General features: G+C 40.6%; 3 protein-coding genes, 1 long non-coding RNA gene and 1 pseudogene across 6 annotated transcripts; 4 read left to right on the top strand and 1 right to left on the bottom strand.

Annotated features, from left to right (window-relative positions):
- The window catches only part of LOC113035489 (sterile alpha motif domain-containing protein 3-like), a 4,477-nt pseudogene extending 2,401 nt beyond the window's left edge, over positions 1-2,076 (top strand).
- Positions 2,077-20,735: 18,659 nt separating this feature from the next.
- On the top strand, positions 20,736-25,549 carry zdhhc15b (zDHHC palmitoyltransferase 15b). The gene is made up of 11 exons (XM_026191057.1): positions 20,736-20,897; positions 21,302-21,328; positions 21,443-21,537; positions 21,623-21,743; positions 22,085-22,154; positions 22,435-22,467; positions 22,556-22,676; positions 22,833-22,965; positions 23,113-23,239; positions 23,805-23,923; positions 24,937-25,549. The coding sequence occupies exons 1-11, from the start codon at positions 20,780-20,782 to the stop codon at positions 24,978-24,980; spliced, it is 1,008 nt and encodes a 335-aa protein (XP_026046842.1). The 5' UTR covers positions 20,736-20,779; the 3' UTR covers positions 24,981-25,549.
- Positions 25,550-27,078: 1,529 nt separating this feature from the next.
- uprt (uracil phosphoribosyltransferase (FUR1) homolog (S. cerevisiae)) lies at positions 27,079-37,094 on the bottom strand. 3 transcript variants are annotated; one of them, XM_026191069.1, is made up of 8 exons: positions 37,075-37,094; positions 35,783-36,010; positions 31,724-31,766; positions 31,572-31,641; positions 31,316-31,378; positions 30,237-30,398; positions 29,438-29,536; positions 27,079-27,478 (listed from the first exon to the last, which is right to left on the bottom strand). In XM_026191069.1, exons 1-8 carry the CDS (start codon positions 37,077-37,079, stop codon positions 27,372-27,374), a joined length of 777 nt encoding a protein of 258 aa, XP_026046854.1. In that variant the 5' UTR covers positions 37,080-37,094; the 3' UTR covers positions 27,079-27,371. The 3 variants fall into 3 exon arrangements, with proteins under 3 accessions (XP_026046854.1, XP_026046872.1, XP_026046863.1); XM_026191087.1 differs by lacking the exon at positions 37,075-37,094 and adding an exon at positions 36,300-36,317; XM_026191078.1 differs by lacking the exon at positions 37,075-37,094 and adding an exon at positions 36,255-36,303.
- abcb7 (ATP-binding cassette, sub-family B (MDR/TAP), member 7) lies at positions 36,301-60,461 on the top strand. Its single transcript, XM_026191048.1, has 16 exons — positions 36,301-36,487; positions 37,775-37,858; positions 37,947-38,024; positions 39,190-39,309; positions 42,974-43,106; positions 44,894-45,162; positions 45,768-45,856; positions 47,076-47,163; positions 49,272-49,446; positions 49,985-50,142; positions 52,209-52,372; positions 52,546-52,675; positions 53,140-53,311; positions 56,721-56,824; positions 57,531-57,638; positions 58,958-60,461. The coding sequence occupies exons 1-16, from the start codon at positions 36,338-36,340 to the stop codon at positions 59,174-59,176; spliced, it is 2,241 nt and encodes a 746-aa protein (XP_026046833.1). The 5' UTR covers positions 36,301-36,337; the 3' UTR covers positions 59,177-60,461.
- A 7,911-nt stretch (positions 60,462-68,372) lies between these two features.
- LOC113029309 (uncharacterized) lies at positions 68,373-68,754 on the top strand. The gene is made up of 2 exons (XR_003273383.1): positions 68,373-68,541; positions 68,621-68,754. It is a non-coding gene; the product is annotated as an uncharacterized LOC113029309 (long non-coding RNA).
- Positions 68,755-71,336: the final 2,582 nt, after the last annotated feature.

Genomic DNA, 71,336 nt, shown 5'->3' with positions numbered 1-71,336 from the left:
CCCTTTTTTTTCAAACCGAAACAATACCAATACTTGGATTAGAGCACTTGCTAATACAAAGTACCAGTGCTAATACTTCTACCTCACAAAATATTATTAATTAGAAGGCGCTAAAAGAGGGTGAACTAGATTTAAAAAAAAAAAAAAAAAAAACATTTTAAATATGACTCCAAAACTAAAATTTCAAGTTAACAATTAAGATTTTATGTGAAATTATTTCAGAGTTTCCATATTTTAAATATTGGTTCATGGTATCGGTTAACTTTAACCGATACGAGTTCTTTGTGATGCACAGATCGTGTCAGCTCTAATTGTATATTTAGTCTTATGTTGGGTTTCTAATCTGTTTTGACTTTCTCTTCTCACTCTTGCTTTCTTTCAAGGGACCATGCGTCCAAGGAGAGGATTTATTATCCATAGACGCCCACTTAAAGGTCTTACAGTGCCAATATCAGAAGATGCAACCAGATATGATGGTGGTTCATAACTGTGTGCAGCAAACGTTTGCTTGGCGGCAGAAAGAAATTGCAAATGGTATGCCTGTGGAGGATGTGTTGAAGAAGTACCCCTTCTTAGGGATGCCTACTGGTGTAAGTCAGAAAGCTGAATTGAACTTGGAAATAGCTGTCACATTTAACATGTTTATAGTAGTAAATTTTATTTGCCCTTGACCTTGTTTTCTTCATCTGTCCCTCTTTCCTTTTTTCGTATGTTCATGTAACTTCTTATAGTATTGTTGTTAAATTCTATAAAAAAAATAATTATGCAGCACCATACATAATTAATATCAACTTTAGATTATTTCATTTTCATACACTGTTATTTTGTACTGAAAATGAATTTTTTTACTTGTAGCTGTGCAACGAACTCGGGTGGATCCAACCAACAACGGGTAATGTAAGCCAGCGATTTCGTGAAGGGCTCTCATGTGTTGCAGCAAAGGTGATTGACCTTACACAAGGAAAACCCCACTCTACCAGCTCTACCTTGATGCAAGAGAGGAGCTCTCACTGATGACCTACCGGGTATTTGCTTTTTTTTTTTTTTTTTTTTTTTTTTTTTTTTTTTACTTCAAGGCTTCCATTTTATATAATTTTTATAGGTAACTGGAAATGCCAGATAAAATGCATGGGTGATCTTGTGTTTTGTTGTTCTTTTGGCAGATCTTGACACAAGGGCTGCACTTTTATTCCTGCCATACGTCTTCAAGGAGAAACTGGATCTCTTTGTCATACTTGGAGAGGTGTGTGTATTAAAATATTTAGTCTATATAAAAGGAAAACAAATGTATCTTTTGTTAAGAGACTAATATATTGCTTTCCTCTACCTTCTCTTTTGACTTCAAAGGTTCATCCTAAAACCCCCTATCCAACTGTTCAGCTACTTCATGAAGACTGGAAACCAGTGTTCTCCAGAAGCGCTCCAAACATTGTGAAGTTGGATGGCAGTGAAGTCTGCAGAAGCTCGTGTATTTTTGAAGGAATCATCTCTTCTTTCTGCTTGTATTTTGTCTTCAACCTTGCTTACCCAAAACATCTGAAGAACACCCTGATTTTTCTCCAAAAGTACATTGTGAAAATAGATGAGGGTGAGGACCGGCCTCTGCCAATTACAGTCACCAGACAAATAAATCTTCTGTATTGACCACCATGCCTCAGCCATATCAGTGCTCCAAATGTGGCAGAAGAACCTTTAGTTTGACAAAGCTTATTCAGCACATAGGACTTATTCATTCCCATGATGCCAATTTTGATATAACCTGTGGACTCAGTGACTGCTGTTCTTCCTTCAAAAAATATGAATCTTTCAGACGACATGTGTATAGGAAACACAGAGAACAGGTGTTGTGTTAATATTGACACAATGTGGGTCTTTTGTGGAAAAATTCTCATTCCTCTGTTATATGACAACCATTTTCATTCATACAGTGTTAGAGTTGATAATGAATGGACGTTGCTAAAACCTGGACAGGAAATTGATGTTGCAGCTTATGACACATACTCTGTTGATAACAGTTTGTATGTAACAGTTAAGCAATGTATTTAAGAAGGTAATAAATGTGACAAGTATTTTTGACTTTATCTTCAATTTTTCAAATCTTGAGAGGAAAAATATAGGAAATCTGTGTAGATACTGAACCTTTAGAAAGACATTTTTGTACTCCTTTTAAGGGTTCTTTTTTGTACTTTATACTAAGGGTACAATTTTGCCCTTTAAAGTACAGGTTTGACGTGTAAAAGGTACAAATTACAAGGGTACAAATCAGTACCCACAGTTTAGGGTACAGAACGGTACCTTAGAGGGTACCACCCCAGTGACAAGCCATTGTACCCCTATAGGTACATTTCTGTACTTTAATTTCTGAGTGTGTAGCTGATGAGTTAACACTCCAGCCTCTGATCTAAATATAGTCATTTCTGGCTCCAGAAAATCAAGATATCAACAGCCATAAAGTGGAAGATAGCAAAATGTGTAGTCCATAAACCAGTGGGTGACATAGTACAGCTGCTATGCCCTTACATCTTTTATAGTCAATGGGCTTTGGGCATTACAGAAGACATAAAGCTTTTGGTATTTACTGCAGTTACTTAGATTCAACAGCTCTTTGCTGCTTTTACCTGGATAGTTTTTTTATGTCGTTGGATCTGTTTTCACATGTTATTCTTTATTTCTTAACATATGGAGGAAAATTGACATAATTTTTTTCCATCTGCTCACATAATTATATGTGACAAAGATGATTCTCAATGTGCAACCTGCCTTTGGACCAAAATGCAAAGCGATTACTGGAGCAGGCTTTGAAATAAGGCTTGGCTGTGTGGAAAGGAAACATTAAGTCTTGCAGCATGCAGCAAACATCAGAAACTGCATTAAACATTACAGTCCCATTGTAATTTTACAGCCTGTTTTAGTATTGCTCTTGACTCTAATGTACAAGTGAGGCAATCAGTGTGCGTGATGCTCACAAATCCAAATGAACTTTGAAGTGTGCATTCACGTAATGAGTTTTTCTTACATGCCAGGCAGTTAAACTGTGGGAACTGGTGGACAGAGATCATCTAAGTGAGTGGCTGTTTGAGGTGTTTGTGAGCTGGACTGTTCAAGGTTCTGCTGCTGCTGCTCAGACCAGATTGCTGATGCATGGTTTGCCACAACATTAAAACCACCTGGCTACTATTGCCTCGAAACTTCTCATGCCATCAAAATAGCGCTAACCCAGTGGGATCTGGATGCTGGACCTTTGAAAGGACATCAGCCAAATTTAAATCAGGCAATATTTGGTTTTTGTTTTTGCTTTGTATGAGAATAATAGTGGAACTTTGTGATTACACTCTGTTTGGCTCTCTTTATTCATACATACACTATTTTATTTATTTTTTTATTATTTGACATGCCTCTTGGCATGTGTAGGTTTGTGTGAGAAACAAATATAAAAGGTTGTGAGTGTGTGCGGTCCTCCCAGTGTACTTCTTCAACACCCTGAAAACCATAAAATGGCCCTCAGTGGAACGAGCCTTCACACTGCCTATCACTCCATTACCAGCCGTGCTGCTCGACTCAGGCCAATGTGCAAAACAGCTGTGGAAAAGGCCTCATGCCTTTTCTTTAATAGAGTGTCCCTTTAGAAATGTTTTTCCTACTCTCCCCCATTTTTATCAGAAGTACAGAAATACCCACCCACTTCTGTCATGTAAGATTGGTTCCCCTCCAAGTATGACATGATGGAGCTCATCTGGATTGAGTTAGGGTGGGGCACCCCGTGGAGACGGAGTGAACGAGAATGTCATTGCTGAATTGATAAAGCGTCGTTAGCATGTTTGGACGCACGGTGTGCAACAAATGCACATCTCTCGGTTAAGATATATGTCGAGAAGGAGCCACTGGAACACGATCATGTGACATTTTTCTTTCAGAAAACGCCTGTTTTCCTCTCTGCTGCATGCTCGCTCCTGGTCCTGGCATGTTACATGTGAACCAAATGCTGCACAAATTTTTACAGTCCTCTGATTTAGAGCCATGTAGGCTATAAAGCACGGATCACTTTGGCAGGAAGGAGGAAATTTAGATATCTTCAGTATTTTGGAACTATTTAATAAATCAACGATGAGAGAAAAACACTTACTTGCCACTGCATTAGGTAAATCTGTAAATCTGTCCAGCTGCTGTTTAATACAAATGTCTCAATGGATTTAGGAACATGGACATGGTCAAGATGACCTACTGAAGTTCAAACCAAGCACTCAAAATGAGGAAAAAAAGGTGATTTAAGTAATGTTGGGTTGCTCTGAGTATCTGAGAAACTGTTGATCTGCTGGGATTTTTCCATCTCTAAGGTTTATAGAGAACTGTGTGAAAAAGGGAAAACATCCAGTGACCGGTGGTTCTCTGGGTGAAAATGGCTCATTGATGTCAGTGGTCAAAGGAGAATGGCCACACTGACCAGAAAGCAATAGCAACTCAAATATCCACTTGTTACAACCAAAGTATGCAGAAGAGCATCTCGGAAAGCACAACAGAACAGCAGAAGATCATACCAGGTGGCACTCCTGTCAGTAAAAGGAAACTGGTTTCTTGAATATGACAATAAGTTCACTCTATCTAAATAGCCTCCATAGTCACCAGATTTCAATCCATTAGAGCACCTTTGGGATGCGGTGGAACATTAGCATCAAGGATGTGCAGCCAACAAAACTACAGCAGCTGTGATGCTATCAAGTCAATATGGACCAAAATCTCTGAGGAATATTTCCAGAGTCATTCAGCAAATTCAGTGGAAACAACTCAAGACCCATACTCTGCATATGCTAGGCTAATTCAGTGTGTAACTGGTCGCACATTACAGAAGCAAAATCTCTAATGACAATTTCTGTGAAGTCATGTTAAGTAATGAGAATTGCTGGTGTCCTGTATTTGCACTGTGTGTCTAAAATAGCAACGTTCTGGCAACAGTGTTCTGGTTAAGATCTTTATGAGCTGAACTGCGAGGCCAGCATCTGCACAGAAGCGCCTCTGATCATATATCGCATATTTAAGCAAGGATGTGTTACCTTAATATGTGCTTAAAGATAATACAATTAGGAAAACTCCAGTATTAGTACAGTATTATTTGCCCCATAATGCACTACCACTGTTTATTCTTACTGTCATAATCATAAAACAACAATAGCATGTTTATGAATATCAAGAATGTCTCTTCACACCATCATTTCTGTCCCTAACCAGCTCCTAAAGGAATTATCTAGCACCTAAGTGTTCTGCTGTGTTCACCAGTTAGCCGTCAGCTTTCTCTCAGCATGTTCATAGGAGCTTGTGGCTGCTGAGAAGGAAGCTGGCATCAGCATTTAGAGAAAGCAGCAATCCCTGGTGTTGAAAAATGTAGGCAGGGAAAAAGTGCCAACAACTTCCTTTCCACAGGTGACCTCTTAATAACTTGGTTACCTAGAGTACAAAGAGAACATCAACCTCCCTGTGACTGGGAAAAATTGGTGGCTGTCTGGTGATTGCATCAAATTTTTTGTACATTCAGCTACTGACTACGAGTAGTTGTCGTGACCCTGTTGATGGTAAGTTGGTTTCACAGGTTGTCTGCCTCTAAACAATGCAGACTGAGTGCAATCGTTCTCGGACAGGCTGGCCAAGGTTTGAAAATAATCGCCGTCCGACTTATAAACGCAGATAGATCAGACATGAGATCAGACTCAGATAATATGATTTTCTGTTCATTATGCTAAAATGTTGTGCTCCATTTTTGAGTAAAATTCTAGTATTTTTATATTATGGATGGCCTTCTTTTCCAAGCTTGCTTTAGTTGAAAGCAGAGTACTCAAAATAATCCAAATAAATCATTCCTGCCTCCAAAATCAAAACACGACTGTAGCTATAATATTAAACTGTCGACCATGAGTTCACAAACCCTTGTGTGAGATTTTACACTGGCTGTTTACATCTTTCTGTACAGCCTACAGTAGAGTAAACAAAAACAGTACGAATATGGAAAGTAAGACCAGAACAATTTACTGAAAGATACTAAAACTTCTGAAGACAGCTGCAGGGTCAGCTGTGGTCAGAAGTTTACAGACACTCACTGGAATTAATGTCATAGTAATTTTGAGCTTTTAGTAATTTTTTTAAACTGTTCTTTTTCTTTGCTGGAACGAGTGTAAAGTGTACATCTTTGATAACTTTAAAATCAAGAATTGGTTGCATAATTTGGAATTTATTTAGGATTTTATCTTATCCACAAAGGGTCAAACGTATACAAACAGGTTCAAATATAGTGGGGCAAATAATTGTTTCATCCTTTGCTAACTTTGTAAGTTTGCTCACTTACAAAGAAAACAAAAGTCTGTCTCATTTTTTATGCTAGTTTCATTTTAATGGAAAGACACAGAATAAAAAAACAAACAAACAACACATATGTAAAAGTTATAAACTGATTTGCATGTCACTAAGTGAAATAAGTATTTGATCCCCTACAACCCAGTCAGATATCTGACTCCTACAAATTGTGACACAAAGATTACAATCAATCGGTGAATCACAGTCACTCCTGATATCAACTCCTTATGTGTAGCAGGCACATCTTCCCCTACAGCAACTCCACCACCATGGATGAGACCAAAGAGCTGTCAAAAAATGCCAGGAACAATATTGTAGACCTGCATATGGTTGGAATGAGCAACAACAGCGTGAGCAAGAAACTTGGTAAGGAGGCGATAACAGCTGGTGCAATTATTTGGAAATGAAATAAATATAAAATCATCATCAATCGCCTTCAGTCTGGAGCTCTGTGCAAGAGCTTGTGTGAGGTGAGGATGATTTAGAGAAAGGTGGTGGATCATCCCAAAACTATATTGGCGGAGCTTATTAACCATTTCATGCATGAATTATGACAACCTCAATCAGGATGATTGGGAATCAAATACTTAATCCACTGAATAGCTTGTAAATCATTGTGTTTTTTTCTGGATTCTGTGCCTCTCTATTAAAACGAAACTACCATAAAATTAGAGGCTGTTCTTTTCTTTGTAAGTGAGCAAACTCCCAAATTCAGTGGGGGATAATATAATTTTTTCCCTTCCAGTGTAGGCTTTGACCTTGACAAGTTAAAAGATATTGTAGCATCATCAGCACCACTTATTAAAAGATTCAAGTGAGCGTTTTTGTATATTTGAGCCTGTATGAATACTTAAAATCCACATTTTTACACCCAATTCTTCAGTCTTTAAAGATGTATGCTGTACAATCGTTCCAGTCTGGAAAAAGAACAATTCAAAGAAATTGCTAAAAGCCCCGAAATTACATTAGAAAACTTCTAATCACAACTATACATAACACCTGCCTTATTTAGTTATGATGCTTTCATACAGTGTGTGACAAATTAGAAAAAACAACAGAGCAATGGTCACTGAGCATTGAGCAAGGCCATGAAATCATTTACCGTGGTCATGTTTCCTCAACTCAGGGTATCGTGTTTTAATAACATTTGTGAGTATGACGCATTTAAAGCTAAATGAAATAGGAAAATTGTACGCTGAACAGAGGGTTTGTATCTGCATCACGTGGCCTAAGGTGCGGCCAGTCATGCGTCTCAGCCTAATGTGAAGGCTAAAAGCAGAAGAATGCTGTAGGTGTTTGTGGTTTATTGGTCGTCATTCTTTTCCTGGTTTCTGATTGTTTCCACTTGCCCTTGTGGTGATGCATCATAAATCCCCCGCTGAATGACATTTTCTTTTTGAATGACATTTCCTCATGAGGGATTTCATTATGAAAAGATTTCCACTTTAATCTCCCCAGTGATAGTGTTGCACAATGAACAGTGCATTTGAATTTGCGTAATAAAAGGTGATTTGAACAGGTTGACGGGCCTCTTATCCCCTTCCTTTGTCTCTCTGAGTTACCTATACCAACCCCCCTGAAGGCTATTTAGTGTAGATTTTAGTCCTTGTAACCGTTTGTGTAAGCAGAAGCAAAGCATAGCTGAAATAGCTGACATGTCTTGTTTGATTATGTGAGAAAGGTTCTAATAAGAGACATCGGGCTTGTTTTCCAGTACTGGTGCATGTCGAACACTCAGCCCAGGACCTATCAGGCCCGTTCTCTCGACCGGCTTTGATGCCCGTGCGGAGCAATCAGACTAATTGGCCATGGCAACACTGATGAGATATTTCAGACGGAGAGAAGAAGAAAAACACAGGCTTGGAAAACTGAAGCAATATCATTAATCACAGACTGGAATCTGCTATTAATGGTGTCTGTTTTCTATTAGAGGCCGAACACAGACGTCAAAGATGGGGATTATCTGAGCAGCGTTATGACCCCAGCTGTCCTCAACACGACCAAACACACGGGTTCAGAGCGGAGCATGCAGAAGAGTTCACACAAACCACGGTCACCAGTCACCCAAAAGAACAAAATAACACGGCCTCATCTCTGTCTGTCAAGGTTGCAGCAGAGCACCTACAGGTGCAACTGTAAAGCTGAGGGCGTCTGTGAGAGCTCGGTGTGACGCAGGGATGCTGTTTCTACTCTGCTTGATATGTCCTGGGCATTCTTTAAATGCTTTAGACACAACAGTAGTGCTCACTCTGAAGGGTGATGATATAAGCCTCTATCTGATTTAAAACACGAGTAATCATCCTTCCTTTGAACAAGGCTGTCTCGACAGCTGTGAGTGCTGCACTTTTCCACTTCCTTTTTTTTCTTTTTGTCAGTGGGGTCATTATGAGTATGACATTTGGTCACCACACAAAGTTCACTAAGCCTATGTTTGCTAATATAACTACTTGGGGGAAGCACACATGAACACTGACGTAATTATGACGTTACCTTAGCAAACAGTTTCCATCTGATAGATACAAAACAAGATTTAGCATGTTTGTAACCAACAGTGTTGGTCAAGTTACTTGGAAATAGTAATTAGTTACTAATTACTGATTACTTCTCCAAGGAAGTGGTCATGTCAGTGGGGGGATCCGGGGGATTCTCTATGAAGTTCACATTCCCGTGGCAGCGCGCTTGATGCTTGCTCTAATTTGAGGTTTATTTTTCGCTCTAGAAAGATGTTTTCTTCCCACACAGAGAGTACAGCGGACATTAATGTTTTTGACACTTTTTACAGAATCAAACTCAAAGCTTTAAACGCTGCATGGTCGTACTCTCTCCCGCACTCCATATTATCCATTGTTGACCTACACACGTCTGTTGCTGCCGTGGAGTGTCATGAGACACACAAACAAAATCACGGTTTAGTAACATGGTAATGCAGTGTGCTTACAGGAAAGTAACAGTAATCTAATTACTTTTTCTGCAAAATGATGCCAAAGTGCAAAAAAATGACATTTCCCCAGAAGACAGCTTTGGAGAAATTTTGCCCCATCATGATGGTGACTGTACAGTAGATACTGATGGGAATAAGGCTCAAAGTTTGGTGCTGTTTCATCTTCATCACCTAAGTATAGGGTGAGAAACAGGATACAGCTTGGATGGGTCATTAGGCTGTCACAGGACTAACATATAGAGACAAACAGCCATTCACACCTAAGGTCAGTTTAACCAGTCCCCACGCAGGTTGTTCAGCTGTGGGAGGAAGCCAGCATACTGAAAGAAAACTCCACAGTTTCAGTTTCAAGCTATACAAAAAGGCTCAAAGCTGTAGCTGAAATCAGGAGCTTTTATAAATTATACTCTTGTAGCTAAACAAAGCCATGCTCAAAAAAACCAAAATCAACCAAAAAATTAAAAATGCGAAGTTCTGCTTCCTTATCCAGCAACAGGCTTTTTTTTTTTTGCTAAAAATCTCCACAGAGCTGAAGTTCAGGTGAGTTCAGGTTCATAATTTCTTTGGATTCAAATGATTATTAAAGCAGCTTTAATAATCAATTTACTCAGCACCGAGAATGAAAAGCATAAAAAGCTCCACAGATCGCTGCTCTGAGCTTTTTTTGTTTTTATGATAGCCTTCATTAGCACAAAGGCAGCCTGGCCTCCTGTGTCACATACAGTTCTGATCATCACTGCTGTCCTATACAGCCATTAATCAGAAAACAGACATTCTTCACACACCCTGCTTTACTAAAAAAGGACTACCTCAAGTGGAAAGTTTGTTATGCAAATGTGTTGAGGGACTGCAGGGAGAAGTGTCAAGTGTGATGGATGTATGGCTAAAAATCTAAATATTTCGGCTGCTGTCCCAGCTCCTGGACTCATTCCTGTTGCACTGTTGCACTGGATGCTTGCTACTTGCCAGAGGGTGGGGAGAGGGATTGAGGGTACACAGGAGCAGCATGAACCATACCCCTCCTTTCTGTGTCGCTTTCTCTTTCCTCCCCCCTGTTTACAGTCTCCGACTTTGATGTAGCACTGCTGGTTGTGCCATATTTTTCTTGGCTATTGAATCCAAATGGAAAATCCAATGTAACAAAGTTCTCGCCGCTGCCCAAGTGCATAGATTTAGCTTTTATGTGACTTTAAAAGATGGAGGAACTATTTGAAGGTGACACTGGCACTCTAATTTCCCCCCCTAATCCCTAACTTAACACAGAGCTCTTTTGCAAATGAGAAGTCTCTTCCACACTCTAACTAATGCTAGAGCTGTCCTTTGTATGGAGGTAGTGACATCATCACTCCAAGACACGTTCATTATCAGCCACCTGATGACATGTGAGCAAGTTGAATTTGTTGTCCTGGAGACAGAAACACTGGAGTATATACAACGCATATCTCTGGCCACAGGACAGCAAAGCCTGGTGGGACTTTACACGCAAGACTCACGGCTTGAATTTTGCACAAATGCTTCACATCAGGAGCTTATCGCTAAAACAATAACTGACAAACGCAAAGTGGAGATAAGTTAAGGAAAACAGCAGTCGTGCCACTCTTGGTAGCCTGAATTCAATCCAAGCCAGACGTACAACAGTTGCTCAGAATATTAGGCTTACAAGATGATCCAAGAGAAACATGTTTCTACCCGCTGAGTTACTGTTTTCCATCAATGAATCACACACACATTACGAGGAATTTGTGTTTGCACTCTTTTGACAGTAATTACTTATGTTGTCAAATTTATAATAGCGTTTCGGAATGGCATGCCATAGGCGGCATTAGGGTTACAGTAGGTATAGTCTGCAATGTGTGCATCTATGAGCAACGGGAATATTTTGGACTTCACCAACTAGATGAGGATTTACAACCATGCCGAGACTCGGAGGATCCCAACAAAGGTTCTGTTTGGACCCGCGAGAATCTCTCTCCAGGCAGCTGTCGGTCTGGCCGGTGGCTCCTGACAGCAGTGGGACTGTAACACTGGATCCAGTACAGGGGAGACATTTGCAGCTGCCAGGGTTTACATGACACTGCCAATGGAAAGATGGAGCATTTAAAATAAAATACATCAGTGGAAAGACCAGCAGTAAAACCAGCTTTCCCTACTGATAAAAGGTGCTGAAAAAACCTGCAAACAAAACAAGCTCTTGGCACTTTGCAATAAAACCTCGCTATAAATTTCTCATTGATTAATGGCTTTCCTGTGGCAATGCTAGGCAAAATTAGAGGCGAGACAAGTGGTATTTATAAAATAGATTAATTAATAAAATAATATAATTGCCATGCTTTGATTAACTCCTTTGTCTATTAATTTAGCCCAGCCTGAAATATCTCAACAGCTATTGAAATGATTGCAGTAAAATGCAAGCATTCTTTTTCCAGCTATATTTACACTCACAGGCTACTATATGTGTCCAACTGCTCACTAATGAAAATATTTCATCAGCCAATCACATTTAGGGATGATCAGAGGGTCAAGCTGACGTGGTAAAGTTCAAACTGAGCATCAGAATGGGGGGAAAGAGGTTGTTTAAGGGATCTTAAATGTGGCGTTGGTTTGTTGGTGCCAGACGGGCTTGTCTGAGTATTTCAGAAACTACTGGAATTTACCTGCACAGGTTGTTCTCTGAAAAAGAGAAAACATCTAGTGAGTGACAGTTCTCTGTGTGAAAATGCCTTGCTGATGTCAGAGGTCAGAGGAGAATGGTCAGACTGCTTTGAGGTAATAGGAAGGCAACAGTAACTCAACAACCATTTGTTACAACCAAGGTGTGCAGAAGAGCGTCTCTGATCGCATAAATAGACGGACTGCAGCAGCAGAAGACCACGCCGGATGTCTCATCTGTCAGATAAAAACAGGCTCACCAAAATTGATTTGATTTCTGCTGTGATATTCAGAAAGAAAGGACCTATCCTGTCTTGGATCCATGGTTCAGGCTGCTGGTCGTGGTGTAATGGTGTGGGGGAAATTTTCTTGGCACACTTTGAACCCCTTAGCACCAACTAAACATTATTTAAACAGCATAACCAAACTTTTTTTTCCATGTCCCCTCTGTAATAACAGATCCAAACACGGAATAAAAAACTGTCCAAAGCTGAATGTTCAACCAATCTTAAACCCTTAAACCTAAACTTTTGGCTGACAGGTATCAGAATCAATCAGAATCAGAACACTTTATTAATCCCAGAGGAAATTATTAGTTATTAAATATTAGTTGCACATACACCTAAACGTCAAAAATGCAGGTGTTAGTCTGCCGTTGCTTAGTCGAGTGCAGCCGGTCCAAAAGTCTACAGCATGGCTGGCACATGCACTCAAGACCACATATCCCCCATACTGGCATCCTTATACTGGCTGCTAGTCAGGAGTGATTTTATTGTTTGCTCGTAGGGCATTGCATGGGTTGGCGCCTCCCTACCTCTCTGATCTTTTAACTTTGCACACTCCCTCTAGACAAGAGAGGTCTGCAGAGCAAATGCTCCTAGCTGTCCCAACGCCTTGGCAGTAGCTGCTCCTAATCTGTGGAACAAACTGCACCTCCACATCAGGTCCTCTCCAACATCAGACACTTTAAAAACCCATTCGAAACCCCATTTTTATTCTTTGGTTTTTAAACCAGACTCTGTTTTTATTTTATTCGTGTTTTCTCACTGTATGTCTCTATTTTTAAAAAAATCGACATATTTTTGTGTTTTTTGATTCTACCGGCTGCACAGCCCTTTGGTCTACATCTGCTGTTTTTAAAGCTATTACACAAATAAACTCGACTAATGAAAAATTTAGCTGCTGTTGGCATCATGCAGATTTTTGTTGGTGGTGGCTACAGCTGATTACAACAGTGTGAACCCTCAGGCATGAAGCTGCATTGTACAAACTGAGAGGAAATTTCTTAGCAATATGAGTAACTTCCAAGACACATGGCTTATGTATTATGTTCTATTTTTAAAAGCAATGTCAGCTAATGAAGTGTTCCTGCTGGCACAGGCAGTGATTTGAAATGGCACACGGGTCCATTTTCTGCGCCTGCCTGCCTGTCTTTCTGTCTGTCTCCACTTCAAAGGCATGTATGTATCAGATAGAGCGACCGGTCCAGGTTTCTTGGGGGTGCAGACAAGGTCAACAACATGTGCTATGACTGCTAACCAGCCCCCTGCGGCTCCAGACTGCATCTGTTACATTCCTTGCAAAACAGAACAAAACACGGTCACCGAGTCTGTTTTGGTAACCCGTAGCATGAAACACATTAGTGCCTACATCGGGAGGCTTTAAATGCAAAAGGTTGGGATTACTTAATGCCATTTACAACTCAGTAACTGTACCACCTTTGGCTGCCTTCTCTTGCTGAGCTGGGAGCTCTGACTGCATTACTAAATCAATAAGCCCCTTTCCACTCCCATATGCTTTCGATTTGCTCCTTGTACCTGGATCTTTCTTTGTCAGCGCCCCGACGCTCATGTATCTTCTAAATCTCTTTCACCTATGCTTTGTTTACCCTCCTGTCTGCTCCGCGCTCTCGTTGCTCCTCAGCCATCTTGTCCTTTTTTCATCTCTCTCCCACATTCATCCCTGTCTGTTCTATTTATTCCACTCTCACAGTCTGCCTCTCTGTCCCCGTGTGTTAAATTGGAGCATGGAAACAGATTCCCTTAAGTACCTACTCTGGAATCTCCTACACGATGATAACTCCAGACCCTTTCCATGCAGAGCTGGGAAAAACAGTCAGCCTGAACTCAAATTCGAGTCTCCAGTTTGAGACTTTCCTTGACTATTTTGAAATGTAAATTGCTGAAAATTTAGACGGTGTCACCTCTTTACTCGCGACGTTCATCGGAATATTTACGAGCATATAATTTTGGATAGAATTCATTTGTGAAGGGTTCAAATGGGGGTACTCATAAATTACTTCTACAGAGGAGACAGATGAGCTGTTGTCACCCAGATTTTCTTTTTATGCCACATTACTGCTCTGCCTGAGATCCGTTCCTTGCAGGATCTGGCTCGGATGGATCTGAGCACATCTGGTACCAGACTGCTTGAGACACTTAAGATGACCTTCCAAGCAGACTCTTAGGTGAGCACAGACAGCGACTAGCTTGTCAGAGAGATGATAAATCAGATTTTCTTCATTGTTGCCAAGTGCCACCTGGATTTTTCATTGCTGCCTTTTATACAGTAGGCAAGGAGTCTGTAAAGCTTATGAATAGTTCCATATCATTAATTCAGAGAGTAGTCACTCTCTCCCTCTGTCTGTGTATATATGGGCAGAGCAGTGTTTATTCATTAGGATGAGTGACAGACACCAATGGTGGAAGAAGACTGATTCAGTCCCATGTGAACCTGACGTAGTTGCATCAGTAGGACTGGATCATCAGAACCCAATGAGGCCTTCCACTGTCTACCTCAAACTATTCCCTGCTGCACCATTAGTGAGTAATCTGTTTTCTGAGGGGGGCGGGAGATGTTCTTGCTATTGCTCTCATGCGTTCTCACCGCACGCCCGGAATCTGAAACAAGCGGATACAAAACATCCAAAAGGGGAACGTATTAATGAGTACATTTTTCCTTGTATTATGTATGTTGTGACTGTGCGCCGCATGGAAAGGTGGGCATACAATGCAGAGCAAACAGCTTCTAACCCTGAGAGATGATAGACTTTCCAGCTGGCCTCGGTGTCCAGTGCAGTACTTTGTGTTCTCTGTTTGTATCTCACTGGTGGCACTTAACAACCGCTTCCCTTTCACTCAGTCAAATAAAACATATTGATACAATCTATTGTCATTATGGAAAGTTAACCTTAGGTGATGAAAATGAGCTTAGATATAAGAGGCTTGCCTTTTGTTCTCACTATCTAAGAGGACCCCATCAGACTTTCCACTTTCAGTGGCGTAGAGGTGTTTACATTTACACTGACTGCTTCCAAAAAAAAGGGCACTTCAAAGTGACAGAGCTGCTTCAGTGCCCCTTTGATTTCCCCAGCCAATATTACCGTGTGGTTAAACACGCTGTGTTATTTTATCACTTGATGAAATTCAATTAATTGGTTTGATGACAGGCACGGAGATCACGAACAATGATAATGGTGAAAAACAGTCTTTGTTTAAATCCTGCCAGCATCAAGGCAATGAAAAGAGCTTCACAGACGACTTCAAGGCACACGGTGTGTAATGAAATGCCTTTATTAAAACGCATGCGGTCCTCCTTTGTGGCGTGGCCACTGAAATTTCCATGATTGTTAAAGACACAGAGGTCTCCACCCTTGAGCAGATTTATTTTCACACATGCTGGGTGAGGTGTCTGCAATTCCTCCCTGCCCTGTCATTGTTTGTTCTGCTGTTAAGTGTGAATATGAGCAGAGGCCAGGCAGAAGTATAGCCCTGTTTTGAGGGCTTCTCCTGCTCCGCTGAGTGCCGTTTGCTGATGTCACACCAACTCAACAGCTTTCCAGACGTCTGAGCCATCGGTGGGGTGAGAACGAGACCTTGAGGCTGTGCAGTTGTCCTCTGAGTCTGATGTCAAAATGCAGAAACGGCGTGCATTATTCTCCCCGATTCCAACCTGGCTTATTCATACATGCATAATGCATCAGAACAAGTTTCTAGACCTTCTTCACTGCAGTGCTTTGGTGTTAATAGGCTAATAGTGGACTGGATTAAGTCCTTTTCTGGGTTGTGTTAAACTAAATTGCAGATGACGTGCATGACCATGTTCTGTGAAGTCATAGCTGTGTTTTCTTGTACTGGTCTGTCTCCCTAATTACTCCTGTGCTCATGGCTGACTTTTGCACACATACCTTTTGTCTGAATGTGGGCAACTCAAACCAACAACTCTTCAATCACCTGGACGCACACCAATGACAATATGTCAAGATGAATGCAGACTTTCCAGTGTGCGGATGCACACATGATGAACTCCCCGTCCAGACGCTGAAGCATGCAGGGAATGAAATGGAAATCAAACTCAATACTGCATCATCTCGTCGCGTTTTAAAAACCGAGACAGACATGAAGCCTGCAAACACACAAAACTAATAATACCACCATTCCTCTTTCTCGCTCTTCCACACACACGCATATATGCAAGCTCTGTTGCTCCCTCACATACACATGGAAACACACACCTCCCAAATGAATCACCCTCCCAAGTGCTTAGCATCATCAGCATTCCCTGAATCAGCCGTGACTGCAGAGCACAACTGCATGACATGAGAGTCTCAGGGGTCAAATGAAATGCACACTCTAAGTGCCACTTCATCTTCAAGGCATAACAGTGAGCAGCGGCTCAAGAGCGAACTCGAATAACGCTGGATTGTGTCAGCCATTGTGCTCCTCTCGCCACTTAATAAGCCTGCATGGTGGCTCATTGTGAAGCGTGGTCCTTTAGCACTTTTCTCCAGCCATGCATGACTTCTCCCCAAATGGGCTCTTCTCCAGCCCCTACTGTCTGTTTATGTAGACTACCACCAGGGCGGCAAGGAATGCACTTCCAATACGATCTGCTCGCACACATCCTTAGATGAGGAGTCTGCTTCGACTTGCTGATATGAGCTGGGGGTTTTTTTGTTGTAACTTTTACACAGGGGTAAATGTTTTGATTAAAAGGTCGTTACTATTTTGCTAGTCACAATGACTTTGTAGTGGAGGGGTTTGCTGCCGTGCTGACGGATGGATGGCCGCTCCCTGCCTCCAGTGAGCGGTTGAATCAGAGAGGAGCTGTCATCACCGGGCTGCCGACGCTGTTGCTTGAACTGAGAGGAGGGCGGGGTAGTGTGTGTGTGTGTGTGGGTGGGGGGGGGGGCAAAGAGAGCAGGAGTTAGATGGAGAGCCGGCTAAGGACGATGTGCGAAGAAATTTAGGGGAAGGAGAAGATGTAGGCCTTGAAAAAGAGAGAGGGGGAAGATCATGTGGGATGGAACAGAAGAGGTCAGTATTGGGTGCAGCTCACCTCACACCCCAATCCCAGAAGGCACTGCAGAGAGGGAGTCTGCATTACGTAAAAGGGGGGAAAGCAGGTGGTACTGTCTACGCAGTCCTGCTGTGGCTTTTGGTCCACAGTTAAATGCTCCAGTCATCTGGGGGTCCCATAACATGGTGAAAATGGGGAGACAATTACGCATTGTGCTGATCTGACACGTCAGAAGATGACAGCATGCCATAAAACCTGAGGCGAAAAGGCGTAAAGGGCTGAAGCAGCATCTCTGTGATGGGGTGGATGAAGAGGAGTAGATGAGACTCGCACACTCATAAACAGACATCAGTTTCTGCAGAACTTTCTTTCTTATTTTCATATCTCACAACGATGAGCCTAAAAACACAAATCTATGTTCAAACAAGTTTAATTCCTGGTATAATTGGATTCCTTGATGTTCACCCACAGTCATTCATTATAAAGCTTTAGTGCCCTTTGATGCCAAGACCTGCAGTCGATGAACACGACTAATGAGCTCCCATTAAACCAACATTTGACTACATGCAAATTTGAGCTTGTAAATAGAGCAATCACTAAAAGTTGTAGTGTAGTAAAACACACATATTATGTCTGCAGTTTTAAAGTAGTCGTGCAGTGCCTCCTATTGGGCACTCCTGCAAAGTGCATGGGGTGTTTGGTGCTTTTGTCCCATTTGAATTGAAAACCTCACCTTTATTTTCTGTGTCTTGCATATATTTCAGAGTGTTGCAACAACCAATCACAGATACAATGCTAATAAATAAAAGCCCAAACAGATGAGGTGCAGCAGGTTTCTGCCTCCAATACACTGCATTATCTTTTATTTTGGTTTCACTGCAAGAATGTGATGAAGAAGCTGTAAGTATTTAATTCCAAAACAGAAAAAACACCGGACATCTGTCAACACCTCGAGAAAGCTGGAGATGCCACACTCCTGTCCAGCTAATAAAACTATAAAACAGCAGCCTGTGCCCATCAACTGCACCAGTAAAGAGAGACCAGTGGGATAAACAAAGCAGTGGAAAGGCTGGCTCTTACAGGGCTAAACCTGAAACCCCTGGAGACAATCCTTTTTAACCTCCTCTGTGAGAAGCCAACGCAGTAAACCCTTACAACTTCCACCTCGTACCTTGATTGTGTAACAGGAAACTAAATTATGACTTAATGGCCGCACACCGAGGCAACCAGGGGGAGATCAGCGGGCTCGTATTTACTGGAATACTCCTCGGATGATTTCCAAAAATACACGACACGACTTTCAGCTTTATTTTATGTGAAAGTTAACACTTTAAGCAACACATTAATAAGAAACAGCAGGAGAAGAAGTCATTCACTGAGCCTTGTTTAGCAGAGAAGGCGAACATTATTCTTTATGTTAAAAGCTAATGAATTGCAGCAGCAGTCAGGTCTTACCTTCAAACAATGCAGGCTGACTCGGCCTTGGCAGGTCAAAACAATTAGCCTAAGTAATTTCGTGTAAGCATGTGTGCGGCCTGCAGTTATTCTGACAAAGATACAGCTGTTCTACACCCTATAATTGAAACACTTCGGAGTAACAAGGGGGCTAAATTGGAAGAAAGTGCTCCGTTAATGTTAAGTCATTCCTAAGGTGAGGTCCAGCTGGGGACCTGTGGTGTGTGTCATCGCACACTTCACTCCCTTCATTTCTACATCAGCTTCTATGACCTAATTTCAAATCAGGGGGAAAAGAAAAGTGTAAAATCATCCTACATCCTGGAGGTGTTTTCTGAGTAGTATTAATAAACTGATTTTCTGATGAAGACAAAGGTTAAATAAATAAAGGTTAAAAGCATACTGGCTTTCATTTTTAAGGTTTTCATATCAGGACATGAGGTCCTAAGTCATCTGATGTAAAGAAAGCCTCAGATGAACTACAAAATGTGACATATTACAGCATGTTGTTATTTATTTAAATTAAGCCAACATTATTTAAGCCAAAGCAGTGGGTGAAAAACTCACCCTTGCTGCTTCCATATGAATTAAGAATGTAAGAAGGTGTTGCTAATCTAACGTAATTGATTATCAGCAAGTGTAAGAAACTCTAGTCTGATCTGGAGCATTAAGGCGTGTGTTAAAAAATGCCAAAGAGGAAAGACACCAGGACTGATCTTAATGAGGCAACTTTTCCAACCCAATAGTCTGGGAAGGGTTATGAGGACACAGCGTCATGGCTTAGGTTCGCAAACCATATCTAAACAAATCCCAAGACTTCTGTGATAATGTCCCTCGTGGACCAAAGTGGAGATATGTCCGTATGACACAAAGCACCACATTTGGTGAAAAACAACCACAGCATATTAGCACAAATAGCTGACACCAGCTGTGAAGCACGGTGGTGATGATTTGGATTTGTTTTGCAGGTGCAGGATATGAACAAAAAAGAAGAGAATCAATGTACTGCAATAGTACAGTCAACGTCCAGGCAGCAACCTGAGTGAAATGCTGTGGTGGGAGCTTAAGAAACCTGTGCTCAAACAAATGTCCACAAACCTCAATGGGCTGAAACAATGGTGTAAAGGAGTGCGGGAACATCTTTTCCAAAACAAAGTGAGACATCAATGAAGCCATACAGAAAATGATTAATTTAAGTAAGTGCTGCTAAAAGTGATTCTATGAGCTACTGAGTCATTGGGTTTACTGAGTTTTCCACAACTTTGTTTAATTTTAAACAAAATGGTACAGTGTCACGTCACATGTTGTTGTCCAGCTCAGGTTCCATTTATCTCATTTTAAGACCCGGTTAAGCTACAGATGTTTTTTTTTTAATTGTTATTTTTTTTTATTATTAATGTGAAACCTTAGAATTGACATAGCTGTCTTCTTACCAAGACTGTACCTGAGGGTACTTTGACAGGATACATAAGGAAAATACATGGTTATGTATTTTTCCCAGGTTTTCTGAAGTGTGCTATTTTGAGCTTAGTTCTTTGCTTGCTTGCAGAAAATTTAGACCTTTCCAGACACTCTGACCTGTGACAGAAGTAAAAGTCCAGATGTTACTGATAACATTAACAACAAAAGGGCCCTGGAACCGAGACAACAAGACACAATTGTTTCATCATTAATTTTTACTGTTTTCAGCTGGGCCGGGTTTTTTTTCCGAGGGTATCCATTAAAATGTGTGCTCTTTTGTATTTTTGCTTTTTAATGCGGCTTCTTATAATGGGCTTTATGTTCTTTAATTATTGTAAACCATTGCACAGTGCCAATAAACCAAACCTAACCCTGAGTTGACTGGAATTCACCATGTACAACAGCTGTTCCTTCCTAAAAAACAAAACAAAACAAAAAACATGTTAATGTGCCCATCAAGCATATTTGAGTAACTCTACAACAGTAAAAGTAATATTTATCTTAAAAAAAGAAAAAGAAAGAAGGAACACTAGCCAAACGGTAACTTCAGTGCAGTGAATCGCTCCCCGATGCAACTGATGGATAAATCCCAGGAATAGTAGTCGAACGCGGAAGAGAGCGGAGCTCAGATGGAATATGGCTCTCTCCAGAGGTTTGAGATGCTGTCAGAGGGTTTTCTCGTGGATACCTGTTCTTATTATCACCGCCGTTGTCTTGTGGTCGTATTACGCCTATGTCTTTGAACTATGTCTTTGTAAGTATGGCAAACTGTGTTGGTTTCCCGCGACTTTGATCGTTTAGTTACAGACACCGCAGACTGCCGCACAGCGGTGTTGACATAACGTTATAGAAAGAGCAGGAAGTGGCTTCGGGTGTGTGCGTTCATTTACTTAATATACAATCAGATTCTCCTTAAACCTAAACTAATTTCCCATCTTCCCCTACAAGCTCAGTGGTAATTCCTGGTTTTATACCAAAACTGTTGTGCTGTTATTCCTCTTAGCTAAGTACAACCTGACAGTCTGGCTAGTCGTGTTAGCCGGTAAATGCTGTTTCAGTAAACAATAAACAAACTAGTGTTAGCCAAAACAGTTAGCTAGACTGTTGTCAGTCAGCCAACTTGGGTGTATTTCTGAAATCATGTTCTTGTTTTAACAGTTACAATCACCAATACACTGGAAAAAGGTAAGCTACCCTCTCGTCTCAGTGTAATGTGCACTGTTGAACCATGAACTAGAATAACACCGGGCTTGTTTCTGATATATTATGTATTATGGTGATTATTTCTTGTGCTTGCAGTGGCCTATTTGCTTTTATTTCATGTTTGCTTTGTGATGTTCTCCTGGACCTACTGGAAGTCAATATTCACCCCTCCTGCGTCTCCATGCAAAAAGGTCTGGAGAGCTAACCTGAATATCACCAATTAACTGTGGCCTATGCTGAATATGTTGTATGCAAATATCTGTCTGTCTGCTTTAGTTTCAGCTGTCATACTCAGACAAGCAAAGGTACGAAATGGAGGACAGACCAGATGCTCAGAAGCAAATCCTGGTTGAGATTGCAAAGAAGCTGCCTATTTTCACTCGAGCCCAATCTGGAGGTAAGCAGTGAAAGCATGTGAAATCATGTGAAATGTTTTTTTTCTTCTAATTTTCTTTGTCCACCTTATTTGATATAGAGTTGTGGGGGGCAGCACTAACAATACAGGTATATTAGCCGCAATCCATCATCTCACACATAATCTGTGTTTGGTGAAAGGAAATGGGTGAGGGCAATTAGCTTTGTGTGCACTCCGGAGCATCTTCATCCAGAGTAATCAGCCAGTATATCTCTTTCATTAATGCTGATTGGTAAGACTTAAGTTCTGGGCTGCAGGAAGTATTTGAAGGGCAAGCTCAGCTCAAATGTCGTCCATTCAACTCGCCATCCTCTTGTCTCCAGCTATCAGGTTCTGCGACCGCTGCCAGGTGCTGAAGCCTGACCGCTGTCACCACTGCTCCGTCTGTGAAATGTAAGACACCCTTTCCTCCCCAATCTCTTCATCTGGAGATGGAGAGAGGCAATTAGATATTTGTTGGCCAGGGACTGTTGTGATAATTAGAGGATGTTGCTTTTGTTTGCCATGTCATGTCTTGAAGACATTATTCCAAAGATCAATCAGTGCAGAAGTTTAGCAAAGGGAACGAGCCGATAGCTGCCAGTGTACATGTTAAAGAAAGCTGTAAGAAAAGCTTGCCTAACATGAAACAAATGCCATTAAAATGATATAGAAACCTTGTCTTGCTTTTAAGGTGTGTCTTAAAGATGGACCATCACTGTCCCTGGTAAGTTGTAATCTCTTCCTCTTCGTCAGTGTTTAAATGGAGAAATAAATGTTTTGTTCTAAAACCAGAATGTCTTTTTCCTTTTAAGGGTGAACAACTGTGTTGGTTTTTCCAACTACAAGTTTTTTCTCCTTTTCCTTGCCTACTCTATGATGTACTGTATATTCATTGCGGCAACAGTCTTTCAGTATTTCCTCAAATTCTGGGAAGTGAGTGTCATTCTTGCTTTATGACTCATATTCACAAGTTGTCATAATGTCATTTTGAAGTCCTTATAGTCAGCAGTATTGTATTTCCGCAAGATTCAAGCATTCTGTCATAGTTTATTCTCAGGTTTCTAGCACTCTCATTTCTCTCTTTCCCAGGGGGTCTTGCCAAACGGGCCTGCAAAGTTCCACGTCCTCTTCCTCATGTTTGTGGCTCTCATGTTCTTTGTCAGTCTCATGTTCCTCTTTGGCTACCACTGTTGGCTTGTGGCCAAGAACAGATCCACATTAGGTGAGAATTTGACGCATTTACTGATTAAACCCTCCTCCTTAAGAAATTGATCTCATTTATTTAATACATTAAGCACACATTAAATATGGTATGGAGAATTGAAAGGTTGACAGGGGAAACCTAACTAGTTTCATATCTGTTTTTTAGAGGCCTTCTCAGCTCCGGTTTTTGCCAACGGACCAGACAAAAACGGCTTTAACGTCGGCACGCGCAGAAATCTGGAGCAGGTATTTGGAGAGAATCGGAGATTGTGGTTCATCCCCGTCTTTACGAGGTGAGTTTGTTGTCAGGAGGCAACTCGTTGATTTCTATAATGAGGTGATGGCATTTTGGCATCTTTACACTGAAGTCTTGGCCCTATAGTTTGCAACAGAGTGTTGAAATACACAGAATTAATTCAGAGTGCAACGTGTGCCAAAGCCAGTATTCACAGAACATGATCTGGATCCTCACCAAAAGCTAATGGATACTTCCTCTGTTCACCACCACTTCTCCACCAGGTTCATGGAATTTGGCCTGTTAGTTCTTGCATAATGTTGTGGACAAAGAGGCTGAGCAAGTGTCTGTACCTCAGCTTACTGCCATGGTGGAGGAAGAGTTAGAGATCAGTATAATGATTTAAGTAGTAGACTGAATATTTGAAGTATAAGGGATATGAATAATTGATGGGGAACAATATGACATTGACTTCAGAATACAGAGTAGTTTTTACATCAAGCTGCAGTGGAGCTAATGAATAACATGCATAGTGAAGAATTTGATCAATGGTTGGAACTTATTTAATAGTTAACTGGATCTTTAACAAGCTTCCATCTGTTTCTGTACCTCTTATATGTCAGCCAAGGGAATGGCCACTACTTTGCTTTGAAGAACCGGAGCTCTGAATCCCAGAACCCCTTATTAGCTAACGAGGACATGTGGGAAGAGTCTGATGATGGGTCTGAGGAGGGAAGCTTGGGTGAGTTTATTTAAATTCTGTCATATTTAAAATACACAGAGCTGAAAACGCCTTTTTCTCATTAATGCCCAATATACTGTATATCCTATTCAACTTATATCATCCAGGACAGCTGTCATGACCTGCTGGTCAACATATCTTCACAGTAGCACCTGATCCATGAAATATATGGCTCTTGGCTTCTATTTACTCTAGATGAGATTGCTGGTGCTAAAGACACAAGTAGCTTCCTTCCAAAAATAATTGGCTCTAATACTTTTGCATTTTTTTAATCCATTAAAAACCTCTTAAGAGACTTAATGCTTGAGTTTTTTCCAGAATCTGTTAGTATCTAATTACAGTTATCCTTTGTGTCATTTTGACCTTTGTAGTTGCTTTGCACTGTGAAATTTAAAAACAAAAATAAAGGGTGAGTCATGCGAGTCACAGGCAAATGCTTGCAGGCATCCGGTGACTTTTACTGTATTTTCTAAACAAATATTTTACCTACTCTATCACCTTCAGGTCTTACAAAAACAAGTAATAGTGTCCAGTGAATACTTGTGCTTTATAAGTTATTTGTGCCTGTCTCTTATTTATGTTTTTTATTCCTATGAAAGTCATATTTATTGCTCGAGTGTAGTGACAGAGAAAATATCCATTCAGAGACCCCGACTTTTCCGTAACTTGACTTTCCAAATATGGAATCCCTGCACTGAAACATCCAAAAACAAACGTTGTTGGAGGTCACACAGTAGGAGCAATAAGATGGGCAAGGTTTGTAACCTTGGGCTAACGGCGGAGGGGATGGGACACAGTAACGACACCATGCAACGGCAGATTAGTTCAATATTTGTTCAGTTGAAATGACCTGAAGGCTTCACTATAAACTGCTGCTGTGTTTATATTTTGCTACCACCTGCTGGTCACATGAACCACACTGTTCACTACCAGATGCATCGTTTACAACAAAACCACAGAAAAAATTAATTTACATGCTGATTTTTTTTTTTTTTTTTTTTTAATCATTCCAGCAGAGGATGTGGACCCCTCTGTTACCATAGAGATGGAGGAATAATTTACACTGGTGGAGACCTGGACTTGTATCGCACACACTGTGTATTGAGAGGTAAATCATTCCAAATCACAAGGACGTTCAGACACACCGAAGGGGCCCAAACAAGAGGATTAAGACCTGCGTTTGGACTGTCGTTGCCAACTCTACCCCGATGCTTCACATACTGATGAAAAAAGGAACTCATTGGATGACCAGTGGAAGCATCGCCTCTCATGTCATCATAAAATTTTATTTTCGGGGCAAGTCAAGTGTTTCCTGTTTTACAGAAAAGCAACTGATTTCTTTTTTTTAATTACAGAGAAAATATTTTGCCTGTATTTGTTATTCTTGACAGAGCACTAAACCTTTACAGCTTCTGTCTGGCAGTGTGCAATTTTACAGGTTTCTGTTTGAGAGTTAAGCTTACAGTGTTGCACCTTATGGTTTCTTTGGTGGGGGACGGGAAGGGAACTCGCACTTGTCAGGCTCCAGAAGTCTCATAGTGACTGAGTTGTCTACAAGTTTGAGGTTTACAGCATTTAGGGGCAGGGATAGCTCAGTAGGTAAAGTGGTCGCCCCATGATCGGAAGGTCGGCAGTTCGAATCCACTTAACGGCTACCCTGAGGTACCCCTGAGCAAGGTACCGTCCCTACACACTGCTCCCCGGGCGCCTGCTTAGTGGGCTGCCCACTGCTTCACTGAGTGAATGGGTCAAATGCAGAGAAAAACAAGTAATTTCCCCATGGGGATCAATAAAGTATCCATTATTATTATTATTATTATTAAACATAAGATTTGACTTAAACATATTATTAAAAAGCTAACTTAACCTGAGCCTTACTAACAAGTATTCCTGCTTTTGGAGTCAGTATCTCCTCGGAATGTATCCTCCTGCTCCTCATCATCCTTTTGAGTACTTTGCACCAACATCTTGGGCACTTCTTCCCCCATTATGGAGTGTTTTATCCTCCCTGTTGCAGTTCGAATGTCATTAGCTCAGTGTCTAATCACAATGGTGACTGTAACAATAAGACAAGCATAAATTTGGTCATAGTTAGACCTGATTACATGTTACATCTGAGTATTATGGCAAACTTGATATGTCTATCTATCAGTGGAGTCATATTCTGAATAGACTGTATATCATGGCTTAAAAGCTGTTTGCTACATTGATTAAGAAGGATGCAGTGATTGGTTAGATTTATGTCTGGGGTTTGAGCATGAGATTTACTGAGACTTTTTTTTTTTTTAAATCTAATCAGTCTTTTTTTATCATTAGCTATCCCTGGGAAGATAACACTTTGGATGCAGGGGATTAAAAGTTGCTTTTGTTATAGACACAAACATGCATATGAGAGGGCATAGGGTCTTCTATGTCTGTTTTTGATCTTTTTAGATAAATACACTGTACATATTAACTGATCCTCATCAACAGGTTGGTAGAGGGCAGTGATCTTCTGCAATATAATGTTCTGATTATTTTTTTTTTTTTACCTGTGTTTATGTATTTTAATACCAATGAAAGCTAATCTTATTCAGACTGCTTTTGTGTATTTAGACAGCGCACCTGGCAGGAAACCACTTCTTTAACAAAGTAAACCCATTTATTCAGTCATGCATAAGAAGTTGGGTTTTCACCAGATGTGTGTACAGTTGTATGTTGAAGCTTAAACTTTTGGTCAGATCAGTTTTTTCCCAAGTTGAGTGACCTAAACTAAATGCTGCTCATATCTGAGAAAGGCTTCTGTTCATTCTACTGAAACTGTAGGTTATTTATCAGGGATATGTGAAAGCTTGTATAAAAACATTGAGAAGGATATGGCTGTTGAGTGTATCATTTAGTCTTTTGTCTATTTATTGTTATAAAAGTCTGCCTTTTTTTTTTTCTCTCGTGTATCGAGTTTGAACCATACCTGCTGCAGGCAGTGTCTGTATATTTTGTTCTATTACCGGTAAGTGAACTATTGAAGTAACATACTTTAATCAAACAGAACATTTACAACTTGAGAAGGCAGGAGTTCAATGTTGCTAGAGCACATGTGGTCCCCTCTTTAACCCGTCTTTGGAGTATGTGATTGTGGTGCTTCCCTTTTTCCATCACGTCAAAACTACCAATAGTTTCATTTGCTGTTCTTTGTAAACAAATATTCTTTATTGATCCAGCAGATGTTGTAACATGCAGAATAAAATGATCCAAGTTGAACTCTTTACATGGTTCTGTGTAGTCTTTTTATAGTATGACTATACACAGCATAGAATAATATATACATTTGATTAATTTGATATCAGTTTTTGAACTTTGTAAATGAGAAGCAGTACTTCGCACAATGAGGAGAACATGACAAATACATTGCAAAATATATTAAAAACCAAAACTATTTGCAGATCATGTTCCTCGGGTTGTCCTCCATTTAGTCGGTGCCAAAGTACCTCTGTCCGAAATGTGTTGGAGCCACCGGGTGGACTTCTGTGGTCAGAATTGTGATATCTGGGAACTCCTGGATTATAGATTTTGCTCCTAGAAGAAAAATGTACAGTTGGTTCACTTTCTGTCTGAAATCTAAGCCACTGATGTGCTGAATAAACAAAAGCAACTAGCAGCCAAAACCTGAAGCTTTTCTGAGGTAAGACTGCTATGCAATGCCAGTTCATGACCAGGATGGAAAAAAGCAACCATCTTATTTCCCACCATCTTCAGCTGTACTGTGGTGAGGTTAAGCACAGCTCAGGTAAGCTGATAAAGGGGCCTAAAGCTTAAGAAGCAACAACACTGACATATTCTCACTTTTTAGGTTTATACAGCAAACATTAAAAAGTAGATGCATATTTACATGTTCACCTGTTCCAAAACAAAATTATTATTTATCTGGCATTTGGCACTGTTTTTGTTTCTACCAACCCCCGAGGGGAATAATCTACCTTTAAGTCCACTATGTTCATCAGCTACTCCACTTGCTACCTACTGTGGCTTTTAAGTGCTTTTTTATTAAAGGCAGTTGTCTGCTGTAGCTGCAAATGGATTGAGAATGAACAAACACTAAACAATGAACTGAAACTCACTATAAAGTACTGACTAAGCAGAGCTGCAGGGGATCCTGTCAGTTCATTACAACTCCTTTAGCACTGTCAGATACACTGTTAGTATAAAAAATACTAATTATAGATTATTAAAAATAATGTAATGGTAACACACAATGGTCTCATTCCACATGACAATAAGATTACCAACATTGGTGTCCAGGAATCACTTGAATCATCTACTTTATTATTAGGTACATTTTGCTAGTATTAAGTTGGAGCCGCTTTTGCATAAGGTGCTGGAAAAATTCATCAGAGATTGGAGTACAGCTAACTCACTATCACTGTCTCTAACCAGCTTGAGATGACTTGAGCTTTGAGCTCCTGCTGTGTTATCCTGCTGGAAGCAGCCACCAGAACATGTGCACACTGCGCTTATAAATGGATGGAAAATGCTGACACTACCATCCAAATGTCGCTGCAAAAATAGAGACATTAGACCAGGTGATGTTTTTCTCAGACTTCTATTATCCATTTTTTGTGAACTTGTGTGAACTGTAGCCTCTGTTTTCTGTCCTTAGCAGACAGGAGTGGCACCCAGTGTGGTCTTCTGCTGCTGTAGCCTATCTGCTACAAGTTTTGATGTGTTGCACATTCAAAGATGCTCTTCTGCATACCTTGGTTCTAAAATGTCTTTTTTTTTGAGTTGGTGGTTCCTTCCTCTCAGCTTAAAGCAGTCTGACTTTTGACATCAACAAGGCATTTTAACCCATAGAACGCCTGCTGACTGGATTTATTACCTTTTTAGAACATTCTCTGAAACTCTAGAGATGATCGTGTGGAAAATCCCAATAGATCAGCAATTTCTAAAACACTTAGACCAACCTCCTTGACACCAACAACCATGGAATGTTCACTTACATCACCTTTCTTGCCCAACTTGACATGTCTACATGCATTGGGTTGGTGACGTGATTAGCTGATTACATACTCGTGCCTGTGAGTTGAGCACCTGTACCTAATAAAGCGACCACTTCTGTATATAGTGTAGACCAGGGTTTGATTACCTGGTAAAAGGAAATGTCTTTAAAAAGGCTTCATCCCCTTCAGAGGATTAAATAGCTTTTTATATTTTAATGGCAACATGTGCTTAATATATCAACGTTTCATATATTTAAGTGGAATAAATCCATTAAACATCAAAACAATCTGGCCCAAGCTAAAGTAGAGAAAACTATAAACGTGCAGAAGTTACCATAGTTTACTGATGACTGCTGAGCAAGACTTCAGATCAGCAGCGCCACAGAACCTCATTGTTGTTGGCAACAGTATTTTTTATATAGACACTGATGCAGCAGAAACATGAGTGGAGGAGCAATAGAGGACAAAGTGTGTGATCTGGGAGGTAAACAAAACCGAGCTGGTGGCGACTGCACTTGTGTTGAGCTGTCTGGCTTACCATGAGGTGTGGAGAAGAGGCTGAGTAGGATAATATGTTTGGGTTGGACCCTGTGCTCTTTCAGCACCCTCACAGCCTCAATCACGGTGTTCCCTGTACCTGCAGACACAGAACAAATAAGGTTTGCTTCACATTCCTGCTTATAATGACAAATTTGCTGACTCATCTCAAGAATATGTGACAAGTCATAACAGATTCCCAAGACAAACTAGATAATTGCATTTTTCCCAATTCAAATATATCCAACTCATGCATTATGAGCATCTTAAAAGGAAAGGAAAGTGATTGTGTGCTGATTGATGTGCCCATGAGTCTGGACAATTGACAGGCTTTAATTTCACATCCAGTTAGCATGCATCAATGAAACCATATGTTCCATCATTCTGACATTATAAAATATACCTTGAGCCTAGCTTGGTCACTTTTTTTTTTTTTAAAGCTGAGAACAGAAAAATGCTGCTTTGTGACACAGGGAAACCGGGGCTATTAAGATACTATTTTTGTTGGCACTCATTATGTTATTCAGCAGCCTGGTGGCTATCTCCCAGGCAATGTATAATTAGCCCCATGAGAACTATAATTATCAGAGCAGTGTGAATGGGCCGGCGTGATGTGGAAATGCAGACTTGGTGGTGAAGGTCAACTCAAGGGAGATTTTCCAAAATGAATAAATACAAAAAACTTTTTTTCTTTTTACACTTGCACAGAATTGAACATCTCTTGACATTTATGTGCTACTGAAGGTGACAAACTGGAGTCACCAGCAAGAAAAAACGAGCTCAGCCATCTTGTTACTTACTGAGAATGGGGTACATGAGCAGCACTTTTCTTCTATACACATCTGGGGGGAACTTGGCATAGTAGACCTTGGCTTTCTGTGTCTCTTCGTCACTCTGTATGAGGATCTTGCCAATGCGGATAGAGCGGCAGCAATCACGGAGACCCTGCTCCATGGCCTCACCTGTGAGAAAGCACGTGAAATGCAACTGTGGTTGAAAGGTTGAAATATATTTGTTGCTTAGGGTTAGTTTTGTCTTCATCAGCGGGGATTTCCAGCAGACCTGCACCTACATGTGTGTTGCGTCTCATTTCTCCAGTAAGACACGCTCACGCCATATCGGTTTGTTTGAAATTACAAGAATAATTATCAGCAGCGCTAATCATAAAAATACATTCCGGATTTTCCTAAACCCAAAGTCACCTAAAAATATTAAAGAAATATAAAGACATGGCTGGTGCCATTTAAAAAACAAGCAAACAAACAATGCTATATTAAAAATGCAGAATTGCCCGCTTTCCTCCACAACCACATAGAAAAGTTCACACACTGGTCACACTGTAAAGCATTCAGTCTTCATTACATTACAGCGCTCTACCATGACATGCTCAAAGTCAACCCACGAGGATGTCAAGACATGACTGTGGTATGGAAAACAATAGAACCGGTGTTTTGACTTAGCTGATGTGTTACCTTTAAGGTACAGTGTTTGAGTTTTATACTTCCTGTGTTTTATTCTAGCATGACTGTCAAAAAGGCAAAACAGGCTTTGCAGACAGCTATGGTAACAGTCTCATTAAACCAAAAGGATAGATAACAAGTGTCACTTCTGGTTGTGTGGTCTGCTGACAGCGAAGCCTTCAGAGACTGTGCTCTCTACAAAACTAAAGACAAATAGCTGTCTCAAATGCCTAACATAACGTTTACACAACGTAGTATTCAAACAAGAGAGTAGTTAGTCTATGATCCAGCGCAAACGATAACCGAGCAAGAGCAAAACAGATGCACAGTATGAGTACACGGTTTCATGGAAGACTTATGTGTACCTAGGAAAGACACAAATTTGTTTTGATAGGTGTGCTAGAGAAGGTTTAACTTACCACTCCTCATAATGCTGACTCCACAGTTGCCTCTTTCAAACTTGACACCCTCATACTTGTACCCTGAGGGAAAAAATGAAGCAGAAACAGTCACAAAATGTAGCTGTTCAGAAAAAGCCCACACAGTCATATAATGCTGGGAGTTAAAACACTCAAACACTGGAGCCCACTGGTCAGAATTCAGAACTCTGTTTTTGTCTAACCTAGTCTTTACACCTGAATAACGACTTTGTTATTACAGAGAGATCCTCCTCACCTGTCGGTGTGGTCACTGTGCACTCAGAGTAGGGGAGCTGGTTCAAGCCCTCTTCAACTACAAGCCTGATCTGGTTTTTTACAACACAAACAGACTTTATTTATAAAATCTTCACACTCTTACAGCATACTGTATTAAAGTCATGATCTTACCAGTCGGTCTGCACAAAACACAAAATCTCCTCTGCTGGTTGTCCTGAAAATGTAAATATGAGTTTGATTAGATCATTTTAGATCAGGGGTTGGCAAACTTTTACTATGAAAAGGGTCATTTTCAAGCAATTCTTAACCTGTAAAGAACATCTGATATTTGCAATGCCTATTTATTTAAGCCATTTGTTATACAGTCATGTGAAAAAGTAAGTTTCCCCATGACAATATGTACTTCTTTGAAAACTTAAAGGATACCCCATGATTCAATAGTTTATTATTTAGCAGTAATTGTTTTCTGTATGGCGTTTTAAGTCTCTCACATCATTGTGGAGGAATTGTCGCTCACTTGTGGCGCACTTACAGTGCTATTTGTTCATTGAGGTTTGCAGGCATTCATATATGCACAATATTTTTAAGGTCCTGCCACAGAATTTAATTAAGGCTGAGGTCTGGACTTTGACTGGACTGCTGCAACATCTTTATTCTTCTCTTTTTCAGTCATTCTGTTGGAGATCATTGTCCTGTTGTGTGACATCAAGCTTTAGCCCATGGCCTGACATTTCACTGTAAAATACTTTGGCATATGGTCGACTAAGTGACTGCAATATGCTTAGGTATATAGCTGCAAAATAAGCTTAAATCATCACCCCTTCTCCACCATGCTTTACAGCTGGTATGAGGTATTTGTGCTGATGTGCTGTGTTTTGTTTTTCGGAAATGTGAACCCTGGCCCAACATTTTGTGGTTTGTTCAGATCAACTTTGAAACAACCCCCTCTGCTAGGTTATTTTTAAAGAGAAGATGTATTCTCCTGGCAACCCTTCCAAGCAAACCAGACTTGTTCAGTCTTTTTCTGATTGTACTGTCATGAGTTTTATCATACTAACTGAGGCCTGTAGAGTCTGAGATGCAGCTCTTGGGAGTTTTTACAGATTATCTGAGCATTGCATGGTTGTTAACACACACCTGAATGCTCCAGACCAGCAAATTGCCAAAATGTCTGCTTTTACAAAGATCCTGACAGTTGATGATGATCAGACTATCAGCACTGCATAGTCCTGTGGAAACTCTTTTTTACATGACTGTATGCATGTCATTTTTTAATTCTTATCATGTGTTAATGAAGAAGGCACCAACTATTATTTGGATGTTTGCCCATCAAAATACCAATAACAGTAAAAATGCAAATCTTTTACTACATGTGACTACTTTAAAGTGGGCTATTCATAATTAGTATTTTAACTTTTCGTTTTCATTACAATAATATCATTTTTGTTGCATTTATAGTTCCTAATGATCTATTTTTTAAGATACATGCGTCTCTGAGCTGGTTGATACTCAGCACTGCTCTGATTCAAATAATCTTATTACTGCTTCAATTTCATCTCTTTTTGTGTGAACAGACGACAACTATTCCTGTTTGTATCAGGTAAAGTAATACAAGGTTATAACTACACAAGACATCTTAACAACTGTAAGATATGTTGGTTCTTTTGATACAATAAATTATTCTCTCCTTGAAAGGCTTAAAAAATGTTGTAGCTGAACCTGTTATGATAGTTACTATGACGTTTCCTTGAAGAAGCATCACTTGTTTTAGTCACAGGTAGAGCAGGGCGATATGGCCAAAAATATTTATCACGATATATATTTGAAAATTTGCGATAACGATATAACTGACGATATAATTGATGCGAGACAAAATACAACTCCACAACATTACTAGCGCAAAAAGACAACCTTCCATTTATTTTCACTTAAACAAGAAGCTGGTTTTTATGTACATTAAAGCTTTATAAAAATGTAACAGTGCAAATGCAAATGCCTTGCTGAAAGTTTAACCAAAATGCATTTCCAGTAGAAATGGGCTGACATATCCTGAGCATAACCATGTATAATATCCACTGAAGTTAAAAAGAGGTGCTTTGCAACATTAAACTGCAGTGTGCAGTACGTATTTTTCGGACCATAAGGTGCACGGGATTATAAGGCACATTAAGCGAAACAAAGCAGTCAGATAAATCAAACTTTATTAAACTCATTCTTCTTGCTTCCTCCACTTCTGTACCATTGATTCATTAATGCTGTATTCTATCACAGCTGCTCTGTTCCCATGTTGTTGCAGTATATTAATGACTAACCTCGTATTGTGGATGGATTATCTCAGTTGTTCTTCTGACTGAAGTTTGGTCCGTTTACAGCATCCTGCCATGCGATTGCATTTGTCTCTAACTATCAGAAACCTTAACGTTAACTTTTTTAAGTGGAAAAGTGTTAGTGTTTGTCCTCCAGCTTCACTGTTTATATTATGCTAACATAGCTGTGTTGCTAGCGATCACATAGCACATCATTAAATACCAGCTAGCCCAACTTCAGTAACCCTATAAACGTCACTGCTGTTTAGTTTCCTGTCTTCATTTATGTTGGAAGTGATAGCAGAGCTGTACGTTTGATTTTTTTCAGAAATCTCTCAGTCTCTCAGTCAGAACATGCTAGCGAAACTAGCGAGCTAGCTTCCGCTAGCTTCCTGCTAACTTCTAACTCCGTTAAATGTAATAAATTTTGTTTTCATGGATGCCTGGAAGTTAAACTTCATAGTTACACCTGGTAAAGCAGCAATGCTGATCGTTTTATTAAAGATGAAAGAATTTAGACAGTTTTTAACTCTCAGTGATGCTGCAGTGTTCGTTTGACCTGAAGGTTATGGAGTTTAGGACCCAGATTACTCCCAGATTTAAGAGCATCTTAGTCCGACAATAACGACGGCCGCTTGCATGTTCTGCAAAAAAATGTGCTTTGTCGTGTATCTGACGGACAAACACCAAACCAGTTCCACATCACTGAAGTTGCACCATTTTTACAAACCAATTCTGGTTCATTTGTTTCACTCAACAATCGGCCATGTGCGTATGAAAACAAAGCCACTGCGCATGCGCGTTTTACTCATATTCTATCGCGATATTTCATTTTCCTATCGTTGCCTAACATTATACTGGTATTACCGTGAACGGTATAATATGGCCCAGCCCTAGTCACAGGCATGGACAATATTGCACATACTGTAGTTTCTTTCACCATGTTGAGTCATCATTGAAGCTATATGGGTCATTTCATATCAACTGACTAAATCTGGAAAAAAATCCCAGCCTGAAAAATTCCCAGGGTGATCATGAACTCAAATTTGCTACATAAAGTGAAGGTCGGAGATATTTGGCCAAAAAAAATATGATTTACATAATTTAAGTAGCTCTGTAGATATAGCTGGTTGAAAATGCCCCCAACTTAGATAGATAGATAGATAGATAGATATTTTGTGTCTATCTATCTATCTATCTATCTATCTATCTATATATATATATATACACACATTTAAAAAATAAAAAATATTTATATGAAAAAATATCTATTTTATGAGTAAACTTATAACAATATAGAGGTAAAATGTTGCAGTTTCTTTAATAAGAAGCGTGCCCCCCCCCCTTCTAACATTTGAAAGGAAATTGGAGATGGTCAGGCTGAAAGCATTTCTCTGTGCGCCCCAGGGTGGCTGTGGCTACAATGTAGCTGCCATCACCAGTGTGTGAATGTGTGTGTGAATGGGTGGATGACTGGATATGTAAAGCACTTTTGGGTCCTTAGGGACTAGTAAAGCGCTGTATAAATACAGGCCATTTACCATTTGGTCATTTGACATATGTTTAAAGAGTGAGTTATTTAAACCTCACGCTTTGTTTTTCTAATATTACATCAAGATCTGAGATGTGCTATACGTTTGCCTGACCTATCTAATATCACTGCAAACTCTTTGACTTCCCCTGGAAATTTACATTCCATAAAATTTTTGGTAAGCTGCCTTTTTTGGCATACCTTCCTGGTTTTCTATTATAGTTCCAGTTCAGTGAAATGAAGAACAGCTACGTTTTTCCATTTACTAATTATAGTTTTCTACAGAGACCATAAACACAAGTCTATATTTTATATAAGGCTCGTTACTTGCTTTTGTACCACAACCACTATGCATATGGCCTGTGTGTCAGTAAACAAGAGCGGGGGACTCACTTGTCTCTGATTATTGTCTGTAATTCACGGATCTGGTCATTCAGAGGAAGCAGCTTAAGCTGGGGTCCCAGGTTGTCCTGGCTGTCAGGCTGTGTTGTGGCATCACTTGGTTCGGAGTTGGATACTACTGCAGGCACGCTGCTGTTACTGTTTGCAAACCGAACTTGCTTCATTGGATGCTCCTGGCCACTGCTCACATTGTTCAGCTGCTGATTGTGGCATGGCATCCTGAGTAAAAGCAAGAGATATCTATGCTAAAGTCAGCTAGCTTCTTTCCGCCGCGCCACACACGTACTAACGGTGTGTCACAAGGAACACAACGTGCTCTGCCGTTAGCTTCAACTCTTAAACTTCGAGTAGCTACTGCACAGACACCCGCGTTAGGACTTCACTCGCAGATGTACAGACACCGAAACAGGTCGTGTTAAAAACAATTCCTTGCCAAAACGCAGCGATTAGAAAACCTGCTTGCCTGCTAGCTTTGACACGACGTTAAAGAAGGCCGGATATGACGTACCCGGCGTGTTGACTAACTGCCCTCCTTCCTCATACAACATGGCGCTGATGTTGGCACCGCTGAAATGCGGCATTCACTTTCAAAAACGAAAACTAGCGCTTCTCATTCGGCAGACGAGCTCGTATCATGTATGGAATAAAAGTCGTAATGAGCCGGGGGCTGGCCATGCACGCCAAAGCACATATCCGGTGAGTGAGGACGGGGCTGGTCAGAGAGGACACGGTGCTTTTAGCCACCAGGCAAGGGCAGAGAAAAAGTCTTTCTAAGTAACTTTCAGGAATGATACCTAGATAGATGATTTGTTTTCTGGTTTGTTAGAGAAACAGGCGGTTGTCATCTGTTAAAAGAGCCGTTTGGGTTTGCTTTAAGTAGCTGGCTAAGTAGCTAACCCTGCATTAACTTAACGACTTAGGTTACTCATGTTATGTCATAACGTCGTTATTAGTTTTGAATGTATGTCAGCTGAACGGAAAGCACGTCAAAGTCAAACAGGCTTCTTAAAAATACAGTTCAATATGTGTGTGTGTGTGTGTGCGCGTGCAAAGTCTGACGCCTGTCAAAGGTCCCAGTCACGTGTTATCGGTCTTTACTGAAAACTTAGATAAGACCGTCCCACCCTGTCAAACCTAGGGTAACTGTCATGTCACGTAAACGCGCTGTCATAAATTATTTGGCACATTTACTGTTTTTAGAAGTTATTCATTCTTAGCTCCAACTCTTCCAAGTTGTCACATTCCCATTTAATGTGTCTGACACTAGAACGGTTCACTCTCACCTCATGTTAAGTATGCCGTTCATCTGTCATCTTCACATGGCAGGTCAAAACAGATAAGAGGGATGTTTACAGTCGTGCTGTGTCTTATAGGAAATGAAAGTATCAAACATGTTAACCTATTTCACTCATAGTCACTGGAGTCTTATTACAGGGTAGGTTTACGCTCAGTTTGATCTTAAATGAACCATACAGATGCTGTGTTTTTAAGCACTCAGGTCCTGCTTGATCCATTACTGTGCTTCAGTGTGGTATATCCTGTTCTCGGTGTTTCAAAACGTTTACCAAACCTTTATTTAAAAACCAGTTTAGGCAACTTCTCTTCTGTTTGTTTGGTTTGCATAACCTTTGAACTCCGACTATGAATGCTTAAAAAATTTGCTGAAATCACACAATGAATTAAATATTTAGTACTTATTTGTTTAAATGATGTGAGCGTAGTGGTTTACCCATTTGCCTAAAGAGGTAAAAAATCCTCCATTTGATTCTGGGAGGAATCGAATATAGAAGGGAAGTGCATCGGGAGTAAAAACTGTGACAAATCAAACATGCACAGCTGCTCTTTGTTTTACATGATGTGAATTTTGGGTTATTAAATTTTACTTGCTTTTATTTACTGCTTTACACTTTCTCTCTGTGTGGTAAACATGATTATTGAAACATTTAGGAACATTGGTAAAATCAGTGCTCTTGTGTGTTTCAGTCAAGTTCACCTCCACACCTACGAACGGCAACATGGAGCACCAACAGGAGCGAAAAAAGTCATCAGATTTTGGAAGCTGCAAAAGTAAGTGTGTATTAAGAAATAATCACATATTGGCGTCCTGTTATTCAAATTAATTAATATAGGGTAACAGTGAATTCCCCTTCCACAGCACTTACAGGTGACAGACAAACGGACATGTTGGCACGGAAATGCAGGCGGGGGACTAAGCGCAGACCCAAAAAATGTGGTGAGTACGGTACCGTGTTTTAATGATTACTTAGTGAAACTTTTCATGCTTGGATGACATGAAACCTTTAATTTTTTTTGTTTGAAAATGCTGACCATTGTTATTCTTAAGATGACAAAACTAAACAGTGTCATATCTGTGAATCAGTTTGGTGTTACGCAGCCTTAAAGCTGATTTAAACTGCTGCATTGAATCTACGCTGTAGTTACATCATAATTGCAAATCCCTCTGAAACCTTATGCCGTAATCTAATGTACACCTACCTGGAAATGTAACCGCATGTTGCGTTGACACAGACTGTCTTATTGCTGGTCAAATGAGTTTTCTCTGTCAAATTGGGTTAGGGGGCTGAACTCTTAAACTCTTAATGGCTTCATTGCCTAATGGGCGAAACGCTAAAATAAGACTCCTGAGAATTTCACATATGTTATGTGACTTGAATAAAAGAGACATTCGTTTTACAAGAACTTGGGTTAGGTATTAATATTAACTCCACATTGAAGAGTTTAACTGAAAGCTGAGTTACATTTAATATTTCCAGATAAAACGAGTAACTGTAACGAAGTTGGGCCTTACAGAAACTTCAGTAGTGCATTAAACTGTTCATTTTAATCCTCCCTCAGCAGTGTCACACATTGCTGATTGTATTTGATTAAAAGCAGGTGCTGGGCGCACTTTCACTGTAATTTGTTAGGAGGTGCTGCCATACAGCAGCGTCGTAACATGGTGCCACCATATTGAGTGGATTAGAGGAATTAGTGCATATTCTCCGGCCTGTGGAGAGTCCCTGTGGCAGATGTGTGTTGGAGCGTGGGTAAACAGCTATGCTGGCACCAGTGGGCTCTCGGCCTCAGCTGGGATGACAGCCCAGGTATCTCGTGGGACTTGTAGTGTCAGACTGGATCCCCAAGTCCACCTGGAGACTCTGCTGTCATCGTGGCTGCCATATCTCCTTGGGGACTCCTGCTGACATTTGATGTTCTACGTGCGTGCCCAGAGAGCCATCTTTAGGTTACTGGGATTGTCAACACTGAATGCTAAATGTATGGTGTTTGCCTTTATTGCCCAGTGAGGCACATTAGACTGTTAACATAGCAGTTATCCCACATATTTTACAAGGTGTTCTATTGAATAAATAAAGTTTGCTGCTGTGTCTTTTACACAGCTGAAGGAGGTGAATTCAGCTCAAATCCTGTCTGCGATGCTGTCTTACGTGTGGCCGAAGGATAGACCCGACCTGCGAGCCCGTGTTGCACTCTCTCTGGGCCTGCTCGCTGGATCCAAGGTAAGCTTAATTTCTCTTTTATTTATTTTTATACATATCATATAAAGAGAATTTAATTAGTTTGACTGGTGATTAGCCACATTACTTGGACTTACCTAACAACAACTGATATTTTTATCACATTACTTCTGCTTTATGCTTTGTGGATTTGTTCCACCCTGAAGAAGAAGGTTAGCTAACAGCTAATGCCCTCCCTTGTGACATTAGGAGCCAGATATTCTTAGATGAAAGCAAGATACTTTGACAAAATAAATTCAGCTGATTGTAGACAGAGTTGTTAACTAGCACAAAACCCCTGCAGTCTTCACTCATCATATATTCCCACAGCTTCAGAGTCATTCTTGCATGTTGCTGCTCATTTTAATTTGTTACTGTTTTCAAAAGAGATGCATTTTAGAGAATTGGTAATTGGAAATGAGGATTATTAATTTCTCCCCTGGTAGATGTTTTAGGCAAGGACATCATCAGTATGTTAAGAAACAATTCGGTAAATCATGTACGTGGCTTTTCACAGTGAAACACAGTGACGAAGAGAGGTTATAATCCAAGGTTACCACTGGCTTCAGTTAAATCCACCATTATTAGTTATAACAGTCATCATAAAAATGTGTATTATATTTTACCAAAAAAAAAAAAGATTAATCGAATTTGCAAATAATTTCAGCTCTGTTTAATTAAAAATGCTAAAGACAAGAAATCAGTTTTAAAAAGTGAGGAAATTGTGTTTGTTTTGTTATGCATGCATGTGTCTTTTTTCAATATAATGTATAAAAACATGGGCAAAAACTTGAATGAATGCTAAAAATAATTCACACAAATACTAATTTGGCTTTTTGACAACAGTTCAAGCAAGAAGTTTAAAAAAAAATTTTTTTTCTCAATATATAAAATCCAAAATATTTGATATTAAAATATTAACAGAACCTGGGGAAATCTGTGTGCAAAACCAGTGTTGAAAAGCCCTTTGTTTTTAAACCAATGTTATTGGTGTTACAGCAATGCTTGAACATTCTGATTGGCCTGGAGCGTTATGGCATCAGGTTAAGAGGGGTTACCAGTTACACTGTAGATTTCCTGCTGATTTCAGGCTTAAGAGAGGGCACAAGGGTAAACGTGCCATATCCACACTTTCTTTTTGAAAAGTTATGCTGTCATTAAACTAAAAAACGTTCACAGATTTCCAGAAAAATTGAATTTTTGAAATTCAGTACGTGCAAAAATGTAAGATCTGTGAAGCAAGTGTCATGAAAAAATGCCAGTGTCAAGCCAAGTCATTTGAATAGGTCTAACAAACTCTGTGTTAGGAAATGCTTGGTTTTATTATTTGCCACCAGCTTTTTTTTTTTTTGGCACTGTTGTTGTAGGATGAGACTGAAGTGAAAAGCCTGATAATGTGGATGTGAAGTGCTCTGAAGCCCAACAGATGAAATTGGGGTGTTCAGTATTGCATTCAGGACCTGCTTCATTCATTTTTAATGAAAACAAACCCCAACAAATAAACATTTACAACATGTAATTCTTGCAAGGGTGGCGTCAATTAGTCATTAATTATACCAGCATGTCATTACTTTGCAGAAAGTTGACCTGTAGCTTCACTTTTGTATACAGTGATTTTGCACATCCATTCATTTGCTTAACTGCTTATCCAGTTCAGGGTCATCGGGTCGAGCCTGTACAGCCTATCGCAGATGTCGTGCGACAAGGGGCAGGGTACACACTGAACAGGTCCTCAGTTTATTGCAGGAAATTATGCTTTTTTGTGTAAATTTGATGTATCGTCACTGTTTATATATCTTATTGCTTTTGGTTTTCTGTCATCCAGGAAGCAATTCAATTAATGAGTGTTAGGATTTCAAAAAAATTGTATCATTTTTGGCACACAAACAGCTGTACTGGTAGTTTTTTAGGATGAAGTTTTGCTTTGATCAGCTTGTTTTCTTAACTTTTTGAGAATTTACTACAGTGATGCTGTGTTACGAGATACAAGTGACTCTGTAGTTGTGTACTAAAAGCTACTTTCAGCTACTCACAAGGGGTCGCCACAGCAGGTAGCGCTACTGAAACACAAATTAAGCATATTAAAACGCTAATCTTTTTGACATATATATATTTATTTATTTTAAGAAAAAAAAATGTTCTTGCTTAATCAATTAACCTCTCAGCTCTGACCACCCTGTGTTTAAACATCATGAGTACTCACGATGGGTGATCACCTTTTGGTAAAGATCCCATGTGAAACTAAAACAGTCATGCATTTAAAACAGCGTCTTATGAAATAATTAATGGCATGCACCAATCATCGCGTGATGCATTCCCTCTTCATTTGTTGATGGTCTCTAATTTACACCCTGGAAAACAATCAGAAATTCACAGCTCCTCAATAACCGTGTCCTGCTGCCACTCAGCATGGCTCCCTCTAGTGTGTGCTAAAGAGGAGAGAGCTCATACATGCAATCCAATCTTCTCCTCCCTTTTTCCTGCTTGGCTGGAGTTAACCTTGATTTCTGCAGTATGTCTGTTTGAACTAAAAGCACCAGCAGTGTGGATGCAATTTTTAAATCAGCAGAATAATTATGCGGTTAAAGTGCATCACACCTCTGCAAGGGACATTATCGGTGACATTTTCATTTCAAATAAATGATTATATACTAGCTCTTGTTTTTGTTGCCCTCAAAGAAAGCCTTCTCTTTCTGCATGCCTTGCTATAAGCTTAAGCTAATTCTTTGTAGCCCGAAGCCTTTCTCCGCTACTTGACACAGCATCTCTATTATGGGATGACATACTGCGAGGTACAGATTGACATAGTGTCAATTTAATCTCCAGCATTGCTCGTTAATGGATTTGAAGAGCGCATCCAACCTTATCATGTATTAGTGGTAAAATTGAGGACATGTTTTGGCCCTGTGATAATAGGCTCAGGCTATTTTTGTGTCATGTTCTGTTGTCTTGGTAGCAAAGTGGCAGATATTGTTTTTCCTTGAGGGACTCAGAGGACTTCTATTGTCTGAGCATAATACCCAAGAGTATTAAGCAGGAACCCTAGAGATGTAGCTTTTGCACTTTAAATGGGCCATTATTAGGTGTCCTTCATACATCAGAGGTGGCACAGGTTTATTTCACATATGCTGGTCATATTTTATTAAATTTATACCCCACAGAATTCGATGGGGTAAAGGAACATAAAGTAACCCCCGTGTTAGAGGTTGAGATGTTCAAATGAAATGGTTTTTAAAAATGAAAATGCTTTGCTCTGTGATGCCGTGTTTTCTGTCTGTCCTAATGCGCAGCGGACCGCCCAGCCTGAGTCACACAGCTGTCCCTGTGCTTTTAATTAGCCCTAATAACCATTTCAATTCCATTAGCAGGAAGCACCAGCCTCCTCTCCAGCACCAGCACAGCCAGTCACAATGAAAACATATGCATGCATGCACACTACCCAGCATACCATACCATGCATACACATAACTGAATGCACCTGAATGGTAATCTTGGTTTTTACTTTGTAACAGTGGAGTTTTACTTTCTAGACCTGTGAGGTTTGCACACACAGAGACACCACAGAAAGCCAGAAAAAGAAGACTCTGGACACATATGTCAGTTTAATAGGCTATTTGAAACTGTTTCCTCCTCTGAGTGTTTTGTCCCTCTCTCTCTCCCTTCCCAGATCACCAATGTGATGGTGCCCTTCATGTTTAAGTATGCAGTGGACGAGCTTAACCAGATGTCGGGACACATGCTGAACCTAAATGACGCGCCAAGCACTGTGGCTACCATGGCAACGGCCGTGCTGATTGGCTGTAAGTCCCAGACTTGTATTGCACTGGCAGGTGCCGCGCTCATCAGATGGGACTGTGGGACTGCCTATTATCTACAGGCTGACCTTTCTCATCACATTCATATCAATGCCACGGCACAACCTCTGCTACTCGCTCACATTATTTACATTATGAGCTTCGTTCTGTGTCTTGAGTTCCTTTTAATCCTCACGACCCTCTCGTGAGTGCTGAGGACGATCATGTATGATACCTGTGAGCTCTCAAGGCAAACAGAGGTGAATAGATTTATAAAGCAGTGGAGAAGAAATTGCAATGTCCTTTGAAAGTGGTTAGGTAGTTATTTTTTTCGTGCTGTGGCGAGGCCAGGGTTGCTTCTTTCACTTCTTTTTTTGGGGTCACCTTTTTCTTCTCTTTGTCTAAATGCTTCTGTGAGTACAAGAAAAAAGTCAGGAGTGAGATGTGAATGTGACGTGCCTTCCTGATTAGCGTAGGATTTCTGGGAACTGCTGCTGGAAAGCAGTATAAAATGAATAAACATGACAATACTAACAACCACTGTAAGTCACTGTGGCCTTCACTAAGATCAGCTTGTAAGCGCTGTATGCTAGCCCTGTAGCCACTTGTTCTAATAAGCCCACTTAGGTCTTATACACTAATACTACAGTTGAAGCACATGACGGGGGCTCAAGATGAGATGAATTGGGGTGACAAAGAAAAATGAATGAGGAAAGAAAATGAGGATGCTGTTACAAAAGGGAGATTTCATTTTTTTAAGATTCTTCTTTGTGACACAGAGGACACAGTGCTTGTAGGTTGCAGTGTCTGGTGTAATTTGGCTGAAAAGGGTGCACCGTGCTCATCCTACCTTGTCAGATGTGGACACATTGTTCATTAGATGAGCATTTCTATTTAACGCCACATTACAGCCCCACGAAGAGCGGCAGACAGAGCGATTATTGCCCTGACTTTGGTCTCAGCAGATGTGCCATGTATTCACACAACTCAGTGAAATCACCACAGGAAGACCACATGTCATTCAAACACAGACTAATATCAATTTGTGACAGTCATGCTAGCCATCTGCTTGTAAAACAATTTATGAGCAGTGTGAGAGCTCAGATGAACTGACTTTTCTTTTTAGTATTTAATTGGAGTTGCTATCGGACTGAACAGCTCAGTTTTCTTGCTGTATATTAATGATCCTTTGAAAAAAAAATCTTATTATTGGATAATTTCTTTAACATAAAGACATGCTTGCTTCCACTTCTCTCCTTCACTGAAAGTCTAGACGCTGCATTCAAATTAAGCCTGTTTATTGACAACTTGATCACACCTTAACATTTCATTCTTATAAAACCTTGTCTCTGTTGCTCTGTTCTGTCGGTATACACGCTCAATGCCTTGCTGAACACTCGGATACCCTCCCTCCCTTCAGTCTGCAGTGAGCTGGCCCGCTATAGTAGTGAGGCTTCAGACAGCATTCTGCTTTGTAATTACAGAGGGGAGACTGCTGCTGTAGCATTGCAGGGCTTGCAGACCAGAGATGATGCGAAAGACTTGTCTTGCCACCTCATACGATCTGTCTCCTCAGAGTAGTCAATGAGCCTAAAACCTGTCTAGTCTTAAGTGCCTCAATGTGCTGCGTTCTGTTTAATAGGACAAGACAAGTGTGGGTCATATTCTTGTTTTGCTGCCTTTTAACAGTCTCCCGTGCTCAGGATGGCAATAGTTTCTCACTTTCTGCAGTTTAAACCTCCCTGCTTTTCACAGCAGGTGTCCTAAACTCTCCATCTCCTCCGCTATCCCAGATGGTGCCTCACGGGCTTGTGCAGCCTTCTTCAACGAGCTGAGGAACACCGTGTTCGGCAAGGTGGCCCAGAGCTCCATCCGACGCATAGCAAAGAACGTCTTCCTGCACTTGCACAATCTGGATCTGGGTTTCCATCTCAGCCGACAGACAGGGGCGCTGTCCAAGGCCATCGACCGCGGCACGCGGGGGATCTCTTTTGTCTTGAGCGCACTTGTCTTCAATCTCGGTCCCACGGTCTTTGAGATGGCCCTCGTCAGTGCCATTTTGGTGAGTTATAGGTGTAAATGAAGACACAAACTACCACACAGCGTGCTTATGCATTCTTTTTCAGCTTTTACTTCTTATTGGTGTTGCTGTTTCAGTGATTGATGTTAACATCACCTTGCCACTCCTCATAGCCGATTTCCCGGAAATTAATTTCACAGATACTATCTCATTTACATTTTAAATGGAATATGAATCCCTGTGAACTTTTGGTGGGCCCATTAGTGCTAATGATGAAACCTAAAGCTTTCTTGCATCTTAATGTCCTCCTGTGGAGTGTGCCCTAAACAGATGCCCCTTCTTCCACTGAAAGATGGGCTCATCTTTTAGTTCGTGCTATTACTCCACTGTGGATGATCAGATTGCCTGTAACAAGTGCAGACTCCACTGGCCAAATAGCTAAAGCGTCATCATGAGTACTTCTTGTCTTTTCCTATTCATTTGTAACCATTGCTTTCACAGTGGAATGATCAAAAACAATACCCTCTGAAAGTACCGTGTGACGCTAATAGATTGGTCTGATGTGGTCTCTTGACTTTTATCACAGTGCTGTTGAATTACAGCATGTAAAAGATGCTTCTTCCTGCCTGTGCTTTTCTCCTCTGCAGTATTACAAGTGTGGCGGACAGTTTGCAGCAGTGGCCTTGGGTACCTTATCAGCGTATACCATTTTCACAATTCTCGTCACACAGTGGAGGTAGGATTGATGTTTTTTCTGCTTTTTTTCTGTGTCTGCCTGTTGTTCAGATTTGTAATCGCTTCAAAGAGATTCGGTTAACATTTCTGTGGCTCTCTGCATTGTAAAAATGCTCACTTTGAAATCCACAAATCAGCCACGATTAAAGCCATCGACAAATTACATAAGATTGATTACAATGCAGTGTTCTGCTGTGAGACCTTGGGTCCTAGCATCGATGTGGTTGTTTCTTAGAAAAGTCTCAACCACTTACAGAATGTTTTTGAAATTGGATGAATATGTTAAAAAATGTTTCTTGGTACCAGAAACTTTTTGATTTCCAATTACAACCAGTTTGTCAGACAATGTTTATCTATTTGCAAACAAAGTCTGCACAAATTCAGTTGGTTAAAAGGACTCTGACTACAAAGTGGTAATCAAAGACCAGAGCACACAACTGGAATATTTTGTGGCTACACTGAAAGCTATGAAATATTAGCTCTTTGCTCCAAGAGGCTAAGCCATCAAACGATAGTCGATGGTTTCCCAAATTGCCTAAATTTTGCCACCAGCCAAGTACAGCCTCCTTGTCAGCACCTCTGTCTGATAGTAACGGCCTCACATTGTCCACCCATGTTGGATAAACTGCTCATTAACTGCTAGAACATGACAAAGAGCCTCTTTTTAAAACTTCTCAGAGCCCAGTCTGTTCGAATGCTCATGAGATGTATTAAAACAAGCCTGATCCGTGGCAACACCAACCCATTACACATAAGGATTCGCCAGAATTTGCACCAAACTCCCGTTTTCTATCATTTTTGATAGGAAAAAAAAAAATCCAGTCACTGTTTTGATTTTCAGTTTGTCGATAATGAAATGCATGTAATAGCATTTCATTTTCAAAAGCAACTTCATCGTGGCAATAATGAGTAGACCAAATTTACAAGCTGTGCATTACTCACATTAAGGACTGGAATTACCAGTCACACTGAAGCTATTATTTCAAAGTAGGAAGATTTCTCCCAGGGAAGAGAGTCAGCAAGACTCTACTCTATTAAGAAAGAACTCCTGTGAACATTTAATTGATACTGTTGCATGTAAATTACTTAACCAAATAAATTTCAAATATTTACTTCAATGGAGCTCCAACTGCCAGTGTCACAGTCCGGAAAGGTCCATGACCCGGGTTTTTGTACTGATGCAAGTGACTGCCATGTTGTTCATGTGTCTGTGCACACAGGACTCGTTTCAGAATAGAAATGAACAAAGCAGACAACGAAGCAGGCAATGCAGCTATTGACTCGCTGCTCAACTACGAGACTGTTAAGGTGAGTTTTAAATGCCCCACACACACACACCTGTACACACCTACCAAATCTGCTCCTTGAGGTGACTTTGACCAGGCACATCGATATTAACAAATGTGTATGTCACCATCTAAATATTTATATTATCTATTTGAGGTCTATAATACAGTGGCCCTGAGAGGCCAAACACCAGCAATAAGAAAAACGCTGCAAAAGCACTCAAACCTTGGCTTGGAGAATGGTTGTTATTATGTTAGACGAAATTTCAGGAAAATGATTTAAAGCATGCTTTTGTATATATGTATAAGGTCAGAATGTTTGTAAAACATGGATTAATTATTTCAGAATCATTTTTATCTGTCACAAAAACCTCAAATTATCCCAATTCATAGACTTGGAATTCTTTTGCATTTCTACTTGAATATATCAAAATATTTGATTAATTCTCTGTTGGTTATTCGATCAGCTATTTTCTTTTCAGCTCTAACACATTATAAAAGCATAATTTCCTGTGTTTTTACTTTTCTCATATTTCTTTGTCTTCATTTCTTCCTCTTAATTCTCTGCGGCACTCTTCTTCTCAGTATGAAATTGTCCACCATTTCTGTAAATGTCACTTCAGTAGCTACAAACAATGAGACATTTATCACCGGACACTCAGGACTATTTTCACGGTTTAGTCAATGGCCCAAATTGTGTCCCAATTATAGTTTTGGACTGAAAGGTATCTGCCACTGGGGGCTTTAAAAATATAATAGAAATGTCATCTGAAGTCCTGGGTGGTTTATGAGTGAGAAAGAGTCTCACCTGCCTGATGTGATCAGTAAAGATTACTGTAAACTTTTCTCAAGGTCACATTACCTTAAAACTCTATCTCGTTCAGTTTTAAATCTCTTTTTAGGCAATCTTTTAGTACACAGCACAAACACAAACATAATCAGTGTCGCGTTTCATTGCTTCGTTGGCCGTTGCAGATATATTTTGGATACCATGTTATTTTCTTTGCCGTATTATTTTGCGTCCTGTTTCTCTTAACGTTTTGTTCTGTGTTATTTTGTGTCATCTGTGTCAATGCGGCCGGATTTAGCATCACTCTGAGCTGTGAGTGTGCATATGTAATTAGATCTCCGCCCACTCAGAAATCCGTTCCACTTTCACAAAGGGCTGGATGAGAACCTGAATACGGCTCCTTGCACTGCTTCGGTTTGTCCTCCATGCGCTACTTTCTAGTCTCGCTTATTTGGTGCATTTCCTTATATGCAAATCAGTGGCAGGTCTGTGTCCGCACAGCACCACTGCCGTTAGCTAGAGAAGCAAATCGCCCACTTAACCAGAGCAGAGAAACAATGATGCAAGCTAAACAAACAGCCGTGCAGCAACAATATTAGGTAATTGGCAGCAGAGTTGAGGAGGATTGTTATGATTATATTGTTGTTTTATGTGCCGAATTTAAGAGATGTGCAGGAGAGTGCTGGTGGCTGAGGCGCTTTCTTTTTTCCCCCCCTTTAAACGATAGCTGTATGTCTTAATCAGAATTAGTGCTGCTTGTGTGGTGTAACACTTAAAAGAGCTATGTGCACTCCGTTAGTAATCTAGGTGTCTGTGTAAGCTGCTACAGATGTAAACACAGAGGATGATGACAATGTCGGTGATGAAAAAGCTGCAGCAATTCTTGTTTAACTTGCACGGGATGTTTAGGCTTTTCTCTCTCTTTTTTTTCTTGTTCCAGTTGTCGAATAGTTGTAACATTTGTTGTGATTCTGCTATTACTGTTTTACTGCCAAATCTTCACCATGCAAAGATAAGGCAGCTGTATTGCTTTCCACATCCTTTAAAATCTAACGGGAGCAGATTAAGAGACAGAGACATGAAAAAGTGCTTTAGAGGCCAACTGAGACCCAGACTATGCCCAGAGCGGTCACAGAGAACAAATGCAGCCTCGAGGCAGGCTGCGCAAAAGTGTCTATCTGGCCGACACGGCTCTCCATGCTTCCTTAACCTTTAACCATTACCATATTTGAGTCTCTCCCTCTTTCACTCTCGACTTACTCTTTCATTCCTTTTGTGAATGTTCTCATTGTCTCCGTGGCCTGTGCTCTGTGTCTTAATACTTCTCATCTCTGCTGCAGTATTTCAATAATGAAAAGTACGAAGCTGAAAGGTATGATGGATTCCTGAAGATCTATGAGTCATCCTCTTTAAAAACCACGTCCACACTCGCCATGCTCAACTTTGGTCAGAGTGCCATCTTCAGCGTCGGCCTCACCGCCATCATGCTGCTCGCTAGCAAGGGCATTGCAGCAGGTGAGTGTGGAGCTTGGAAAGGTGATACGTAAATGTCTGTTGTGGGCTTCCGATTTCTTTTGAGCCATAAATTGAATTGGATCCATGTGTAAAGGTAAAAAAAAACCCAAAAAACTTGCTAGACTGACTTGAGCTGAATATAACTCTTCATGCCAATGATTTGTGGTAAGAACACAATGGAAATAGGGTTTAGACATAAATAAGTTTAAACATCTCAAAACAAAATCAAATGGACCGATGAAACTGGAAAAGAAAAGTAAACTCTGCCTGAACTGCATAATAGAAACTAAATGAGAACAAAACACAGCAAGCATGAAAAAGTGGCATGAATAGGATATAAAATAGCTTTGATGCAGAAATTGAAATCACAGGGGGTGGAGATGGTTTGTCTACTTTCTCAGCTTGAAAGAAAGAGAAGGAGGAAAAAAAGGTTTGGCTGTTATTTATTTTTTTGGATCTTGCATCCAAAGACGCATACATGATACAGTAGAGCGAGAGCATGTGCATCGCTGTAAGCTGTTCTGTTGCTTTTCTATAGGTACGATGACGGTGGGAGACCTGGTCATGGTGAACGGGCTGCTCTTTCAGCTCTCCCTCCCTTTAAACTTCCTGGGTACAGTGTACAGAGAGACCAGACAGGCCCTTATAGACATGAACACTCTTTTCACTCTGCTCAACGTCAACACCAAGATAAAGGTAACTTATCGGCCTGTCACGCGCTTCTTCACATTTATTTTTTCTCCTCCTGACGGTAGAGAACGGAATAGGTGAATCAGAGCAGAATAAATGAATCTCCACAGAGTTGAATCTTAAAAATTGAAGATAAAGGCAAGTCCAAAATGTGATGAAGCCTGTTACCCATCCATTTTCTCCAGCAGATTTTAAAAAAAGAAGCGAGCGGTAAAAGATTTTAACAGCAGACTGAGTTTCTCTTATTGCTGCATGACTAACCTATGCACGTGTTGTAAAAAAAATGATAGGTTGCAGTCAAACATAGTAATTACGTGCTTCATGTGACTCAGGTGCTTCCTCGTCTATTGCCACTTGTAGTGCATGACATTGCTCGCTGCATTAATGCGATCAGTTTGGGGATATCATGGGAATTTCTTGTGGATCTATCGGCTGCTTACTTAGTGATTTATTCAGTGTTTTTTTAATTAGAGCATCCATAATTTAGTCTGAGTTTTGTAGTATATTAAAAGCTTTCTTTAAACCCCCTCCAAAAAAACTAGGCCTTGTTTGCCTTGTTTTTATAGTTAATTTCACTCCAGTGTTTCAGTTAATTTGTTGTGTTGCAATTATCTGTTGGACTATACAAATGATAAACTTGTTAACTTGCCTAATATTTGTGTTGTGTTCCAGCGCAATTATTGATTATGACTAGTGGTAGCAAAACAGACAGAAACAAAGGAGTGTCAGTGGGGAGAAATGAAAGGTCAAACTGCACTTAAGTGAATGGCTTTCTGTTAAAATTGCTACACTCATATAATTTTGGTCATTAGTGATTACTGAGTGCGCTTTCAAAGCACGGTATTGGTCTGTCTCATCCTGTGGTTACAGGAGAGGTTGAAGAAGCTGGCAGCCTCTTAAAGTAAATTTTTTGCCTTGTTAATGTTTTTTTTGTTGTTAACAAAAGCCACTTCTGCCTGCAGTGCAGCTTTCTCAGTGTCTCCTTTATTGTTCCCCTGCCAGCTGAGGGTGCAAATAACAATTCTATCAGTACTTCCTGAAAAATGACTAAAATAATGAAATAATTGTGGGATTAATCTACCACCAGTGCACAATTTCATCCTATAGAAATTAGGAACGTTTAGACAGATCCTGCTCTTTAAATTATAAAATGCCCAACATTTGTACAATTTCTAATCTGCAAACCTCATATTTATTTGATTTTCTTATTTCATGGGATGTTTCATTGTATGGATCGTTTTCCTTTCTTTGTTTTAGACAGCCTATGTTGCGTCAGAAGAGTGCACTTAAGTGCAAATGGGCACCTCCTTCCTAACAATACAAAGGCCATTCTCATCTGCAGCCTGTAATTACAGTCAGAGAAATGAATCTGTCCAGTTACTTTTCTCTCATCAGTAATATTCCTCTCCATTGTAATTCCCAGTGGAATGGCGCTGCCCAGCAGGCCATTACTGTCTGAGTATGTGGGGGTTTTGTTGGGGTCTTTTTTTGGTAACACACTGGCCAATTATGTAGATGTAAAAAAAAATTAAAAGTCTCCCTCTCTTGAAGCTGCAACACTAAATAAAAGACAAATTATTTTGGCTTTTTTCCCATGTCGCAGGGTGTGAAATTATCATCTGTTTATACTAATGGACTGAGAGTTATTTGTATTAATTGACTGAGGTGGATAGTGTGTGATTATGTTGCTATTAGGTGGTATAGACATTGAGCAGAACATGCTTTTACTCTGAAGCTAAGGACAGCGTTTTATTCACTGCTGACCTTGGCTGCATCGCCGCACTGTGACTGAGCTCAGTATGTACCGAAAGTTTTCACGCCTATTGATCCTTCAATCACTGTGAAGGGCAGCGTGTGAAGATTCATACGGCCTTTTTGAAACGACCTCTCAAATTTGCTGTGAATGTCTCGCTTTATGCAGTCCATGTAGGGTCCGTGCTCCAGCAGTATGCCTCTTTACAAGGTGTTGGAGTAATGTTGCATCATGTTAAGCCTTCTCTGCCAGTGGCTGTTCTGGATCCTTCCTTCTTTTTCCATTTTGCCTGTCTTAACCCTCTGATGGTGCGCTCTAGGAGAAGGATCTCGCCCCACCATTAACCATCACACCACAGGAGGCCACCATCCGCTTTGAGGATGTCTATTTTGAATACCTGGAGGGCCAGAAAGTCCTAAACGGAGTGTCCTTCGAAGTACCTGCTGGGAAGAAGGTGGCTATAGTTGGCGGCAGCGGGTCGGGGTAGGTAACCTTTCCGAGATCTGCGCTGTACGTTAAACCTTTAACCCAGCCCGTGTCATCTTATTTGCATGTCTTAGACAGTCTTATCACATATCATCAGTAGAGTGGGGGGTGTAGCTCCCCCAGCTCACAGACAGAAGGATGCTGACGATTGGTTCCATGTCTGGTTGCAGGAAGAGCACCATTGTGCGGCTTTTGTTCCGCTTCTACGAGCCCCAGCGGGGGAACATCTACATAGCGGGGCAGAATATCCGAGACGTCAGCCTTGACAGCCTGAGGAAGCTTTTGGGGGTTGTTCCTCAGGTATGAGAAAATCCATCACAGAAATAAACAGAAATGAAAAAGTGTTTTTATCAGCCACACAGAGATTTTTATTTATTTTATTTTGTGTTTTTGGCGGGGGTGGGGTGGTGGGGTCTGAACCTTCTCCTCCTCAGAAGAAGCACATGGACCTTTTGTCCCTAAGTGGTAAAGGTAATAATATATTGTTAGTGATTAAGCACAACAAGGGGGCAGCAAAGAACAATGTAACATTAACCATTAACAATAGCATTCAGAAATGAGCTGAATTCAGTTTGGTTTTCACTGCAGTGAGCTCAGAGGCTGATCTGAACAGATGGTACATGCACATATTTTTGTCATTTGCTTCCTTCACGTTCTCCTTCTTTGTAACTGCAGTCTTCTGTTTCTTTCACTGCTGCAATTAAAAAAACCCAAAAAAAATAATCTCTGAAGCCTTATTTTTTTCTTAACTGTGTTTCTGTCAGGATGCCGTTCTGTTCCACAACACCATCTTCTACAACCTGCATTACGGGAAAATCAACGCCACGCCAGAGGAGGTCTATCAAGTAGCTCGTCTAGCAGGCCTCCATGACGCTATCCTCAGGATGCCCAATGGCTATGACACCCAGGTTGGGGAGCGGGGCCTCAAGCTGTCAGGTTAGCTGCATCATTATGCCTGCTGTTTAAGTACGCTCTTTCCATGCAAGCCACGGAAAAGCCTTGTTTTGCTTTTTTCTGGATGGTATACTACACTGGAAAAAAGAAAATCACACCCATTCTCTTAATAATTTGCGCGCTAATAGTTCCACATTATAATATAGTAGTTATACAGAAATCTAAGACTGGCTGTTTCTCTTGTTTGTTTGCTTTTTATTATTTTCACTGAGGAGTATCCACTGGTTCCATTCATTTATTTTAAAATCACACAAAAAAAGAATGATTCATGACAAATGGAATTTTCTAAGAAGAAAAAAAAATGGGCTTCTTATTTAGTTATTTATGTTCAAACAGCTAAAAGTCCAAAATCAAAACCATTGTTGAAACCATTTGTTGGAAAATGTTATAACAATACATGTTTTGAGCCCTATTTTGCTTAATCAGTTATCAACTACTTTTTGTTTATGTTATTTCACTGGATTGTAAATTGTATAACTTTATAAATGTTTAATTAATAGCGAAAAATTGATTTTTTTCTAAGATGAAAATATAAACGTAACACAGTTTAACTGACTATATACACTTAGAAGCCACATCATTAGGCACGCCTTGCTAGTACTAGCTTTGACCTCTTTTTTTGGTCTCAGAACTGCCTCATTTCTTCATGGGATGGATTCAGAAACATGCTGGAAACATTATTTTGGTCCATATTGACATGAAAAGATCTCACAGCTGCTAAAGATTTTTCAGCTGTGCATTCATGATTGGAATCTCTCGCTCTACCACATCTCAATGGTGCTCTGTTGCATTGAGATCTGGTGACTGCGAAGGCTGTTTAAGTGCAGTGGAATCACTGTCGCGTTCAAGAAACCAGTCTGGGATGATTTGAGCTTTGTGACATGGCACATGTTATCCTGCTGCAAGCAGCCATCATAGGATGGATACAATACGGATACAATAGGGATGGGTATCGTTTAGGTTTTATCCAACACCGGTGCCAAACCGGTACTTTTGAAACGGTGCCGGTGCTTAAATGGTGCTTAAACCGGTGCTTAAAGAATGGAGAACACAAAATCGGTCCAAAAACCTCTCATGTTCAGCTGTTTTTTTTGTAAAAAGATAACAATGTTAGCCTTTTCTGCAGCTATGGGGCATATATGGTATCCCTCTTGGCTGGAAGCAGTGCTTAAACAATGGAAAAAACGCAAACTTTATCCAAAAACCTCTCATGTTTAACTGTTTTCCACTTTTTCTTTGGTCATTTTAGCCTTTTTATCCAGGGTGAAGGGAGTATCTGCCATCAAACAAGAAGACAGCTGCATGTAGCTATGATGATGTTTGCTAGTTCACCTTACATGAATTAATGTAATAACGTGGTTAGCCTACTCAACGTAAATTACACACGAACAACATTAAGCTACTCACGCAGAGAAGAACGGCTGCTGCTGCATCAATATCCTCATCATTTCTGCTACACTGGCAGGGCTAGGGGCCAGGACTCTCCTCTACGTGTTTTTGGGGGATGTTGCTAACTCCGGGTCCGATAACAGGCACCACACCCGCAGCTCGGTGTGAGGTCTCACAGCAAGCTATCAAATACGGCGCATTTCTCGGCTTTTAAAAAAAACGCTATGCGTCGCCAGGTGTTTCATCGGATTTGAGGTGTTACCTCCTTTGACAGTATCATAGTATCAGCTTAAAGCACTTGTTACAGGCTGCTGAGTTTGCATATTTTGCTGTGAAGTACAGCCAGACTTTTGACCGCTTTGCCGTGGTCATTTTTAATCTGTAGCTCTGCTCTAAAAGAACGTACGTACCTGGCCCCGCCTACTAGCCTCAGAAACGTAAAATGATTGGCTAGAATCTAAAGTGTATCACAGCTCAGGAAAAAAAAGCACCGAAATAAAGCACCGAAATGTGCGCTGCTTTTCGGTCTGGTTACCGTTTATGTCAGATGGCACCGGATACCGGTACCCATCCCTAGTCAGCAACAGTACTCAGGTAGACTGGTGGCTTTAAACCATGCTGTGTTGGTATTAGCAGGCCCAAAATCTGCCACCATTTCACCCCATCACTAGCCTGAACTGTTGATACGAGTCAGGATTGTGCTGCTCTTCTCTTCGTTGCCTTCCTATCACCTCAGAGCAGTCTGACTATTCCCCTCTTATCTCTGGCATCAACATTTTCATCCAGAGAACACAGGATATTCTCTCTCGCTCTTTCTTTTTTAAGATCATTCTCTATAAACCGTACAGATGGTTATGTGGGAAAATTCTCAATATATCAGCAATTTGTGACCAGCCCATTTGACACCAACAGCCATGCCACGTTCACTGTAACGGCTGCTCAGTTTGAACTTCAGCAGGTCATCTTGACCGTGAAGTAGGGCAGAATAAAGAGATGAAGCAATAAGTTCTCATTGTTATTTAAGAGTTGCACATGTTGTAGCTTTTCTTTCAAATAAATTCTGTTGTCTTTGTTATCAAATTCAATGAAATGAGCACATTGTTAGAAACATTAGTTTCAGCATAGTATGTTTATATGAAAGTACCATGAATGAACCAGGAGCATTGTATCATATAGCTGCTGAGCTGACTTTCCTGACATGTCGCCTCTGAGCATGGCTTTTTGAAATAGTTTTAACTGTGATTAATCTCTCGCTGTACTGTCATTACTTCAACATTTTCTTCAATTTAGAGTCTGAACTTGTTTAATGGCATGTTGCCTTACAGTTAGTCACCCTCATTTGATCTACACATGACTGTGTAGTATTAGGTTCCTAGCATCACTGTGCAACTCATTTAGCCCACGTAAACACACATAGTGTGAGCATTTTCACTCAGCATTCAAGATGCAATTACTGGCAGCACAGATTTCTTTATGTGGAGTGACAGAGTGAGTGAGAGAATGGACAAAATAAAGACGTGACTAACTTCTCATTAATTTCACTGCGGCTGTACGTGACAGCTGCCTGTGAGTTTGCGAGAGGAGGAAGGGAGTGGGGGGGGGGGAACGAGGAAGGAGGCAGTCTGGGCTCTCAGACTCCTAACTTTCTTCATTTCTGTTCTCCACTGCCAGCAGTATTTACTCTCCCCGAACACCGCTCGCTTTCAAGTGGCCGCACACGGCTCATATGTAATAAAGGCAAAGTCAGGCACAGCGGGAGAAATCTTTGCGTCCTGCTGATTTTTCTTCACAATTAAATCAGGTCTGGTTTTTTTTCCTTTCTTTTTTTTTTCTTCTTCCTTTTCTTACCAGACTGAAACGTGTAGCATTGGTATAGTCTAGGTGTTGGCCCTCAGTTTGAGGTAATTATCTAGCGAGAAGGGTCAGACAGAGACTTGCAGTAACGCGTATTTCAAAGGTTTTGGCATTCGCCTTGCTATTTATGACGTCTGGTTTGTTCCAGGAGGGGAGAAGCAACGGGTCGCAATCGCACGGGCGATACTAAAGAATCCGCCCATCCTCCTGTATGACGAAGCAACCTCCTCCCTGGACTCCATCACTGAAGAGGTCAGTCTGACAGTGACAGACACTAGCACCAATTTCTAATATACCCACAAATGCCCGCTCCCGGCTGCACGCACACATTAGCATGTCTGCATACACATTTAACAGAACAAACACCCACTCAGTCACCTGCTGTAGGTACACAATAATTCAGCTCATTCCTGCGTCACATACCTGCTGCGACATACACCCGCTGCACACACACACACACACGCACGCATACCACCCCCATGTTCTCCCTTGCCACCTGCCACTGTTTTCTCCTACTTAATCTCCAGCTCAGCTTAAACCACACAGTCTTTGTAAATGTTACATTTAATGAGAAAGTTCAGCACGCCCTCACTGAACTTCAGGGAAAAGAGTGGGGCAGTAGACGTGGTTGTTAATTGAGTTTTTTATTTCCTCTCTCTCTTGCTTCTCGTCATGATGGTGTTTTTAAATTATCATATGTAAACACTGCAAAGAAAAAAGCATATGGAGGTGGATGTTGCTGAGCAACATTGTGTTGACTTAGCTTCTCTTTCAAATCAAAGTTTGCGAGTACATTTCATATATTTCCTGTCATTCATGCTCTCTTTTTTCCCCCCCTCCTCCCTTTCTTTTCAGACCTTTGTTATTGCAAACTTGGAAATATTTTCCTTTGGATTACGGGGGTACTCTTGTAAAGCTTAACAGTGTAGTAATGTTATTTGTCCTTGTGTGCATCCAGAACATCCTGACTTCAATGAAGGAGATGGTGAAGGACAGGACGTCTGTGTTTATCGCCCACAGGCTTTCCACCATCGTAGACGCAGATGAGATTATAGTGCTCAATGAGGTGAGAACTCAGCCATTTATTTTTTTTACTTGATCTCATTCTGCCCTGATTAACATCTTCAGGTGTAATGCAATTTCATACGACTGCTGAGTGTGCCCAAGTATAAACACACAGTGTGTTAATTGCCAGTCCAATTAGACGATTTTACATTGAAGGATGATGACCCGCACTGCGTGACCCCCAGTGCACCGCTTGTGCCAGCAACTAGAAATAAGTTAGCAAGTCGTCTGTCTCTCTCCTTTCTTTTTCTTTTTTTTTTTTTTGGCACTCATTTATTTACCTTTCTTGAATGTACGTGATAAAAACATGCTTTGTTTAGCTTCTCTCATTAATTTCAACAACAACAGGACACTGTTGGTAGAAGTGAATGTATTATTTTCTCCATAAGGGCTCATTAAACCAGTCAGACTCAACTGGGTGTTTTGGTCAGATGGCGTGTCTTGTTTGTCTCGGTGACTAATAATGTATGGGCCAGCTTCCCAGACACTGATGAGGCCCTATCCACGACTAAACATGTCTTTCCGCGGCGCTCGCCATACAAATGGCTTTATGCGGTTTTTCGGTCAGATGCGTTTAAGTCAGGGTGGAGGTGAGCAGCGATACTTGGTGTGCTTTGCTATTGTGTGCTGCATTACAGAGCTGTCCCAGCTGCTTGGGCTCGGAGACGTTGCAGAGCACAACACAGTGAAGTCAGTTATTATCTGGAAAGAAAGAGTTCAAATAAAATGTAACACAGGTGAAGTGACATTTTCCGCCAGCGCTCGAGTCAGATGGGATAAAATGAGAAGAGGCTCTCTTTGAACTGCGGCGAGTTGAGCCTGTGCCGTTCGTGTTTCCCGAGTCAGATGGCGGGGATCAGAGGGTCGTGGCGAGGAGGCATGTTTGCGTGTGATGTCGCCACGGCGTTTGCTAGTGTCACCAGCAGAGGACTGCCTGGGGTGCTCATTAAAATAACGAGCGGAAGCAGTCACATGTTCATCCTGGGTGCACTAAAGATGATGCCAACACCTCTGCATGCTCATGGGCGGTGGGGGGAGGGGGGTGCTTTCATTTGTGTGTGACTGTGTGGGAGGGCTGTGTGGCATGTGTGTGGATTTGCGTGCGTGTCTGCGTGTTTTGCAAGAGGAATGCAACAGTTGTTGGGGAGGCGGCAGGGATTCTTATTGGAGGGGGGGGGGTGTCTGCAGAGAGAGTGGCCGTGAAGAGATGCTAGCTATGATTCTGTGTTAACAGCCCTTTTTATTGTCCTGTGAAACCCCCCACCCCACCATTTAGACTTTATTTTTTCCATATAATTTGGTTTCCTTTTCTCTGCTTAGGGTAAAGTGGCGGAGCGAGGCACCCACCAGGCTCTGCTCAGCACCGCTGGCAGCCTATACGGAAACCTCTGGAACGCTCAGAACAGCAGAATCCTGAACAGCAGGAAGAACTCGGCCGAGCCGCGGGCCGAGCGGCTGTCCCAGAAGGAGGAGGAGAGGAAGAAATTGCAGGAGGAGATCCTCAACAGTGTGAAAGGCTGTGGGAACTGCTCCTGTTGAGAGAAGCTGCCACCCACCATGTTTGTTCATCCCTCACAGATGGCCTACACTGGAATCCCTGGTCTGCGTGCTATTGGGCAGGCGGGTACATCCCCCACTACCCCACTACCCACTCCAGCCAAAACCCTGTTATTATGACTATCTCTCCTCCTCTCCATGGAAATAAAGGCCAGCGCTCGCCAAAATGGAGGAGGAGGAGCAGGAACAGGGAGCAAGAGTGTTTAGCACTGGCTGATGTCCAGAGAGAGAGAGAGAGAGAGCTTATATGCCAGTTGTCTCAGCTGAAGCAAAGCATAAGAGACCTTGTATATCACATACGTGCGTGCAAGACATCTGTTAGTCAACATGGTTGCCCCCTCCTCCTCATTTTTTTTTTTTGACATCAGGTTTATTGACATCTTCCTCTGCTCTGGAAACAGATGAGCGTACATGTAATGACTTTCATATGCCTTGATAATGATGCAGTTTGTATTGATATGATTTTTAAAAACAATTCTTTACAAAAGGAATGAAACTTAGGTTTGGTTTTTATATATAAAGGGTGTATACGTGCAGCAGGCTGTGCTGCAGTATGTTTGCCCGTCATGTTGTTCTCGACATTTATTCTGAAAATGTGAAGATGTGCAGATGATCTGATCCCAGTAGAAGGTGATATATGTATATTTTTTATCTTGTTTGCACGAGTTATTTTGTGCAAACAAGTTCATTATCCTGTTCACACAATTATACGATAAAACTGACTTGTGGAACGTCAAGGCCTTTGTACATCATTTAGATGGCGGCACTCAAAAAAACACTGAACAGCTCCCCCGTGAACTGCTCGTATGTCACGGTCACTTTCATGTAAGCATAACACTGAGACTAAGAGGAAGGAACTCTAATAAATCATGGACGGGTCTCACTACAATTTGAGCTTCATTTACAGGTAACATCTTAAAAGCATTTTTTTAACCATCATATCCCTTAGCCTTGGTTGACAAGCCTCTTCTGATGCAGTTATTTGGGAAGATTGATATTTTTTGAGTGTATGACCAAAGTAAAGACTCTTTCCGTGTGAAGGTTACGTGTAGATTTGGAAAGACGGACAGTGCACACACACCCTCTCTTTCGGAGGGTTGCTTTAGTTACGAAGCATTTTTTTGTTTGGACCATTGCTATAATTTATCTAAAAATGAAGAAATTTATCACTGGGTGTCTTTCACACTCTGCTTCATAGTGCTTTGGACTATGTTGGTGTGTTGGTACAATTCAGATTAATAAATGTTGGCTTTTCTCTAAATAACAATGATGTCGGCTCCATATGCTTGTTCTGTTTTTAATTTCAGAGCTATGACGATGTATAAAACAAGATTATAGGCATTTATTTTTTCTATCATGGTATCGGGGTTGACACGTCTAAGAGCGATCACAAGATGACACTCAGAGCAGTGCACATTTCTTAGTCATTGATTTTTACTTTTTTAAAGGAATAGTTGTGAAATGTGCCTGTTTCCCAAAAGGTTTAGAAGAGACGTTTAAAATCATATGTGGTTTAAAGCTACAGCAAATTAGCATGTCTTGTCTAATTAGTACAAAATATATACATGTGTTATATGTTTTGTTTAGCAGCTGTTTTTATGCCAGACCAGTTCTCAGTCGTGCAACACATAACATGAATCTAAGTGCAATACCAAACTGGAGTTGATAAAATCTGATCATGAATTAAAATCTAAGGTGTCTAAACTCATTAAAGGTGTTGCTGGGTTGAGATTAGCCGACGTTCATGTACAAATGTGACAGAAAATGGATTCAGGCTTTTTGTTCGTCTGCCAGAAAGTGAAGCAGGCTATTTACAGAAATATTCAGCTGTCTTTATTTTGCTACTTTGACCTCCAAAAACATTCAGATTAATGAGAAATGAATGAAATGTTCGCCTTAAACGCTCACTGCTCGATTCAACGTGTCAGCTAGCATAACAGTTGAATTTTATTTGCATTAATCTATATTTATATTTGTTTTATTTGCCCTTCAAGACATCAACGTATCACTAAATTGTCTCAGTTCAGCAACAAAAATCTGGTATATCTTAAAATTGCATTTTTAATTGACATAAACCTCAGTACATTCAGCACCTTGTGATCTCGACATAAGGTTGCTAAACAATCACATTTCTGACAAAGTTTGGTTGCAGCTTGTAAAGCTGGACTAAAAATTGATTCCATGCTCATTCTATACATGTGTGCAGTTCAAAAAAACAGCATCTGTGGTGGCGTGTGGGTGTAGTGCACACGGCATGGGTCACTTCCAAGTGTGGGAAAACTCCATTAATGCTAAAGAACATTAGTCTGTACGTTTTGGAGGAACAATACGCTGCCATCTGGATGACATCATTCTCAGGGAGCGCTTTGCTTACTTTAAGACAATATCACTAAATAAAAGACAAAAAGGCGTAAATCTGCCGCTACATTTTTGAAATGAGTTGCTGGCTTTCATTTAAAATATTTATTTTCAAAAACCACAAAAATGTTTAGCATATAAAATATTACAAATCCATAATTACAACATAAGGCCCCATTTTTGTAAAGGCTCAAGATTAACAAGGAAAACTGATGTGATCTTAAATATAAGAATTGCTTTTAATACTTGGATAGAAATCAATCTAGAACACATGAATATCACAAAATGCTGTGTTTCCTCCCTTGAGATACTCTGTCAGGCACTTACTGCAGCTGCCTTCAATTACTGCTTGTTTGTGGCCAGTTTTATACATAGTAGTCCATTTTCAGAGGATCAGAAATAATTGTAATTAGGCTTACTAGCAGGAATATCAGATTCACTGCTTGTGAGTGATGACGTCATTAGGTTTAAAAACAATAAACCTACTAAATAAGACACTTTAGGAGATTCCCCAATGATTGTGAATATAGAGGATTTACAGCAAAATACAAACCATTAGTTGCACCCAGATCGGGCTTTTCCAGGAGTACCAGCACAGTTCTGGAAATAATTCTTTGGACAGCTCGAACTGAGATGACATTGTGCCAGAATAATGGCAAAAGAAAAAAAGAGTGCCGCATTATCTTTGAAACATGGTGGAGGTGTTGTCATGGCATGGCTGCCTGTGGAAACCACTGGTGTATATGGCTGTACTCTGCTCGGATTCAGACAAACACTGCAAAACTGACTGATCAGCACTTTACTGTGCAAATGGTTAGCCATCCAAAGCACGCCGCAAAAGCAACCCAAGAGTTTCTTAAGGTGAAGAAATGGGATATTCTTAAATAAACAAGTCACCTGATCTCAGCCTAATTAGAGGCCAGTTACTCGAGATGAAACGAAATCATGAAAAACCCATTTTTCACTGATTTAAAATTGACTGTGTTAATGTTTCAGATGAAAAACTATAAAAATTGTGTCTTTGTCCAACAAATTATGGATCTAACTGTAAAATGACCCATAATAAATATCTCTGCGTTACATACTGGATCTGTGTCAGCCACAAGAGTGGTCAAAGAGATTGTTTCAGCTTTTGCATTTGGCCCCACTAAAGCAGATACGATCTGTCATTAGGAGCGAAGCATCCAAGCTTGGAACGCAACAGTGGCACTAACACGCTCTTCTTGTGTTCATTGTCTGGTGGACAAAATGACACTGGATTCCCCTCAAGAACCCCTGCAGCGTTCTGGATACTCCTCCGGGACCGGAGACATCAGACAACATTTTTTTTCTGTGAGGCCTTTCGGCAGGATTATAATTGAAACTGACAATAACAAAAACATTCCCATAACGTGACAGACCAAGCCCTGCTGCGCTGCATTGTGAGGCCTCCGCCACCTTCTGAGGAAGTCACACATTACAGATGAAAGTAGACTTTGATAAAGCCCTGCTTAAAAGGAACCCAACTGGATGATTACTGGTTGGATGGGTCTTCTTTCATGCGTCAGATGTCCAGGCAGTCGAGTTGATGTTAATGGTGTCCTTCTCATCTAACCTAGGCAGATGAGATTATGAGACTATTCATTAGCGGCTCCCAACAACGTTCAGCTGCTGCCCCTAACAGGTTATTCACTAATTATTCAGTGAACATAACTCGCTATGATCTGCCTGGGTTCTGTGAAAGAGCCTTAGATATAACACCGACTTTTGTGTTTTTTCCCTCTTCTTTGCCGAGGCAAAGCTTTGTGTGTGTCTGATACGGTCAAGGACATAACACTCTCAAGTATTGAAGTTACTAAGCAATCCGAGATGGACTTACACAGGCGGGGTGTTTGCTTTCTCGCTTTTTTTATGTTTAGAAACTGAAAATCCTAAAAATCTTTTCTTCGGTGACCTTTAATTGTCTGCATGCTGTGCATGTGATTAGCACTGTTTTGAGCTGTTTGCCTGCATGTTTTAAGGAGGTAATAATATGGGAAGGCATTCCCCTCTTTACTATGCAGCATTCTGCAAGCGTAAAGGAAGGCAGGCGTAAAAAAGCCTCTATTAATGACCTTAATGTGGACCGAAGCAGGCGAGTGAGCCTGTAACGCAAAGCACGACCTTCTAACTGAAGGAGAGATTTTCAAAGAACATGCTGCTGATGTACAGATAGGATGATGTCTTCTTGTTGCGCCCACTCTTTCTGCCTGTACATGGTTAGAACATATTATCCTTCACGGTGATTCAGTGCAAAATTAATATGTAGATCTCTTGAACATGCCCAGAGAGCCACGTCTCCGGTCCCACGACAGCCACCCAGAGCGCACAGGTGATAAAACGCATTCAGCCACACACGTCAAATCCCTGCTGACCCTCCCCTCGGCCTGTTGCTGAACTCCTCCATGCTTATTTTCATCGGGATGACAGGCAGACCAGGCTGAGACTCAGGGCGATCCCTCTGCAGCAGACAGTTAGCTCGCTCCCATCCCACTACAATGGAACCAGCATGTGGCCAAGGGCGTTTACGCCTTAATAAATATGCATCGATGCCTCAGAGAAGATGTAGTTATTTCCACCGTTTTGTGTGGGAGTGTAAATTTATGTGCGTAATCCCAGTGTACTATATCAATGCTCCTGGTCAAAATGAGAATGAATATTCACACATGCGCGCACTTGCACGCATGCAGCTGCTTCTTTTAAAGTCAATAAACACACATACGACGGCATTACCATCTCTGCACAGATACAATGTGCTGCACATGACGCAACCTCTGAGCAGATGATCCAGGACACACATTTTGCATGTGCATGTGTGTGTGTGTGCAGTGTTTGCTGCAGATACCAAATTTAGGAATGTATTTGGAATTTCAATATGTTTGGTCCTCACAGACAAGAATAATTCTCCATTTTTAGCATCATATAAACAGCTGAATATTTTCCAAATCTGATCATGCAAAGTTAAATAGCTCCCTTTTTGAAGGCAGTTGTACTCCTTTTGTTCTCTCTTTTTCTCTCTTTTTTTAAAAGTTTGGTCTCCATTGGTTTGCAATAATGTTGTTACTTTGTGTAAGATGCTAAAGGCTGGCAGATAATAGATGGAGACCCAGTAAAGTGACTACGGCTGCTGTCAAGAAATCCCAGTGGAGTTGTTCCATTATTCACAGTGTGCAGAGTGGCTTCAGGAGGGGGGGGGGCGGCTGTGTCTAAATGACATCATCATCATCAGTAGCGTGGATCAGCAAAAACAAACAAAAAAAAAAAACAACTCGGTCAAAGCTACAGCACTCTTCTGAAAAGTAGCGCAGAATTAGTGTCTACTTTAGGAGAGATGATCTTTTCCGAGTTTCAATCTCCATAAGAAAGGTCATGTCTAGAACTACTTCTGGCATTAAAAGTTTGCTTCCTGCGAACATAATTGGTCGTTCATTTCAAACTTTTGAAATGACACGGTAATAAAACTTTCTGAAATCTAGTTGTGTTAAAAAAAAAAAAAAAGAAATAAAAATTTTAATGTAAAATAAAAATACAAAATCAAAGCTCCATATAACACGGCTTTGAAATCAGACACATGAGAGCTGCATGCGCTTCTTCTGATTGTGGCCTGTTATTGTGATAAAGACTTAAAACTGATTCACAAGATTCACCTGCAGCCTGATCGCACATGTTCAGTTCTGCTATTTGATTTGCAGCCAGTGCATCTCATACAGAGGCGGCAAATTAAGGTCCAGGTAGCCCCCCACCCCCCACCCTTCTTAGACTGCTTGGTCAGGCACGCTGATGCTAATGCAGAGATGGATTCACGCAGGTTACAACTGTCATAATCTTATTGGAGATTTCACACCGACTGTCAAACCTGGTGAGCATCAAAGCCTGAAATTTCAGCATTTACTTTCCCCTCTCAGTGAATAACAGCCTTTAATTTTACATTGGCTCGAATGTCAGAATCACCCCCTGTGGATTTATTTAAACTTTAAACTGTGTTAGGTAGAAACTGCCCATTTTTCATATTTAATTCAGGACGGCCTTTCAGCTGCTTAATGTGATAAAACATTATAAAGTTACAACAACAAAAAAAAAAAATCTTTCAGGGTGTGCTGGCCACTCGTATTTACACTACATGTGATCACCTTGTTATTAACTCCATCCTTCATTAAATCACTTTAAATTGAATAAAAAATAATGAACCACACAAAATAATAACAGCTGTATAAATGGGGGCTATCTGCTCAGCCATGAGACCGCTAATATGCTTTTTGTTGGAATATATGCTTCTTTGTGAAAGCAATTAAATGAGAGCCCTTGATTTACAATCTAGTAATAAAGGGAGATAATCCTGTAGAAAGAACAATGCCACTCTCTGTAAGAAAACACAGAAATAGCATGATGCTCCCACTCCACACCTGTGTAACAAGAGTTTGGACATGTAAAGCTTCCAGCTGTGATGGGCAGCTGTTTGGGCGTTCCATTTAGAGAGCTTGTCAGTGAAGCTGTTTCTCTGAAATACAGAAATACAAATAATATGTCATTCTTCTTCTGGTCCCTACCCATTTTTCTGTGATTTACATCACTGTGTGCTTTTTAAAAAAAAAAAAATTCTTTAAAGCTGCTGTCAGCTGTGCGTGTATGCATGTTAAATGTTTGTAAGGAGGCTGGTTTTGGAAAGAGGAAATACAAGTTTTTAAATCTGGGTGCAGATTCCAGTTTGCTCTTCTTGATCTTCATGTCAAATCTTTGCCATGCACTCAAACACTACATGTACATTTGCACATTGACCAGTGTGCAGCCTTTGGCCTGTCTCACCTGTCTCATGAAATAGATATGTGAAATGTTTCTTTGCGCTCTATGATATGTTATTATATTGTAATATCCCATATCATCTATGGGGATGCCCTGCAACAGACTGATGACCAATCCAGGATGTGCCCCACCTCTCCTCCTGACACCAGGGATAGGCTCCAGCTCCTCTTTGACACTGTATGGATGGATCTTCGGTGATCAATATTTATTTCTGCCATCATCGCTGATAAGCCAACATTTTCACGTCCTAATTTAAATGTTTAAATTATACATTATATAATTACATGTTCTTCTGACACTTTTTTAGGTACGCCTTGCAAAAACTATCTTGGACATGCCTTTCCTTTTAGAACAGCCTAATTCAGCACGGCATCGATTCAACAAGGTGCTGGACAGATTCCTCAGAGATTTTAGTTCATACTCACATAAAAGTATCACAGAGTTGTTGCAAATTTATCAGCTGCACATCCATAATGTGAATCTCCAGTTATATCACATCCCAAAGGTGCTCTTTTGGATTTCGATCTGCTGACTGTGGAGTTCATTTGAAGACAGTGAACTCATTGTCATGTTGAAGAAAGCAGTTTGAAAAGCTCTGAGTTTTACCACAGAGTGCGTTTTCCTGTCAGAGGATGGTACACTGTGGTCATGAAGGGACACACATAAGCAGCAAAGATACTCAGGTGGGCTGTGGTATTTAAATGTTGCTCAGTGGGTAGCAAAGGGGCTAAAGCGTGCCAAGAAAATATCCCTCACACTGTGCAATCTGATGATTTGTCCTTAGCTGACAGTAGTGGCAGCTGGTGTGGTCTTCTGCTGCTGAAGCCCATCTTTGACATGCTGTGTGCTCTTCTGAATAGATTGGTTGTAACAAGTGGCTATTTAAGTAACTGTTGCCTTCTGTGAGCTTGAAGCTTACAGGGCTTTCTCCTCTGACCTCTGGCAGCCTCTTCGCCCACAGGACTGGATGTTTTCTCTTTTCTCTGCAAACCCTAGAGATGGTTATGTGGGAAAATCAAAGTAGATCATCAGGTTCTGAAATACTCGAACCAGCCCATCTCATACCAACAACAATGCCAAGGCACTTAAATCTCCTTTCCTCCCAATTCTGATGTTACCTTTAAACTTCAGCAGGTCATCTTGTTGATGTCTACATGTGTAAATGCTCTGAGTTGCTTCAATGTGATTGGCTGATTAGAAATCTATGTTAATGAGCCGTTGACCACCTACCTAATACAGCTGTTTTCAGGTGTATTTGTTAGCTGTATGAGCAAAATGTAAGTTTCAATGTGAGTCTTTACAGCTGAGCACATTTTTCACATTAATTCCACTATGGCAGTATTTATTACCTCTGTTTACTGTAAAGACACAAAGAAACTCTAATTATAGAGGAATGAAAACGTTTCTCTCCTGGCAGCTTTGAGTTTACTTAATAACTTACTGCACTGAGAGAAGCTGTAAGTTAATTTGTCTCTTTCTTAAAACACATCTGTACTGATGTATGCAGTTGAAAAGGTATTTTAAGAAGTATGGATATAATTTCTGTTACTATGGAGTCACTATGGAGATCATCAGCGCTTGTACTTTACTTCTACAGTGAAAACATAGGTAATCAAATAAATGCTATCTATTTCAAAGGTAATTTGCAGCGTGTGTGTTTGTGTGCGCTCTCTTTGAACGCGTTTCAAAGGGTTATAGATAGACATGGTTATGAGGAGGGATCTAAGAGTAATATCAAATATTAAAGAATACCAATCTGTCCTTGTGTGTGACTTCAGTAATAATGTTACTGGACGAATTATATTGGAGACATTACAAATTGATCACACAAGAGGAAATAAACTGTTTAGTGTACAGCTGTTTGCAGACAGACATCGTGCCATAGGACAAGAATCAGCATTTAAATCTAAGCTATCAGGGTGTAATTTTTAATAACAACCTAAACAGCTTCATGGTCCCCGTGCCTGCTCGGCTGGCCCTGTGTGGCTACATGTTATGTTTTGTCTTTTCTCTCTCTCCTCTCTCTCTGCTCGCTGCCTGGGCGGAGCTCATTGTGAGCTCCCGGCCTCCACCACCTGTAGGCAATCACCTGTGGCTCCTCACCTTGTTTGCTCCCGCTACTTAAGGCAGTGACTGAGAGCACCTCGCCGCTGGACTATTGAATAACGCTCGTCAGTGCTACTTTAGCCTCAGCCAGTTTTGAGCTCTGTCCGTGAAAGTTCCGTGCTAACCCTTGTTCTCTGTATGCAGATTTCTCGTGTTTGGTTTGGAGACTCTGGACGCTTTTCCCGACCCCGCTCTGCACCCCTGGGAACCCTGGCCCCCTTCTCCTTCACCTGTATATAGTGCACCTGGAGTGTGTAAATAAACCTGTTTTTCTGAGATTTCAGTCTGCGCCGAGTCCTCCCTGCTCCTCCGTGACAACAGCAGTGTTGCGTCTTGTTTAATATGGATACAGATTTCATCTTCTCCAAATGTAAAGATGATTATCCAAAGCCTGCCATTCCACAACCAAGTTAGCTTGTTGAGTGCTATGCTAGCATGATCTGTTGAGTTATGACAGTAGCATTTCTTTGTAATGACAGCAGACTGACATGGAAAAACTGAGACATACTACTGGAACTGAAATTTCTTTGGAGATTGTAAGTTGAATACTATGTATTCTTATGCTTATTTGAAAAAACAAAACAAAACAGTGTTTATAGCCTGTATATGAAAGGTTGACGTGGCTTTAAAATCTAAGAAGACTGCACTAAATGTCAGACAGGAAAATGATCCAAAATGAATTAAAGCTGGTTTTGGAGTGGATAAAGCAGGCTAACAATTAGCTTCTGGAATGACCCTCCCAAAACCTTGACCTCAGCCCTATTTAGAATTTGTGGACTATGCTTAAAAGCTGGGTGTGAGCCAGGAAAGTAACCGATTTAAATGAACTCTACAAATTCTACCAAGGAGAGTCGTCAAATTTCCTGTCAGAATTACGCCGGAAGCTTGTTGATGGATTCTAAAAGTGTGTGGTTCAGGTAAAACTTGCTAAGGGACATTTAATCAAACATTAGTGGGGGGTGAACATATGGACTATGGATTAGATGGATGAGAGAAAATTTCAAATATATTAAAAGTCTTGTGCGCCCAATTCATGTTTGTTAAAGTTATTAATGATATACGCTCTACAATTATTCCACTCTGTAAAAAGAACAGTTCAAAGAAATCATTAAAATTCCAAAATGACCATGACATTCATGGCCATGATGACTATATATAGGCAACAGATAGCTATAGACTGAATACAACAACCTCCTGAGAACTGAAGAAAAAACATTTTTCAGTTTAACTGTTTTGTAATTTCCTGCCTCTTTGGAGCTAAAAGAGGACACCCAAGCATGTGAGATATCTTTGGAAAGGCCAGGACGTCCTCTGTTTAGTACATCAGGACTTAGTAGAGTAGTTGAAATAAGTCAAAAGATATAGACCAAAAACAAATGTCCATAATAATCCACTGTATGTAAAACTGTGACCCAGTTTAGATAAACAGTAATCGCTTTATTTGGCTGACAGAATACCTTTTAGTTATAACCTGATTATTCAAGTTTAACCATGTTAAATACAATGGGAAAGACATTTTTAAGCAAGTGAAAAATGAATCAATCGGAGATGTTTTGTTTGTAAAATATTATAAAACAAATAAAAATATCCACCAGAAGTTCTCGAAATCAGACCCTTTATTTTTCAGACTATCGTCAAATCATCATATTTCAGGGGTTGAAAGAAGAAATTTTTAGTATTTGTTATTCATTAAACAGTATGAAACCATAATTGTCATTATACCAACCAATTAATTTAATGACTAACTGTTTTACAAACTGACAGCTGACACTTCATGTTTCAGTCCGTTGTGCAAAAATGTTGAACATTTGCTTTTTGCTGCCTTTCCTTGTTGTGCACATCTGATGGAAGTCTTTGTCATTAGCAATAGCAAACTCTAATTTTAGAGAGGTGGATGTGAAACACACAGATTCTAGATCTGACCAACAGTCACTGCTATGTACAAAAAGACCACCTCCAGGGAAAATTTTATTCTATTTTATTAGGCAAACACTACAATCGAAGATTCAACAGATCTGTCTGCAGTATACAACTGAATATAAAGTTAAAGCGGGGAAGGGTGAGTCCTTTGTCCCACCTGTAAAACTGTCAGAACCCAAAGTCCAAGACTAGAGTCAGCAGTACTGTGGGTCATCTAACCTATTTAGCATGCTGACAAACTTGCATAGGGTTTGGCAGTCATCCTCCTACATCTTCCACCCTGTGCAATCACCCGCCTTCAGCCTGAAGCATGTTGTACGCCCTGGCCTGCACAAAGAAACACAGGAATGAGAAAATGTGAACAAGTGTTTAGGTGGATCTTAACTGTGCAGCTCACAGACCCTCAAAAGAAATATCTATTATGGAAGTGTTGATTTCTAATAATAATCTAAGCCTGGACGGTGTAACACACATGCACTAAACAGGTCCCTTACCAAAAGAAAAAAAGTGACAGTGTGGAGCAGAAGTAGACTACAGTAGAAACGCAATCAAATACCGTGGTCTACTGGCTCACAGCAACTGTGTAAGACACGCAGAAAACCACTCCCAAATCAGTGCCACTTACAAATGTGGTGAGTTAATGATGCCTGTCTACCTTGTCACATGTGAAGGATGCACTTTGGCCTCTGAAAAATGAAATCAGGCTGTTGCCACTTTTTAAAATAACATTTTATGTTTTCAGTTTGACAATCGATCAGTATTCAGGGAAATAATTAAATAAAACATTTATTTGTGAACATAAGCTGAAAATTGGACAGTGACATCTAGCCTTATACACACACACACACACACACACACACACACACACACACACACACACACACACACACACACACACACACACACACACACATATATAGGATTGTTTTTGTTTTACATC

Source organism: Astatotilapia calliptera, chromosome 2, assembly GCF_900246225.1.
Source record: "Astatotilapia calliptera chromosome 2, fAstCal1.2, whole genome shotgun sequence".
NCBI classification, from domain to species: domain Eukaryota; kingdom Metazoa; phylum Chordata; class Actinopteri; order Cichliformes; family Cichlidae; genus Astatotilapia; species Astatotilapia calliptera.
Note: the sequence above shows the minus strand (reverse complement) of the source record. Positions and strands in the feature narration are given on the sequence as shown.

Excerpts from the sequence above, each read along its gene's own strand:
- uprt (XM_026191069.1), bottom strand. Across the intron at positions 30,399-31,315 it reads AGTCAGCATTATGAGGAGTG|GTGAGGCCATGGAGCAGGGT; the intron begins GTAAGTTAAACC and ends GCTTTCTCACAG. Across the intron at positions 29,537-30,236 it reads GCTCATGTACCCCATTCTCA|GTACAGGGAACACCGTGATT; the intron begins GTAAGTAACAAG and ends CTGTGTCTGCAG.
- abcb7 (XM_026191048.1), top strand. The coding sequence starts at position 36,338 with ATGGCGCTGATGTTGGCACCGCTGAAATGCGGCATTCACTTTCAAAAA. Across the intron at positions 39,310-42,973 it reads GCCTGCTCGCTGGATCCAAG|ATCACCAATGTGATGGTGCC; the intron begins GTAAGCTTAATT and ends CTCCCTTCCCAG. Across the intron at positions 47,164-49,271 it reads TCAACTACGAGACTGTTAAG|TATTTCAATAATGAAAAGTA; the intron begins GTGAGTTTTAAA and ends TCTCTGCTGCAG.
- zdhhc15b (XM_026191057.1), top strand. The coding sequence starts at position 20,780 with ATGGCTCTCTCCAGAGGTTTGAGATGCTGTCAGAGGGTTTTCTCGTGG. Across the intron at positions 21,329-21,442 it reads CACCAATACACTGGAAAAAG|TGGCCTATTTGCTTTTATTT; the intron begins GTAAGCTACCCT and ends TTGTGCTTGCAG. Across the intron at positions 23,924-24,936 it reads GTCTGAGGAGGGAAGCTTGG|CAGAGGATGTGGACCCCTCT; the intron begins GTGAGTTTATTT and ends TAATCATTCCAG.